The sequence below is a fragment of the Passer montanus genome, unplaced genomic scaffold (assembly GCF_014805655.1).
Source record: "Passer montanus isolate IOZ18808 unplaced genomic scaffold, ASM1480565v1 scaffold10, whole genome shotgun sequence".
In the NCBI taxonomy this organism is placed as follows: Eukaryota; Metazoa; Chordata; class Aves; order Passeriformes; family Passeridae; genus Passer; species Passer montanus.
In genome coordinates, this window is record NW_024356505.1 from 2,284,664 (window position 1) to 2,337,617 (window position 52,954).

The window sequence follows — 52,954 nt, forward strand, 5'->3', positions numbered from 1 at the left end:
GCAGTCCCTGCGCCTGGACCGCGAGCTCTGGGAGAGCCAGGGGGGCGCTGAGGGGCTGAGACCCCTGCTCCAGACCATTGACAGGAGGGCACAAATCCTGCTCCACCACATCCAGGAGCACAACCTGACGGTGTCTGGGGACTCGCCGCGCTGAACCGACCTCCGGCTGCATCAAAGTGCACATCCCAGCAGCCGTGGATGTACCTCATGGACCTTGTGAGGCTCCGTGCTGCTGCTGGGCTCTCCACAAGGTGTTTCCCCCTCACCTTGTAGGATGACCTGGAGTAGCAGATGGAACCACAGGGAGTAGGAAAGATGGGGAGGAGATGTCTCCTAAGACAAGCCACAGCTGCTTGAGAAAAGCAAGAGTCATCAAGTTATGGTCTCAGCACGGATTTTCAAAGGGAGGGCATATCCGTGAGGTTTTTTGGGTGCCTTTACTCACATGCACACAAACACACACACAGCAACTTTAGAAACTGGAGTTCAATTGGACAGTTGAACAGCTGACAGGGACCCTGGAAAGAGTTAAAGAAACAGTGGAAGAAGTCACTGGCAACCTTTCCTTGGCTTTTTGATGATGTTTTCACTATTTCCAAAACATGCCAGACAGAGAGGCAGGGGGAAAGCAGTGGGGAGCTTTCTATGTGGATTAAACAAAGACAAGACACTAGAGCTGAGCTCTGCCTTTCCCCCTGCAGAAGAGGTGATGTGTGCCTGCAAGTGAGCGTGATCCACTGCCTGAAGCTGAGACTAGGCAGGACCTTGAAGCTCAGCAGCATGGGGCAGCAGCTGCCCTCATAAAGCCCATGGTACCATCCCCAGTGAGAACCAGGTGCTGTGTGCCATGTGCCATGGTCCATGCATGTGCCTTGGTGGGTCTGGGCTCTGACAATGCTCTCAATGTCAGATTTGAAGATTTAAATTTCTCGTTTGCTCTTTGCCTTCACTGTCAGGGGATTAAAGGCAAAACTGCCCCACTTCTGAAAAGCACTCCTGGCTGCTCTCCTGGGCATGACTGCATGTAACTCTTCCCCAGGCTTGCAGAAATATGTTTTAACAAAAATGCCAAGCTATTTTAGCAGAAGGCAGTCGAGTGCAAAATGCTTCCTGAGCATGCTGGCACCTCCGGCGGAGCCCATCCTGTTCCTGTCACCCCTCAGGCTCTTTCCCAGCAGCCCATGCTGATGAAGCACAGCAGCATCCCAGCTAGGCGGGTCCTCAAGTGTCTGGGCAGAGAGATAATTCAAAATCAGAATGAACAGGAGGAAAAGAGATGCAGGGATGGGCTCAGTCATTGCCTGCAGTGTGCTTCCCAGCTGAGGCATGCAGTCCGTGTTTGCTTGGAGCAGTCAGTTCCTGGCCTGTGGGTTTATGATTTGCCACCAGAAGACTTTTTAAAGGCCTCCATTTCTCCAGTGTTACAGGCAGAGCATCCATTGCTTCAGGCACTCCAATTCCAGTTCAAGCCTTTGGAAAGTCTCAGTGAGACTGGCATTGGCACCCAGCTGCACCACGATACAGCTGCCCCATTGCAATAGCTTTGGAGAGCACAGCCACCCATGCAGTGGGAGAGGAAAAGCTGGGTATGGATACCTTCCCTGCTCCATCCTTCTCAGCACTATGTCTGTTTGAGAGCCTGCAAGGGGCTGCTCTAACACCCATGCTGATAAGCACAGACAATTACTTTTTCTCCCCTTTTCCCTCTTGCTGAGGAGAGGGTGAAGCGAGACGTGGGTGACATGAATCAACAAGCAGGCACAAGTGCTCTCAGGAAGCATCTGCACTCAGCATCACAGGCACAGCAGCATCCAAAGTGCCATCAGCCTGTTCCTGGAGTCCTGCCCTCCAATTAGCCAGGGAGGGCCTTTCCCCCAGCACTCTCTCCACCCCATGAATTATCACCCTATTTGCTGTGCCATGAGATGGATGACGGTCATGGAAACCCTGCTAAAGCCTGAATCATGAGGATTTATTACTGGGAGGTGAGCTTAGCTTGTGAGCTTGAAAGAGAACGAAATAACTCATCCTGGGTCCTATGAAAAGCCATACCCAGGCATGGCTGTGTAGGAGTAAAGGATACTAAATGCAACAAAATTAAATCAAAAAAATATTCTGAGAGAAACCATGAGCATTAGTTATGATGTACAGCATAAGTCAGAGTCTTGCTTTATCTCACTGAAGTGAGAAATTTCTTCAAAGGAGAGGTTTTCATCCCATGTGAGCCAAGTTCTCAGCGAGAATGAAGAGACAGGTGGGGCTCTGCGCAGTGGCCAAAGCTGTGGACATTGCTGAGCTGGACCAGAGCTTTTGCCTTGCCTCTGGTTGCATCTGCTCTACCTTAACATTGCCCAAGGCAGTGGGGTTTTTTTGCATTTCTTTAGCTGTAATGTGAGTTTGCTGGCTAAACACATGTGGGAACATCTGTAAGCAGTTATACATGTGAATAAAAATCCCTCGTGATTTAACAAAGAGCCATGTATGGATAAATGAGAGCAGCAAAAGCCAAGATCTTGCTGAGACTGATCATTAATCTTCTTTAATTAGTCCATTTTTCCATGGGCTTGCCTATGTAACCAGCACAGGCTCTGAACTGCAGCCATGGTTGTTCAGAGGGGTCCTGTGTCCTGCTTGCATCAGCCTTTACCCTGTCGTGTTGGGTTCAGTTTGCTCCAGCTATCAGCGTGTCATATTTCCTATGACAAACTTACTGTTATGGTTGTGACTACTTTATAGATGGAAATATTCCTGTGGGGCCATGCTTGACAAACTAGATTTCATCTGAGCAGGGACGCTGTTTTACTGAATTTTACTGCACGTCATCACAGATCGTGTTGGGGTGGGGGTCACAAAAAAAGGTGGATGCAGGATGGCTTTGTCTTTAAGAAGGCAGCAGCAGCTAAGGGAAAAGCCAGTGGAGAGACAAGAGCAGGGGGGATCCCTGTGGCATCCTTCTGCTCACCCGTGGCACCTTGGAATGTGCTCCAAGAACAGCATTTGGGAGCATGGGCACACACCTCCACAGAGCTCCAGCGAGAGGGAACTGCTTCATTCCACTGTGATCCAAGTGACATGATCCATCTTTCACAGCTCTCTGGCTGTGCACAACTTCTCAGCTGGCAGAAAATAGGGCTGGGGGTGGGCAGGCAGCGCCAGATTGGCTCCAGCCCGCCGAGCACACGCACCCACACGTGCAAACACGCACCGTGTCGCTGCTCCTCTTCAGCCTGATCTTGGCCCCCAAAGCTGGTGATCCCTGACCCCCCAGCAGCCTGCTCCAGGGCTTTGCTGGCCTCACCCTCTGTAAACTAAATGCCCGTTTGCTGCACTTAAGGGCCATTTCTTGAGCTGGACACAGGACACTAAGTAGGCTTTTCTGCAGCCCCATGTGGACGTCGCAGAGCAGCCCCAGCACTCACTGAACCCACCCAGTGGCCAGGGTGACACCAGTGGGGTGGCACTTGGGGGTGAGGTGACGAGCCACCCTTGTGCTTCCTTCCCCTTAAGGGTGGGTTGTCACAGGTGACACCCAGAGACCCCACAGGGTGCTCTGCTAAACCCACCCAAGCATCCCCGTGCTGCACGGGGGAAGCGTGGGCTGACTGCTGCCTGAAAGGCACGAGCTAGCAAGTAAATCCAAATTCATTGTTAAATCTCTGTATATAAAAATAATCTGGCTTTTAGAAACCAATTTATTTATTCTTTCAGTACTTACTTAAATATTTATGCGAAAAAGGGGGAAAAAAGTCTGCTCTGACATAGGATTATTGGTGTAGCAATGGTCTTTGAGATTAATGGAAGTAAATTAGCCTGATGTTTTATTTACATCCAGAAAAGCAATAGATAAACTCTCCTTGTGATGGATTTTCTTCATTAGCTGGGCGAACGCCTAAGGTACAGCTCTTGACATTGTTTCTTCCATGCGGTTAGACAAACAGTTTATCAAAAGAGTATAAAATTGTCAGGAAAAGAAGCAGATTAATGGCCAGTAAAGTGAAGATCATTAAATTTATTATATAAGTAGCAGTATCACTGGAGCTCAAGAAATGGCTTATTAGATAAGCACCATGTACACACACAGGGAAGTGCTGAGCCCCCCCGGATCTGCCGCATTGTCGGCAGCTGCTTCCCAAATCCCAGTGGGATGGTGTCCACACTGAAGCTTCACCTCCCTCCTCCTTCCCTCCCTTTAGGTTTATTCTGTAACTCATACAATTTCCTCTCAATTAAAACCCCTTAAGATTTCAGAAACGATAACTTTTTCTTCACGTCTGTGCCGATGCAACCATTTCTGCAACTTATTTTGGCTGCTTTTTACACCAGGGATAATCATGCCAATATCAGCAACAATGATGTACAGGTCTTATGATTATTTGCAAAAAATCCCCCAGCATTAGCAGCTTATGGATCCCATATGGCTCCTGCAGCAATTACTGCTGAAAGGATAATTACCTGCCAGATAAGGCAAATGGAAGAAAGGAGACAGGGAACCTGGGAGAAACTAAACATTCCTGGGGATGGAAGAGGGGCTGTGTTGGTGGGTTCCTGAGGTCTCTGCCCTGCCAGATATGGGCTCAGGTTTTCAAGCTTCAGAAAGGGGATTTGGGGTACAGTGACAGCTAAAAACCATGAGTTTAACTGGTGCCATGAGTCGTGGTGTCCGAGGGCTGTCTCCAGCAGGTGGCATTGGCTCCACAGGCTGTCTTTTCCCAGGGCTTGCCAAGAGCGTCTTAAAAGTCTCATCCCTGGACTGGCAGATTTCAAGCTGCTAAAGCATCATTAAGTCCCTAATTCCTTTGCAGCCTAATCTGCCCAGCTGTTCTTTATATCTCTTCACCAGCATCACTTTCCCCACCCCCCCTTCCCATTTCTCTCTTTCCCACAAAAATCTAGATTTATGGAAGCAGACCGTTGCTCCATGTTGAGAGCAAGACAGAGCAAGCAGCTGCTTGAAGAAGGAAATGCCACAGCACCAGGGCTCTTCCCACCCTAGTGTGAACCTAAATGTGGACCCAGGTGCACAGCAGCCACAGGATTTTTGGATTGAAGATCTCAAATGATGGTCAAGTCCAGGAGTTTTTCCCTAGAGCTGTTTTGGATAGCTGCTGCTTTGGTAGGATTGTCTCTGTTCCAGAGAACTCGTAAAGTTCAGGACATTTTGAATGGGCCAGCTCTCTCTGGGATGGATTTTAAAAGGATACATCTCCTAGAGCTGTGTGCATCCAACTGGTAGATAACACAAATCCAACCATGCTTTGGGGCTTTGAAATCCTCTGGTTTGTAAGCAAGGCAAGCCACAGATGGGAACAGCCTCTCCCAAAGAGGAGTAGTTTTCCACCCCCAGATTATCACCATGGGGTTCTTGGGAACTTCCCTGGGTTTTCACTTCACTCCTGACTGAAAGACCTGCCTCACATTTCCTCCTCTTCTGAGCTGAGCCAGTTTTTATTCCCAGGGGCCACATCCAGCATCACTAGAGATGCTGACTCCATGGCATTGCTGGGCAGGCTCTCTGCTTGAGCAGGTATGGTACCACCTCTTCCAGTCCTGCTTTTTGAGTAAATTTTGCTCCCTTGGATTTAATGTTTGGCCATATCTAAGCAGGGATGTAGTTTTTATTGAGGATGAGGTGAGTGGATAGAGTGGTACAGGCTACACTGTAAATATTGCTGTATTTTTCATATATTTGTTTTTAATTTCCCATTTTGGGCATCTGGGAAAGCTTGGAATAAGCAAAGGGTGTTGTATCCCAGGGCTCTTTATGTACATAAACAATTGGAGGTTTATTGCCTTGACTTTCCCTGAAACAAGTTCTTGGCTCCTCTGAGTTAAATCTTGGTGGGGAAAAGGGATCTAATAAGCTGAGCTGCAGACTTGGCTTCTAGGAAGCACATCTAGGTGCCAGCAAGATACCAGGAGGCTGAGATTTGCCACAACTGGGACAAATCTTTTTTAATGGCTTTTGTTCAGTTCACCAGGGTCTGCCAGCTCTGCTCCTTGCCAACAGTAAATAGTCTGGGAGCAGGGAATTGGTGATTATATTAAATTTAAGGCAATTCAGCATTGTTTTTCTTGATTTGGAGTGTGGGGGAGACATGGCACAACATCTACGCACAGAAAGGACAGGTTAGGTCAAACACTTCCTCCTTTATTGTCTGAGCATGAAACGTGGCATCACAGGGAAAGAGCCATAATTAGGTGCTCAGGGAGAGTTCATCCTGCCCATTGGAGTCGAAGTTGTAAACTAAGAGGGCAGAGATCAAAGGCTTCCACCGAAGGCCAGAGCAATTTGCTGAGGAGCTTAACTGGAGCGTTAAGTGCCCGTGCGGGGGCATCAAATCAGCTGCAGCCTCTTCTTTGCCTTTAGTTTTACTCCTCTTCCAGAAACAGGACACAACCAACGTGTGGGAGGCATCTCTGCTTCAGCTGGGCATGGCCTTTTCAAGCCTGATCAAGTTCAAGAGGTGGGGGACAAAAGCTCCAAAAAGGCACAGCTGTGCTTCTGTGCTGACAGCTGGCCCTGGGTGGGCAATGTGGCTTCACATCCTGGGGCTCAGCTCCAGCCTGGTCCAGGCTGTGCAGAGGGAAAATCTGCTCAGTCCTCCCCTGCCTCTCCCTCCTGGTGATGCTTTTACACTCACCTTTCTGAAAGATCTCATCTTCCTGAGGCATTTTGATTACTCTAGGTAGATGCTGCCTTTTTTGCCTGCAGCGTCATCCCTTCCCTGCCCCTGCCTGCTGGAGCTGCCTCTTGCACGCTCCACAATGCAGCCAGGCACTGTCCTCTCTTTTAATTGCTTTTGCCCATCTCCTGGCTTGTCCTCACAGTAGCTTTAGGGGATGTGGGGCAGGGGAAGGGCTTGGAAATAGGGAACATTTGTATGCTGAGAGGCAGGGAAGGAGGGTAAGCAGGTACCTTACTGCTTTGGTGGGAGCAGATGTGTCAGTGCAGGCACCTGCATGGATATGGACAATAATTTCTCAGTCTTTGCAGAGCTATGGCCTTGAAGTTTGCCTCTTTTATTCTGTAGGGACCACTGACTGCAGAAAACAGATGCCATCTGTCCACCGTGCCTTGTAAATCAGATTTTAATCATCTCAGGGAGAGGTCTGTCTCCAGCTGAGTGCTGCAAACCAGGTCTGCAGGAGTCACTCTGCAAAATTTACATTTCTGAGATAGGTTAGTGATTAGGGCTCCAGCTTCATAGCAGGGAGGCTGAAATCAAATTTCTTCCCCTCTCACAGATTTCCTGGCTGTGGTGGAAAATAGCTTAGGCCATGCCTGAACTGATCAGGTAAGCACAGGTCTGTTTCTCACCTCCCAGCTGACCTCCTCCCCAGCATGCTGAATCTGCAGCAAATCTGCATCCAGCGTGGGCAGAGGGGCTCCCATAATGAAAGACACCCCTGAGTCAGGACCTATCTGCACATATCATAATGAAAGACACCCCTGAGTCAGGACCAAGAGAAGCACCTCCAAGATCCAGATTTGCTCCATGAAAACTGAAGCCACAGATTGCAGAGGGGCTGGTGTTGGAGTCGCTGTCTCCTCCAGCAGTGCCTGATTCCCAGCAGCTACAGGCTTGCCTGGTGGACAACATGTTTGTTCCAAGGGCTGCTGCAGTAGGTTGCAGTGGGCAGTGGGGAGTGGGGGAGAGAGCCAGGGAGGGAAATGGCACAAGATCTGACTCTATCTGGTCTTGGACAGCCCTTACACAGGTCTGTAAGGCAAACAGTGTGTTCCTACAACAATGAAAGTGTGCTGCCAAGGATGCTCACAAGCACAGGTGAACTGTCCTTGTCCCTTTTTCCAAATCATAATATATTGCAAAATCATTGCAGGTATTACAGGGAGGCTGCAAAGCAACCTCTTTGTGAGTAAAGAATCAATAATTTGTTTTCTTCTTCCTTTTATGAAAACAATACCATAAAATCATGTTGGTTTATTAAAAAGGCAATACTCTCTGAGCACAAATGGCAAGGCTGATCACAGCCTGTCCTTGGGGAGATACAGCTCTTTTGTGCACAGCCTCTGCAGACTTATTTTACAAAAAAGAGCTTAGCAAAGCCTCTAAAGACATGATTATTTATTGGTTGGCATTGCCAAGTTTTGGCCCTGAGGAACTCGCAGGGGCAGAACAAACAGAGCCCAGCGTTACCTGCTGGAAGCTTTGAAATAAATCTCTGCCCCTTCTCAGAAAAGCAGATTTGCCAGGCAGGATGGCTCCTCACAGCTGTCCCAGGCCGCTCACCTCTGCCATTTCACACAGCCTCCCAGACTGTGTATGATCACATCACAAGAGAGTGGTTACAGCAGTCATATCCTGGGATGAGTCAAGTCCTGTCCGCTCATCAAACCCCAAATCTAATGGTTAGAATGATGCTACCATTAATTTTTTGAACGTGATGCCATTAGAGTTTAAGCTCTTGCAGGGGTGCAGGAGAAGAAAGGTGCCTCCTGTCAGCACCTTCTGACACGGTGCAGAAGCAAACCTGCATCCTCGGTTCACACGAGTCGGGGCGGCCATCGTTCATTTTGCACAAAATCTTTTTTCCCCACCTCTGCAGTGCAGTGGAGATTGCAGCTGGGCCACACACTGATGAACTGGGTGGGGTGAGGGCACAAAGGCAGCATGGCTTGTGTGGAAACCATTTAATGGGGAATCAGTAAAGGAAATCCCCACTTGTCCCCCACCTTCCTGCCCCTTACACACCCTCAGGGAGGTGTTCTGTGTGATATCTCCATGGAGGTGCTTTGGCTGGAGCTCTCTGAAGGTTTGGGCAGGGCTCATGAGGCTGGTATGAGATCTCTGATGAGCAAATTCTGGAACTAAAGGCATCAAAGCTTATTTGTAAAAATGGGCTAATAGGGGGTAGTGTGGTACCCAGCTAATGGGGAGAGCCCAGGCTCCACTGCATAAACTCCCCCACAGCGCTGGGATTCATTTTAATCAGCACTTAGATAGGAAGAGAAAATATTCCCCATCTTTTTTCATTAAAGATTAAATAATTAATTCAGCCAACACCCTAATGAGGCACCAACAGACATGTAATGAATAAATATTTTAAAAACAGTTAACTTAAACATTAAAAACACCCCCATCTCTGTTCTGTAGGTAGTGTTTGGGGAACTAGGCTGGCGTGGGGAGGAGGTGGAAGAGCCCTTTTCCAGAAGAGCAAAGGAGACTGCAGATTAAACCAAATCTTGAGCTGGTTTCTAATGAGCCTGCTGCAGCTTTTCCAGGTGAATCAAATAAATGAAAATCCTTCAGCAAAACAAATATTTCCATTCAAGTCCTGTTGTCTTCCTATTCCCTAATCTTCCCTCCAAATCCTTATTCCTGATCCAGATGCTCAGCCCAGTCTCAGTTATGAGGATGCTGGGAGTGAGGGGTCATTCCTATTTCCAGGTGAGACTGTGTTGTTGGAAAGTGTTGGATGTTGGAACCATCACTTTCTGGTGGTTCATCACCTCTCTGGAGCCCAGGGAGCCCTCACCAAGGCTGGTTTTGTCCTACATCCCTCCAAGAAATTCTGCACTTGTGCTCCTTCTCACAAGAACCATTACTTCTCCTTTTTTCTTCCTCTGCAAAGGAAGAGAATTTAAAAATTAAATCCCGCTGAGAAATTTAAAAATCATAGGTCCCTTGAGACACAAAATACTGCCAAACCCAACTGCACGAGCAGGGAAAAAGATTTTCTACATGTTTGGGAAAGTTTGGCAGGTAGGAAAATATTTCTCAGCTGAACGCTCCCCCTCTGGTTTGGATTAATAGCTTGGGTCCAACTTCACTACTCCCATAACAAATAAATCTTAAACCATAACTAGCCCAAGAGAAGAAGTAACTGCTGGATGTCTTTTCAATGCTGTATTTTTTTCCTCCATAAAGCATTCCTCTTTTAAAAGCTCTCTGGCTCTTCACAGCTTATTTTCCTTGGATTTTATAGAGACGTCGGCACCAAACGCATGCAGACAACTAAACTTCCAGGTGGCAACATACACAAGATATATGTGGCAAAAAGTACCAGGCAAGATGTTCCCAGCAAAACACATTTAATTTACTGCTTGTGAATTAACCATAGGGAGATCCAGACTTTTTTTTTTACATATTCAGCTGTTAGTCAAAATTATTTGACACTCTGCAAGATCCCACCACCAGTGTCCACAGCCCCTCTGCAACATCTCTGTCAAAGGCTTCTCCTGCCCAAGGGCAAGGAGGTTTGCATGGTTGTTTTTTCCCATGGTTTTGGAATCTTCTCCAGCTGCAGAGAGCACCCTACACTGAGATTAAGTTGCCATTGTGTTGGAGCACTGGGGGAAGTTATTAAACAAGAACTCAATGTATTGCTTGTACTTCTCTTAAACTAATAAACAGTAGATGTTCCCTTTATAGGTAAAGGAACAGCTAATAAAACACTCCCAAGCTCTGTCTTTCAACCCCAATAAAATCCCAGCCAGATGCCAAAAATATCCTTAAAAGCAAGCATTGAACTCGATGTTGAAATGTCAGCCCCCAAACGTGAGAGGAATATGTCCCTTTCCTCAGTGTGCTTGGGAAGAATTAAGCTAGAAGGGCTTAATCTTTCACTTTTGCCATCAGGTAGAACAAAACATTTCACCTAAAACCTGGTAGTCATAAATCAGGTCTTTGAATGCCTGCGGAGAAGTCCTCCAGCAGTTATCAGCTCAGGTGTGGAATGAGTTTGGACAGACTTTTATCTCCATTTTAGCAAAACAGAGCAAAACAGGTTATACTCCACAATTTTTTTTGCTGTCCCTTCAAATAAAACCCTTAATCAGGTGTCTTTTTTTATTCATTGCACTGTCTCTGAGGATGGGAGGAAAGAAAGTAAATTTAGAGAATAAAGGGGAACATAAGTGGCTGCACTGAGACAACTCTCTTGCATGGCAGAGGTCCTCTCTCTGGGTAGAGAGCTTGAAACAACTCTGACAAATGATGGAGAGCAAGGCCAGCACACTCACGGGTTCTCCATGGTCCTTTTCCCAGGAAACAGTGGAAGAGGACAGGGAAGCTGCCACCAAATGCAGAGAGGCTTTAATCTCACTTTTGCAGAGTCCAAGAGCAAACTTCTGAGGTGCGAGGTGACGCACCAGTCCCATCCAGACCTGGCAAAGCCTGGCCTTGCACCACTGGTGCAAGCCCACTTGGTCCTTTCTATGGCTTGCTGGCATCAGGGAAGTGGCTGATGGGGGCTGGCAGGAGCCTGGGCATGTGTTTGAAAGCTGGAGAGGAACAGGAAAGATATGGCATCAATTAGGATGGCTTGGGACCAGCTGGAACTGTCAAACTGAGTTAACTGAGGAGAAAATGGCTCATAGCTCAGGGACAGGGCGACCTGGTGGGCTTGGCAGGGGACATCAGATGAAAACCACCACCATGTGCCAACCCCAGCCTCTCTTTCCCAGCCTCGGCCCTGGAGCATCACCCTGGTGTCACCACAGATGCAGCTTGGATAATGGGAAAGCAGAGTGAGCCCACTGTCAGCAGCATTTTCTTTTGAAGCCCTGCCATCACATGTGGGATCCCACTCTGGCAGAGCTTGAGCTGCCTTCTTAGCTAAACTGGGAAATTATTTACCCTGAGCCACACATCCAAGTGAACAATGGCAACTTGGTCTTGGTGATGCCTGATCTCAAGCAACTAAATCAAGCTCAGTGCAGCAGTCCGGAGCCTCATGGCTTGGTGTGCTGTAGGACCATGGCTTCCAGTAGGCAGGATGTTGAAAGAAACACCCTACATCAAGGTCTGAAATATCTGGAGCTCTTGGCAGCTGGAGAGCTGGGCTGGGGTAGCAGTAGGCACACAGCATGTGGGCGTAGAGGTACCAGTGTGGTTATTTAAATGCTTTAAATGGAAATAGACAAAACATTTTAAAACAAATTGCACTGGGGTTTTGCTTCTTGTTGCCTCTGCTTCAAGCTGCCAACTTTCAATCAGTTTGCATTTATGGATAGTTTACATTTTTAAAGCGTTTCAAAACACTCCAGCCTAAAAACATGCATTTAGATTCTGTGGAGAGGAACAGGTTCCCCTGCGAGTCAGGCAGCTTCAGAGTTAAACAATAAATGGATCCCTTTTACAGTCACAGTCAGATATACAGCCCTGCTGCTGTATATCCATGCAAAGGTAAGTAGGCTCCCCAGGCAGTGCAGGTGGCTGCAGCCCCCCCAGGGCAGAGCCCAGAAAGGTGGCTGTGCCTGTAGCACTGCACACGGGATTCACGGAGCTCCACGTTGGTCCCTTTCCTGGTAAGCAATGACATTCAAGGGCCTGATTTTTGTTTATTCCACTGCAATCCATGTGGTTGTTTACGTGAGGGCAAAGGGTATGAAAAAAGCTGCCAGACCAGAACAGGGATAAAAAGGGAAAAGCTCCATGCAGCTACAGCTGGATGCACTGACTGCACCTGGCTGTGTTCAGGCAGGTTTGCTTGCTCCTGAAGCTGTTGATCACCTAATGGTGATCTGTTCTTCCTACAGATCATGTAGGGATTGGCTGTAAGATACTCTAATTCCACCAAGCAGAGAGGGTTTCCAGGTAAATGGCTTGTCTGGCCTGGAGCAGCACAAAGCAAGGTGCACTACTGCCCCACACGGGTAATTTTGTGGGCCTTGGCTTCCCCTGAAATGTTACTGCTTTGAAACAGAGCTGAGAAAGCAGAACCAAAACCCTTGCAGTTTATTTGTGTGTGATCTTCCTACAGATGATGTGGGATTGGCTGTAATTCCACCAAGCAGAGAGGGTTTCCAGGTAAATGGCTTGTCTGGCCTGGAGCAGCACAAACCAAGGTGCACTACTGCTCCACGTGGGTCATTTTGTGGGCCTTGGCTTCCCCTGAAATGTTACTGCTTTGAAACAGAGCTGAGAAAGCAGAACCAAAACCCTTGCAGTTTATTTGTGTGTGGTGCTTACCTAGGTGGCCCTCACCTGAGCTACTGGTGAGGATGCATCAGACTGGAGAAGGATGAACTCAGCAGGAGCAGGGTAAGAGCAGTGGTGCTCACCTTGGGAAAAACCACATCAGCAGCTGTGTCCATCGCAGCCTGGTGTTACACCCCTGCCACCCTTCCCTGCACCACTGCTATAGGAAGTGCACTCTGCTGGTCAGAGTTTTCCCAAACCTGGACTGTAAGAAATATGGGTTTTTTTTTCTTTTTTCCTGAGGAGAACACTCAAATTAGGTCCTTCCTCAGAAAGGTGATGACACCTAGAAGGGAAACGTGCCATGTAGAGAATGCAGCTAATTGCTCTTTGGTAGTTTTCTTCCTGCCTGCCAGCTTTGCAGCACAGTTTTGGGAGGAAAAGGCTGCCCTTAGACCTCCACTGAAAATTCTGCACTGCAGAAAGGCACTATCAGGTCAGCCCCACCAAATTCCCAGGCCTTCCTCTAGCCTGGGAAAATGGCATCAATAAACCACTGTTTAATCAGAACCCCCCCTCTAGATCCTAATCAATTGTTGAAAATTGTTTCAAAACCAGTTTTGAGTGGAAAGATAGCTCTGGAATTTACATATTTCATCAAAAATTCTCCCTAATAGAATTTTTGCTTTTGTTTTGCTCGGTTTGATTTTGTTTGGTTGGGGTTTTTTGTTTTTTTTTTTTTTGGAGGAAGGAAAAGTTGTCAGAGAAAAAAATTCTCCCTAATAGAATTTTTTCTTTTGTTTTGCTTGGTTTGATTTTGTTTGGTTGGTTTTTTTTTTTTTTTTTTGGAGGAAGGAAAAGTTGTCAGAGAAACGAAATGTTTCTCACAAAAGCAGTTGGGACATGCAACTGTGGTGTTTGGCCTTCTGGAGCTGCAGCAGCAATGTCTCTGTCCACCTTCTCCAAGGACAAGCATCTTCCAGGCATCAGCAATAACCAGAGGATGTCCTACAGAGTCACCAAAATTTAGCAAGTAAGAGGTGGGAAAAGAGCAAGAACCCAAAGCATCTGAAGCCCTCACTCCCAGACAACTGAATCCCATTCTTCCCCCTAAGCAAACAGCATTTATAATTTCTCCTCTGAAGCACCATCACTATCCTAAGGAAGGAATTTGGAGGAAGAAGAAAGGAAAGAGAATTTTTCACAGCTGTCTGGCTCTGAGACTGACAAGTATTAATGTGAGGAGGAAAGCACCTTTCTCTGTCAGAAGGAAAGAGATGAAAAAGAATGCTTATGAAATATGGAGGGCAGCGCTCCTCTTCCATTGTCCTGCAGAAGCTCTGCTGCCAGGGGCTTCCTGGCCACAGCTGGAGACACAGGTGTTTTCCCATGGAGCTCTCCCCTTCTCCCCTCTGCATCAAGCCCAGCTCAGATTTTTCGTCTTCTAATGGCAAAACAGAAGATGGAATCTAGAGAAGAGCAAATAAACAGGACAAAGTAATGGAGAATGATATAAATCCTTGAAACAGAGGAGCAGGATTGGGATGAGGAGTTGTGCAATCAGCAAATCTTGGAGTCCTGTGCTAAAACAAAAGGCTTCAATCTACAGTCCTCTACTGGTGTATCACCTAAAAAATAGAGATCTTCCAGTAATTCACTCCAGATTACTCTCCCACATGCCGCCTCCCTCTCCTCCATGTTTCTTGGAGTGAGAATCCCACAAAAAACCAGACACATTTAATGAAAACCTCAGCCAGATGGCCACCAGTGCCTCTACCCTGCTAGGCAGCTTGAGCAGCAGCCTGAGCCTGTGTCTCCTGCAGGTCTGTCACACCTTGTCACCCACACAAGCAGACCTGGCCCCTGGGGCTGGCGGGTGGGGAAAGGCCAGTACCCAGCTCTGGCTGAGGTGAAATCACCCCAAAGCAGGAGATCCACAGGAGCCCACAGAGCAGCTGCTGCCCCAGTACCTATTTGTGGATATCCACAGGGCCCTGGCAGGTTTTTGCCAGGCAAAATGAATGCAGAAGCAGGAGGAATTGATTCACCACAAAAACATCACACCGCTAGGAACATCCACAGGATAACACTGCTGGAAACCCACAGCAGGAAAACAACCGTGCTGCTGGGCTTGGAATGCCTGCAGACTGTCCCACCTCCATCCACCTTACCCACAGCTGGCTGGCTACTGCCAGAGGCCAGGATAACATCAAAGCAAGGAGAGACAAAGGAGCAGGGAGTCTCTAGGGCAGGGAACAGAGATGTTACCCTGAGCGGATCTGTCGTGGATGCCACATTATGCATCCAGGGACACGGCTAACCCAGAAGGTAAATCAGGCAATTGGAGCGAGCTGTTTGAATGCACACCCAACAAAGGGAAACTCAATTAAATTTTAAAGGCAGCACATTTGAAAACGGCAGGACTAAGCAGCATTTAAAGGTGGTGATCGTTGCCAAGTTATTTCGAGCAAACAGGAGGCTATTCCACGCATCTGTCTGAACGTGCCAACAATTAATTTAGTAATCAGCATGCTCTGAAGGGATGGCTTGAGAGGGTGACAAGCAGGGCTAGGCCCTCGATCAGGGTAAATTCACCATGGCTCTCTGCTGCAGCCAGCCCCACGCTAGCAGAGGGTTTGGCTGAAAGCCCCTCAGGAGGGACACGCTGGGGGAGGTGACTTCTCTTACATAAGGACGGTGATGTGCCTCACACACGTGCAGATGGTGATGCTTCTCATACCACCCACAGCACAGATGGACTGTCAGTCATCACACTGAAACCAATTCCAAGAGCGTGCCTACCCCAAGTCCACCAGGGAAAAATTAAGTGCTCTTTTATCCACTAAACCAATCCTACTTTACACCAGCATAGACACCAGAAGCAAAAATAATATAGAAATAAGGCTGCTATTTATATAGCTCAGCAGAAGAGATACAGCAATAAAGATGCTGAAGTCACTGTTTTGTTCAATGCAAATTAAATGATGGTGTGCTTATAGAGTTCCTTTCACCCAGGGGTCCCAGAGAGCAGCAACCTCCTTGCTGTGGACTTGGACCAACTCCTGCCCTGAGGAAGCTAAAGGCTTGTGTCAGGGTCCTTGCCAGTCCACAGGGTGTTGGAATGAATAATATCCTAAGTGTCCTCAATTAATTCGGGTCCTGTGAGGTGCTGCTGTCTTGGGACAAGAGACATCTGCAGATCCCAGAGTGCTGGACATTCAAAGCCCTAAGAGATGGAGGCAAAAAGGTGGCTTGAAATGGAAGAAAGAATAAAAATTTTAAAAATCAGCAGAAAGCTTTAACAAATAATCCTGTTGTACATTTACCTAGAGTAATGTATTTAATGTATTGAGGTGATAAAGCCAAAAAGGTACTTTGCAAAGTCCCAAGTTACTGCTCTTAAGAGTTATAATTTCCTTAAGAAAAGGATGTGTCAAAAAATAATCAGGAGAGGGCAGAGGAAGGAGACAGAAACATCTCAATTTGAACTCTGCAGATCCAAGTATTTTGATTAACTATCTCCAGTCACCTTCTGGAGCTGTAAAACCCACCCTGGGTGACCAACCTGGGCTGCAACCAGCCCGTCACTGCCTGCCCCATCCACCCATGGAGGCATTACCATCAACCTGCAGCTCCTGCTCCAACCCCTCAGGGGTGCAAGCCCTCCATTCAGCTCCTCTTCATCCTCACACATGTCAGTAAGAGCCCTCCCACAGCCGCTGGTTTGTCCCTGCACTTGGGCTATTTAGAAGGAAATATGGAACTGCAGCCAGAGGAAATCCTCCTGGATGATCCATCTCTGCAAGCATGGACAAGGCCAGCAGCAGCAGGGAGTTCAAGACCAGCATCCTGCACTGCCCCCAAAGGGTTCTGGATTTAATCCCAGCTACTCCTCTTCTTCCAGGATAGCATGGACAGGCAGCACTGGAGAGCACAATGTATTTCCTTTGGGAAGAGAAACAAATGATGCAGCACTAGAAGTTCCAAGTCTCTTGCACAAAGCAACTTGTCAAAAGGAGCCCCACAAGCTCACCCAATGAAAAGAATAGACTAATGCAGCTCCAGTCCTGCCTTCCTGCACACGAGAGGGATGCAGCCCCTGTGCACAGAGTCTGCATTCACTATAGGACAGAACTTTAAATGATGCCAGGCAAACATTGCTTCTGATCCATCAAGAAGTGGCATTGACAGAGAGGAGCAAGGGAAACAAAAAGCTTATGGCACAGGGTAGGTCTGGGCCTGAGAAGTGGAATTGGCCTGCAAAGCACTGATGGCAAAGTTATTAAAAGAAAGAAAATTTACTATGGAAAGCTGCCAGCATTCCAGAGCAGTTCTTGAGGTGGTATAAATCAGCATAACATTACCATGCCCAATTTATGACAGCCACAGGCTGCACCAGGGGCTCTCACTGCTGTGTGCTCTGGCAGAGGAGAAATTCAGGTATAGCTGTGAGGTGCCAGCACAGACACTTTTACATTGGGCAGGTGTTGGAGGCAAATGGCAACACCCCCAGCACAACTTCAGTGTTCAGCAGTCTGAGAACTTGAAAAGGAAAAAACTCTTTTTTTTTTCCCCCACCTCATAAAGTACTCATAGCACTGATGAGGAAATCAGAACCTGAATGCACATTTTTGGAAAGTACATTTGATTATCTTCTGGAAAAAATGAGTCTCTCTCTGAACACGAAAGATTGTTTCATGCCAAAGTAAAGAGCACAGAAACCCACATATATGATACCTCATTGCTCTGTAGCCAATTTTGTTGATTAGTCATTAGGATATGAGAAGAAAATAGTTAATGTGCTGTAACCAATCTGCAAATGTTATAAAATCTGCAATCATATGGAACTAATTTTAAGTGAAATGGGATGATCTACAAATTACAGGCATAGGATTACTACAAGAAGCACGGAGGAAAGCAGGCAGGAAGGCAACAAGCAGATCAATATCCTGCTGAGGATGAACAATGGTTAGGAGAATACAGGCAGCTCACACACTCAAAGAAAATTATTTTTGAGAGCTGATACAAAATGAATGCTGACTAAATTTCAGATGTCTGAAGACTCATTCACTACCAAACAGGATACCAACAAAACCACCTTTGCAAGAGCCAGCAGCATGGCCACTGGCCACAGGGATACCTTAAGCTAGAATGGATGTGGGGATGCAGGACTGCTGCAAAACCCTTTTGTGAGCAGGAGCTCATCAGCCAGCAAGGTCCTGGAGAGCCGCAGGTCCTGGAGGCTTCCCTGAACTGCTTGCTTTCACTGCCATCTTTTAGGAAGTTTTTCTCACCTCAGCTCTGACATATATGGTGTGGAATGTGCAGCCACATGGAGACTTTGAGGCACAGCTCGAATACTCACTTCAGCAAGAAGCCCATTTTGTCCTACGAAAACAACAATGGGCATATTCCTGTGCCCCTTTAAAATATCAAGGCAAAAACTATTAGTTGGCAAGGTTACAATTACAAAGCAAATGCAGACTTTGGGACTCATGTTCTGTTTCTTCCCCTCCTTTAAATCATAAACATGTTTGAAAATAAAGCAAGACGTAATGAAAATGAATTTACAGAAGTAGCACTTGCCCAAAGGTCCAGTGCTGTGCTGTGTTTTGCTCATTTCTCAATCCTTCTGTTTCTTGTCCAAATGTATACAGCCATTTGTACTCCCCCTCTCCTTAGAAGCCGTATTTATAATCCTGCCTTGCGATGCTCATCTATCAGCCCAGAAAGCAAGACATTTATCCTATTCTTCAAATGTCCATCCAGACCTTGGGAGGAAGGTATGGACTGGGAGGGAAAGGAGAAGAATTTTCCTTTTGCTTCAGCACTAGTTATAAACGATAGAGGATGATAATATCTACCAGGGAAACATCTCCTGCCACTCTCCTTTTCCCCTTCTCAAGAACTGCACTTGTGACTCAGAGCCATTTTTCAAAGACAGTGCCATTTAGGGTCTCCAGCTAAAGCAGATCTGAGCAGGATCAGGTGCAAAGTAGTCACTGTGTTACCCTGGCAATGAAGCCAGATTCTGATCTCAGGGAAAAAAAATGAATTTAAATCTAAACTAAACTACTCCCCCCACTGGAGTAACAGAGGTGTGAGTGTCATCAGCCTGATCCCTGCCACGTGCTCTGGCCAGCCCAATTCCCTGGCACTCCTACCTGTTTCCTGCCTGACTCTGCTTCCTTCCACCAACATCCAGGAACACCTGAGTACAGAAAGCTTCCCTTTGCCATCACCTGCCTATTCCCCAGCAAAGCATGTACCTATTAGGAGCTATTATCAACCAATTATTCTGATGAAACACAAAAAAAAATTTTTTTCTTGAGCAGATTGCTGTAAATGCAATCTCTTCCCCATCAGCTCTCACAAATCACCCCACTCCTTTCTCACACACCTGTACATAACTCACAAAATGAAAACTCCTAAACCACAGTAAATTATTCAATCTACTCCATCCTTTCTACCTCTTATCTGTTACTACAACCTTTTGCAATAGGGGTGCATTAAAATCTGATTCTAAAGACAAAGCTGTCATCTGTAGTTATTCTCTTCAGTTAAAATATAAACATAGGAAGCTACAGCTACACATTTTATCACAGCAATGGACAGATCTATCACAGTAATGCTTTCGAGAAATAATAAAATGCAAAAAAGTATTGAGGAGGTTTACAGCAGTTTAATGAAGGCTCTCGTACAAAATCTTGAACTCAAAGTTACAGTCAAGAGTTACGGAAAAATATAACTCACAGTGAAAAAGCAGATGAGAATTGCCCACTTAGCCATGGAATTAACTGCGCTTTAACACTGTGCTTAAATAGTCACCACACAATAGGAACAAATTTAAATCACGACCAAGGTACACACAATTCACTTCCATTCTGTTTTCAATTACATGTATTCAGCATGTAATTTAACCTCTGGAAGTTACTCTGAAGAACACAGAGGTTTCTCTTTATTTTATTTTTTTTCCAAACACTCATTGGAAATAAATACCATTGAAAGAATACATGTGGAGTGCAATAAAATGGACACTTAGGCACTGGTACAGTCTAGTCCTCTTCAGCCCTCTACAAACTACAAGACGAGAAGTTTTAAACCACAGATGGATTGGAGAGCAGGTTAGAGCTGTACAGGTAGTGCAGCAGGTTATGTACTACACAAGAGCACATCTGCAAAAGGTCCCAGAAGATTTTTGTTGAAGATGCAGCGTATCCACACCAGGTATATCGTGAAGGGCTTAATGTTTTCTGAGAAGGTGTGATTCTGATGGGACAATATATAAGGCATGTAAGTGTTTTCCCCTTGCTCTTGTATCCACACTTCGTATTTTACTTCTCTGACCTTGAGATACCTCAGATTCCAGGGGATCTGCCAGGACACAGCAAGTTTAGCTTCACTCGTGCCCTGGACAGAGGCCTGGCACTTGGCATCCCTCACTTTGCCTGGGTAGAGGCTACCAGACCACTTCTGCTTCTTGGGTCCGGGCTTAGACTTCACAGTCTGCCTGATCACGTGTATGAGGGACGGGATGTTCACCTTTGTGTCCTGGTAGGCACGGAACAGCCACTCGGGGTTGCGGCAGCACAGGTGCCGCGGCACCTCCGTGCTCTTGATGATGCGTTCCTGCTCAGTCTTGTCCAGGTGAGCAATCCCCCCCTGATCCCAAGGCCTGTCCGGGTAGGTTACGGTGTCTTCCCTGTCGGTGTTCTGCCAGGCAATGTAGTGCAGGTCCATGCCAGGAAGGGTTGCCAGGGTTTTGTAGGGGGTGTAGTGTTCGGGGTTGATAGCATATGGGAAGAGCTCCACCACGGTGGCCCCTCTTGGCAGGAAGAGCGACATGACTAACTGGGCCCCGTGCATGCTGACCAGCATGGACGCATTGCTGATCAACCGGACGATGTCAGAAAATGAATGCTCCTCCAGAGAGACCGAAATGGTTTTCATCTGAAACTCCTGAGCGAGAGCCAGGATTAGTTCTGCCTCATTTAGGATAAGTCTGTTGATTGTCCGACTGAACACTACGATGTACTCCTCACTGGAGCTTTCCTCCAAGCTGATGTTCAGTTTCTGCATCATGAATTTGGTGAACTGCCTGATCTCATTACCAGAAACCAAGATGTTAGCCTTTGGCCCTTGTGGCTGGACAAATCCGTACTGGTACCAGGTGGTGATTTTGGACAGCCCCACATAGGATTTGGTAAAGCAGAGGAGCCTGCCCAGGGTTTTAAGCTCCTCCCTGAGGAGCGGCTGCTTGTTACTCAGTAACTTGTAGAGGTCAAAGTGAACACCTTCACTCCACCCTTCCATGAAGAAGAGTCTTGCCTCCAGATCTAAGTCGGAGAACTGCTGCATGGTGTAATAGATGGGGAGGAGGTCGTCATGAAAGACATGCATCAGGTTGTCTGGGTTGAACCTGTTGGCAATCAGCGCCACGTCGGGCACGAAGACCGGCTTTGGCATGAACTTCAGCGCAGCAGCTGGGAGCTCCACAAAGTTGAAGTACTGGGTGTTGTGATCTTCCACAGAGGAGAGGTCGAGCAGAGCCGGCTGGAACCTCCGGGAGCCCAGGTTGGGCAGCATGACGGAGGAGTTGCTGTGAAAGTAGACAAACTCCTCGGCCTCGGTGGAGTAGCAGAGGGACTCAAAGCGGCAGATGCGGTCGGTGTGCATCCTGCCAGTGCACACCATCCTGGTGCCGTTCTCCACCAGGGCCTGCAGAGCTGCGTGGTAGTCAATCTGAGCCTCAGAGAGCTCCTGGGACTGGCGCATGAGGACCAGCTCCTCCTCCACCGTGGCGGCATGGTCGCACAGTTTGATGTACTTCCACAGCACGGCAGCGAGGACGGACACGAGCAGGGCATTGAACACAGCTGCTATGTTCATTCTGTAGTCAGATCCTAGCAGGATGACAGGTGGGGAATGCAATGGAGAGGGAACACATCATTAACACTCTTTGACATGGTGAGGGCAAAGACCTGTGGAAAATAAAACAAGAGAGGAACCTTTAAACATTAAGTTTACAGCTCCACCATAAATCATATTTTATGGACTATTCAAGAGAGTTTAGGCTTCTTTCAGTAATTTTTTCCCCTTCCAGGGAATGAGGGGAAAGAAGAAAAAAGTGACAAAGCTCTCCCCAAAACTGTGAAAAAATATAAAACAAACAGAACTAGGAGCTGCTCCACAGGAAGGCTCCGCTCTCATTTTCATTTCTATGCTTTTGAAGAAGAAAATGTAAAAGACTTTAAGGATGAGCTCCATGAAGACCCGTTAGAAAGAAAAGTACGTTCTCTGTGACTCTGGATCACTCTGCTTTTTGCAGACCACTCCCACAGTGAGAAGAAATAGAGCAGTGCCATCACTGGGTCACCTGCAGAGGACTCGGAGCCCCAGCTCCTCCTCCTGCTCTGTATGGCCGAGAGCACCCAGCAGTGCCCTCACCTTCACTGTGCGGGTAGCAACAGCTCCAGGGGTATTGCCAGGACAGATCTTGCTACACTCCAGTGTGCAATGAGAACTAGTGAACATCACATTCAATCTCATTTTATCCAGGGGTGAGGGAAGGACTTGCAGGTCTATGGACTGCCCTGAGGGAAAATCCCGAGTTGAGGGTGTTGCTCTGGCTGCAATCCAGGATCAAAAGCTAAGAACTGCCATCGTCTTCCAAAAGAAATATTGGCACGGAAGAGAGGAGAGCACTGCTCTTTATGAGAGGAACTGATGTGTCATTAAAGCAATCAGACCTTCATTTAGTCAGAGTCTGGCTCACACAGCACACCAGCCCTTATACAAATGATAAGCTAATGCATTTGAAGGGTTTCACTGTTGGCATTTTCCCATTCCAGCCTGAGAACCTTTTCTATGCTGCTCCAAAGCCTCCCTGATTATTTTTCTGTTAGAGCCTGCCACTGTTTTCCTTCTATGCAGAAACACTACTGGCTTATATCAGAGTATTGATTATAACTTCATCTGTGAACTTCAATTGAGATATTGATTCACCTACAGAATTTATGGGCTTCAATTTTTATTATGCATCAAGATTCACTGCTAGTCAGGCTGTAAATAATTGCACCTATGACTCATGGGGAATTTCAGGAAGGGAAATTTCTGATTAGTATTTACCTCACTAGATTGTTTCTCGCTGCCATTTTTAAAGGTAGCAATTTTCAATTTCTTTTGGTGCAGGTTTGCCATGAGGGGAAAAAAAGCAATGTCTCAAGCACATGTTCTGACATCCCAAGCATCCTTTAGCATTTTAATCAAGAGACACTTCTTGCGTGGCAATGTGGAGGAAGTTAGCCAGGCATACTTGGGACCAAAGCAAACACCTCCTCTACTGCCAAAGGAGTTCCTTTGAAAAGAGCTACTGCAACTTAAAAGATTGATCCTGCAACTCGGAATTGAATGGAGAATCATGGAACTCAATGAAGTCAGAAGGGATACCTACACCTCATGAGATCCCAACAGCCTGGGGGATCTGTCTTAGGAAGAACTGAAGGTACTGAAGTCTGAATAATGCCAAAGAAACGAGTGCTAGCTGTAAGCCACACAAACTCAAGAGGTGATCTCTGGGGATCTGAGCAACAAATTCACTTCAATTTCTAGCTACTCAATTGAAAGAGAAATGAAGTCCATCTCCTTTGGCAAGTGGTCTGAAAAACCGCTTCATTTAGAAACTCCCTAAAAGCAAGCAGCAAATTAAAAATGTGTTGTTTTGATTTCAACCATGGAAAAAAAGGAAAGGGACCTAGAGTGATCATCTGATTATCAGGGCAGGATCAACTCTCCACAAACCATGCCCCAAAGATGCTTCTCTATCCCATTCATCTCTTCAGCCAGCCTCTATCGAGAGAGGCATAAAGGACTGTGATAAACTCTTTTCTAACACTTAGCCTTTGTTTCCACCACAGCAATTTTAACTGGGTCTTGTCCCAGGTGCCACAGATATCCTGCACAGAAAAATGATGGCTGTCACATCACATCTCAACCTGTCCTCCTCTGTCAACAGGGGTGACTGCTGCTCCTCATGGCTGTGCAACTCTCAACCACGGCTATTCTATGGACAGCCTGGAACAGAAACCCACTGGGGACAGCAGTACATCACTCAGGTTCTGCTAATGTAATCAAACCAGTTTTCAGGAAGAGAAAATTTTGATAGGGACAGATCCTGAATTATTTTATTGGTACCAACTTTCAAAGTTTTATTTTACTTCTTCACTGTCTTTGAAAAATGTCTAATGATATCACCCAACTCTGTACATAACCTCTCCACTACAAACCTCTCATCTTGTGAGCACAGCTTTAAGTGACTTCAACAGCATCAGCAAGGAAAGGATCAAGCCCCAGGAGCCACGTGCAAAGCTTGATAATCAGTTCATGAAGGAGACCTTTAACAAGCAAATACGCTCCTGCAAGCACACTCTTAAAGGAAGGCCAGCCCGCAGGCATTATGAAATTTAACTTCTGTGGGTCAGAAGAACAAGGCACATACAAGTTCAATGGAGTCAATGCAAGTTGCAACAACTTGGCAGAGGAGGGAAAAACCACATGGCTTCTTTATTACTCCATTATGGCAAGGTGAGTGTGTATGTGTGGGTGTTTCAAAGCCATGAGAAGCCCACAGTCCATAATAACACCACTGATGCCACTTGCATTTCATGGGCATTTTGGTGGTGGGGAGCTCTGCTGACCATTACAAACCCCTTGAGCCAAACAGGTCTCCAGGTCTCCTTGAAAACAGTCTGTTCAAATGTTTCACCCCTGACTGATTTGTTCTCTCCCCTCCAGCCCCAAGGGAAGGGCATAAGAGGCACTTCAGAGATGCCTGATGGATGCAGCCAATGTTCAGAGGTTAGCAATTCTCATTTCAGACTCTGCCACAGCCATACCTGCTAAATGGCTAGGAATGAACAACTCAGCTTTTTAGCAAAAAATCACCTGCAAGGCCCTCTTCTCTCACTGCAGCTCTTTCACTTCCCTGCACTTAGCTGAAGTGAGTGCATGTGCTTTAGCTAACCAGGTGTCAGGAATATATGTTAAATGTTAGCAATGCTAAAGTAATCCATCTTCATTTCTGCTCCTGATTGCCAGTTCCTAAATCCTGGTTCATGCTGCTTGAGAGAAAGCTGCTTTTGATGGAAGTGAATAACGGGATATGGACAGGAAGGGGTGTTGCAGGCAGAAACGAAAGGAGAATTTCACAGGTACTCAGAGAACTGTCTTAATTCTTTGCCTGTTTTCCCACATTTCATCATCTACTTTTTTTTTAATCTGACACTTTCAGTGAAAACAGACCTGCAGGAACTATAATTTTTGATCCCTCGGGGAAGGATAGAGCATAAATAGTAACAAACAATCCCACTGTTTGCTTTTACATACCCAAGAGAGGCTGCACCGAGGGAGTAAAGGCAAGAAATCACTGTCCATGGTTCCTCAGTCCCCCAAGCTGAGATCAGTCATAAAGTGCTGTCAGCAGCAGTACACCTGGGATAAGAAACTTTCCCAGGAGGCAGAGGGTAACACTGAAATAGGTGAAAGCATTTAGTTTTCCACCTGAAGAGAGCTGCTTCACAATAAAAGAAACTTTCATTACTAAATCTCCCTCACAAAATGGGTCTGGAGCTGCCACTCCCACGGTGTCATCAGAGAACATCCTAAGAACTGAAAGGCACTTGCAGAAGTGGCAGGCCAGACACACTGCTACTTTTCTTCAGAGCAGAGTGCTCTGTGCTGCTTCTTTCTACACAGAGGGCAGCCCCTAGGCCAGTCACCCCCCAAGCTGCCCACAGACTCCCTCCTCCCCATCCCTACCACGTTCACCCACCCTCTTGCTTCCCAGTGACACTGGGATACCCAGGGCTCTGCTCCACATGAGTAATATGCCCCAGTTACCAAAGAAATCAATTGGACTGACATTTTTTCACTCTCTGCTTTGAAATGCTAAAGTACCATCCTTCAGCACCAGGAGACACAGCAACTGATAGAGCAGAGCCAAGCCAGAAGAGACGTGCATGTAAAAGCTGCACAGAGCTTCTGGCTGCCAGGCTGCCAGAGGGCAATGATGTCCCACGGGAGGGCATGGGATGTGCCCTTGAGGAATCCCGAGAGGAATGGGCTGCAGGGGAGCAACAGGAGTGAGAGAGGGAGGTGGAAGAGGCAGATTTCCCTGGCAGTGATGCTGACAGGGCAGGAGGCAGCAGTCTTAGAGCCAGACAAGGGGAGTTCAACAAAAACACCGGTGTGGGGGCAGCTCAAGACTGTGCAGTGGAATTAAGAGCATATCCTGAGGCTTGCAGCTCAGCCACAATGGATGCTGCTCCAGCAGCTAAGAGCCTGTGGGAGGCACTCTATTTTTGGTCAGCTCATCTTTACTCTTTTTCCAAGAGTTCACAGGCATGAAGAGCTTACCCCATTTTCTTCCTCCACCCCCATTCACTTAGCACTTCAAAAGCATCACAGCTTCATTCTCACAGCTCAGCTACTTCTCCTCTAACTAGCACTGGCTGCTGGTGAGCAGGTAAAGTCTTCAGGAATATTCATCTGGTTTGTTCAGCAGGCACTTCTGGCAGAGCCCTCCAGTGTCTTGCAGATCCATAACACTTTCAAGCAAGTTTGGACACAGCAGCACCTTCTGCCTGTTAGCTACAGGTTATGTGATGCATTAAACATCCTCAGGAAGTGGTAAGGACACAGGAAGCATAGATGGAGACACTGTTCTCCATCTCCTGTTAACATGCCTAGGAGCTCAGAGTGGGCGGGATGAGAGAGGAATTTCCACTAATAGGCAGTTGGCATGAAGAACTGTTTGGATTCATTTAGGAGATGAGCTCTGTTGTTCTTTTTTTAATTGTGAAGCTACAGTAGGATGAATCACTAAAGCTATTAATATGATGGACAGTGCTCCAAATCTCCTCTCCATTTTAAAAACTGCAGTCTAGGTAAGAAATAGGGAGAAAAGCTACAAAATCCACATTAAAAAATCCCAACTACAAAAATGACAAACATACACTACTAAGACTCCCAAAGGGAAAAAACCAAGAGCTTGATTAGGGAGAACAAGGGTGACCAGCATGTCTAAAGAGGGGTCACCTATTTCTGCAGGTATTAACAAAATGAGAAGTGCTGATTTGGTCTGTTTAGGCCTTGATGAACTTTTGTTACCAACTGCCCAACATTTTCCAGGTCAATGTTCAGCTTTCCATAGCTACAGCAGGCTCATCAAATGGAAAACCAAAAAGCATGAAGGAGACACACTTCCAGAGAGCATCACCACTCTGTGCACAGGGGAAATGCCTCCTCATGAAGGCCAGCTTGGCTTTGGCCCAGCTGGTCAGCTCCTGTGCACAGCCTGCCAGTGGTGGCAGGGTGTCCAAAGAAAACCATCCCCACAGCTTCCAGAAATGCAACACAGCTGAAAGTGGATTGGGGCTGCTCTTGCCATAGGACAGTGAAGGAGTTAGGGCAGAGTTGCATGGGCAGGAAATGGGCTTCTTGTTATGGTAACGGTGGGAGGGGCAGAAGCAGATATTCCCTCCTCAAGGACATTTTCCCCATCAGCACTCCCTACCTCTGGTTCTACCTCCTGCTAGACTGGCTTTCCAGGACCAGCACAGGAAAAGAAAAGCATGCTAACGTGGCATTTTGCACTCCCCCTGCAAAATGTCTTCTGTTCTTTCTCTCATCCCTGATGCAAGAGGCTTAGCTAAGGATTCAGTGTATGTAACACATGCAGTTTTAAATACCTACTTCATTCATCCTCAAAGCAGAAGTTGCTAGAAGGCAACTTTCCCAATTGGAAAGAGGGGGAGTTGGGATTTGGCAGCCAAGAATTTGCTTTTATTCTCATCTCTGTCACAGATCCCCACAGAACTACCAGCAAGTCAATCCCCAAAGCCCGAAAAGCTGTTATCATCTTATTCACTCTATTTATTTAATGAGATACATATATCTTTCACAGTACATAGCACATTAAAGAAAGGATGGTACACTGAATGATTGATATACTGGAACATTTTCTTTGTAAAAAGCAGCCAACTGTAGAAGTGCTGACTTTTTAAACAGGAAAAGAGCAGATTCTTGTAGAGCGAGTAAGCCCAGCAGTTAAAGATAAAAATATCATTATTGAAGCCTGATACAAAGAGGGGACATGAAAAACAAGAATATCTTGACTATGTAGTCTCAAGAAGAATTTTTAAAATAGAGCTTTATTCAGAAAAAAAAAAGTCAAAATAGAACAATATATTTCAAAAATCCCTGTCTTATAAAAACCTTATCTATAGATAGTTGTGATCAAAATTAGGTCCATCTTCAGTTTTCATGGCTCAGCATAAGTGAAGAACAGAAAGAAAAACTGTAAATATTTCTATATAAGGCTGCAACCAAGGAGACTGAGTCTCTGTGCAATGGTCCCTACTGCAAAAGTCCCTTCCATATGAACAGGAGAAGCCTGGTGGCTACAGGACACCTCCTAGCTGCACTTATGGATAGAAAACCTAAGTTTTCTTCCATTTAATTTCCAAGTCTGTGGGAGCTGGGACAGGAAGAGATCCAACCTGACTTTCACAATGACTACCAGCCATTGATTTAATATTTGTTGATACTCCTGTCTTGATCTACAAAATAACAGGTTAAAAAAAATTCCAACACTTAGCAGTCAATGCATAGAAGCAAGCCACAAAGCTGAGCTAAAAGTATAAATCTAAAAAGAATACTTCTTGGGCTTTTAAGATCTGCATTTCCAAGTTCTCCATCCATAATGGAGTACGAAATTCTTTCCCCATACAAAATCCCAGATCTCAAAAAAATTCCCCAAAAAAAGATGCATTTTTGATAAACAATCTTGATAAAGATTTTTGAGGCGAGAGATGTAGGGAAAATAAGCTAAAAAGATGAATTAAAAAAAACCAAAGGTATTTCTCTCAATCCCTCAAGTCTTGTTCACCTTCTGAGAGTCCCAAGCCTAAAGATGAAAACCCAAGTTACTCAAAATAACCATGGTGAGACAGAGGCAACAGACAGAGTTCATTCCAGTTGATCTTTGTTCACCTAGCATCCCATTGAAACCTATCTGGTTACATTGTCATTAACAGCCCTGTCACATGAGTAAAAAAATCTCTCCTTTGGCCTGGTCTCTTGCTTTTAGTCTGTAAACAAGATACCTCTGTCAGAACAAAAAGTGTCAAGAGAGCAGCAGGTTTATCTTACTTCAGTGGTCTGCCTAAAGCAAAGATGGAGCGGGGGTGGCTGAAGGGAAAATTTACTAATCCTGCAAAACTGAATTAAAAAGAATATGATGTGAAATCCCAAAGTACTGAACAACACGATCTTCAGCCACTCCAACTGTGCCTGTGGCCTTTAGCTGCCATTTGTTATTCTCTCTATTTTATCCATCCTTTCTTTCTGTGCTCTGCAGCAGGCAGAGTACCTGTGTTATTCGGGCACTGGGACTGGTGCTCAGCAGCACTCCCAGCCTGAACTCTCCCTGCTTTCCATCAGCACCAGGACCGCTCCTGTGCGCTGCAAATCCTAAGCAGGAGCCAAAATTGTTCGGAGCACAGCGCAGCCAATGAGAACAGCCACAATCCCTCCTTGGTTACCACAAGCTCCACATTAGCATGTTTTTAGGGGAAGGTAAAAAAAAAAAAAGAAAAAAAAAAGTAATCCCATAGCAGCACGTGTTGGGCAAGAAATACATTTCTGCAAACCTACAGAATTTAGTCCGTATCAGAGATGTTTTCCCCATGAGACTTTTGTTTAAAAACGATAAAGCAAAGCCCTAGTCAAACAAAGCAGGACTACAAAGATGCGGGATTACAAATGAACTACTGACTCCCTTCCCACATGTGCACACACACAGAGGAGGGATTCAGTGTGAACTTGCATGGAAGGGGGGAGCGAGGAGATACCATGGAAAACATGCCAACCTCCCCCCTCTCCTCAGTACACTGCCAACAAAACTGAATTCAGAGCCGTATGTGATCAGCACAGCAAACACAGCACAGTCACAATGACAGCCAGCAAAGAAATACAGTAATTCAGAGCATCTGCAACCTTTTTAGTCTTGGAAGTACTATCACTGGTAGATCACTGCTTCAGCACATGCACGCATACCTGGTGTTGCTAAATAACGGGAAATGCTATCCGGTGCCTCTCTTTCACAGGAGAAAGAAAAAAAGAAGACACCTTAAAGCTATGCTTTGCGGGGGAACGAGCACTCTCCAGTCCTCTTCTTTCCTCACCACCACAGAGAAAAAGCAAAAATCCCATCTAAGAGCTGCCGGCACCGTAACCCGCGCACCATCGGCAGCCGGAGCTACCTTTCTCCCCCAGCTCTGAGCATGCTCTGTCTGCCGGCAGTGTCCTATCGCTCCAGCTGGCTCACCTCAATTTGTTAGCCTCCCAGAGGTCAGCCTTGCATGCAGGATGATTTGCTGCAGTGTTCCTGCAAATCCCCGACGGGCGGCCACACTGAAACAAACACCGCCGCGCTGCTTCACGGAGCTGAGCATGTCCTGGGAGACGGGCGGCGAGCTGCTCGGGGGAGGGGGGACACATGCATTTTGGAAATCCTGCTTTTGGGGATCATTAACGCCACTGCTACTCCGAACACTTCACACAAAAGAAGAAAACAATAGGAGAGAAAGGAAAAAAAATGTCACTTGCTTGAAAGCCTTTCATCGTGCTTTCTAGTAATTCCCTTGGCACCAGGAAAGCAATTTCCCAGCTGTGACGGTCAGCAAATGGCTTAGAATTGAACAGGGATGTGATTGCCCTCCTTCAGAGATCCAGAAAACAGTATTTTCATACTAAAGTTATTTTTTATGGTGGAAACAAGTGATTCCTAAACACAAAGGCACAGAAATTATCCAGAAATTATCTTATAAGACAATCTCCTACTGCACACAAGCTTATGGAGGTGAGTGCCTTAAACAAACCTTCACAGCAGAGCTTGAACCTGGGGGGGCTGAGCAGCTTCATGGAGATGGCAAACCAGACAGAACTGACTGGGAATACTTCCAGTGCTTACCCCACAGTGGATCTACATGAAGCATAGCCCTCCAAAAGGCTCATGGCATGAAGTCACACCATCAAACACAGCAGTGAGACCCCGGGCCTGCAGGGACACTCCTGCAGGCAGATCACAAGCAAACATAGGAGATATGTTTGCTGTTGCTATGTTTGCTCTGCAAACCTGTTGATAGTATACTTTCAGAGCACATAATGTTCAATATCTGTCTGTGAGGATTTTCCCTTTGAGACCTAACAGGTAAAATAAGAAGGAAGAAAAAGAAGGAAAGTTCTCTTAATACCTCCTCCCACATGCTCAAGGTGCACTTCAAACTATATCATGAGCCTATGCCTGTCCTAAGAGGATCTCAGACACTGCTCAGTCACATCTGCCTGGAGGAAATAGATAACAGAAAAGAGCAAAGAGAAGTGAGCCCATCCAGTGCTCTCAGCCTGTCCTATTGGGACTAAGGAAATCCAAAGTCACCCTTCTCTTTTTAAGACCATCTCACTGTCCTGTTGCACCTCTGAATACAAAGATGTTGCCTTGTGCGGAACAAGTCTGATATTTTTCCTCTGAATTTTGCAACTCTAGGAGTGGAGTTAGATTTGGAGCTGACTTGACTTGAGAAAACACATCTTGACTTGCAGTGTTTTCTGCACTTCAGAAAGCTCCACAGTGTGACCTACCTCCCACTGAAGCTAACGAGAGCCTTTCCACTGACCCCACAGATCTTGGTTAGAGACTTTATCAGTGGGATCCCTGATAACCCACACACACCATGTTGGTCTCTTTCTCTTAAGACAAGCTTTTATTTTACTGGAGAAGAAAGAACAACATATACAGACTGGTCCTCTATTTATGAATAAGCTTCTTCTCTACCCCTGGAATGAGTTATATTAATGGATTTCTTAGGTACAACTTATCACAATTATCACAAATGAGAGTTTAACCCCAGCCCTGAAGAGGGTCCTGTTTGTCAATCTGCCACACCACAAAGTACAAAACTACGTCATTAAAGTGTGGGGCAGGAACCATAATCAAATAATTCCAGCAACTGTGAAATAATAACTGTTCATTACTATTGCACCATAAGGCACTAAGTGTGGCAGTCCCAAGCTCTTCACAGTCAGCACCTACTACAAGCTGGTAAGGTTTCAATAGGAGATCTGGGCTCAGAACTAAGAATTCGATGAATATTTAATACCCCTCATAAAGTTGCAGCCATCAAAAACAGCACCACATTTTAGAACTCCTAAAAAACAGTACAGCACAAAGAAAACTCATTAAGCTAGCAAGAAGGTCTGAATAGATCCCTCTTGGTTTAGGGCTGACAAAAAGCAGGTAAATCATTATTTACTGAATCTTTGCAGTGTGCATATATGTTGCAGGGGTGCCTGCATCACTCTGAGTCACAGCATTTATTATTTATAGTTCCAGAAGGACTCTCTATAAGAAATTACTCCTCTTGCAGGGCTTTTGAACCAAAAGTGCATTTCAGTTTGAGAGCACAAAAATAAAATTATGCCTGAACTAACAAAAAAAGTCTTTGTACTGACAAATACAAAAAGGACACAAAGGAAGCATTTGGTTTCTGGACACCAAGATTGGGACTTCACACAGAGAGGATGACATTTTGATTCTGTAGAAGCTAAAATTAAAACTCATGCCAAAAGGACCAGGAATTCAGCCAAATATTGAATATTGAAGAATATACTTTGACATGGTAAAAGGTATTTTTCTGAAGAATATCTCAGAGGCCAAACCACCCTTTGCTCAAGTGCTTCAAGAATGACATGCTCTCAGGCTTAAGAGATGGAGGATGCAAGTTTTACATAGATATTAGGTTTAAAAAGGTTTAAGTATGATCAGATGTATTTTACACACATACAGGTTACGTGCCTTGACATCAACCAAATTCATAGGTATTTATTCTCCTCTGCAGATGTGAGCATATTTTATACATATAAAACACATACTTGCCTGCTATCTGGACTTGTCATGTGCTAAACTACTCACTCTCATAAACCCCTCCATTCCTATTAGGAACCACCCTAGCAGCATTGCAGGGACACCCTGGCCTGCTCCTGCAGCTGTATGCAGTGTGTGTGGAGAGAAGAAAGGTGTGGGAGAGTCCCCTGCCAGTTCCCAAGGCAGGAGATGCCTTTGGTAGCTGTTCTGATTCAAGTTAGGTGTCACTTGTGCTCTTTCAAGTTCCCATTTGGCCATCAGTAATGACAGGTCAGCAGGGTGACAGAGATAAATCAATTCCCTCTCCTACAGCTTTGCCAACTGCGCACCTGCAAATGTAATTAGTGCCAATGTGTCTGCAAGGGAATCTGAGATAATTCATGCTCATAAGAGCAGTTTGGTAAGGCAATGATGTTCAGCAAGACTGACATGAGAAACCAAGGGTAAAACATTGCCTGTGAGATCCCTGGGTACGGCCTCACCCTGGTGCTTCCCACAGTCGCTATTTGTTAACTGCATTTGCCCAGGCATCATCTGCCCTCTCTCAGATGACATTTCAACACTAAGCCACAACCTCACCTGAAGACACACATCTCCCATCTTACAGACAAAAAGACTGAGCCTGTCAATGGGATCTGGGTGGGATGCACCACACCACCATCCCTTAATATGGGAGCAGCTTCCTGTCAAAAATCTACCAACAGTCAAAACCTCTTGTGTATTCCAAGGTTGTATTCATGGGCTTCAGGGCTCAAGACAGAAGCTGGTGCCTCTAAGACCACAAGTGACAGAGTAAACATGGTAAAGGACAGAGAGGAATAAGTGACCAGCTCTGTCACTGTTGCTCTCAAAGAGCTGCTGGAGGAGTTGCCACAAGCCTGACACACTCTGCTCCCCACACACCTTCCTCCCATCTTCTATTCCCACTTCACTTGCTGTGCAGGTCCAGGGGCCTCCTGCACACCTGGGAACCCCCTCCTGGAGCCACAACTTAGCCTCAAGTTGGAGGCCATGTCAGAATTACTTGCCCTGGGAATTTTGGAGGAAAAGGAAGAGAGCCTCTTCTCCAGTCTATTGACAGGATAGTCATAACCAGCAAGTCTCACAGATGTCTTAGGAAATTAAGATGTTAGTATCACAGCAAAATACAGCTCTTGAAAGGAAAAACATCCCTGAAGGTGAACATCATAAGGGTGCCAAGGTATGGAAGAGACATAACAGAAATACAAAACACCAACAGGCACTTAGATTTATAGGGGTAAACAGATAACAACTGTGTGGAAGTATCCAAAGGACAGGGCTTAAGATGTCCAAGAATTTAACTGCCCTCACTGGATTATGCACCTGGTTTGCAAGTGGGCTGCAGTTGTCCCATCTGATGAACAGATCTCAGTTCACAAGCAGGATTACAGGAAGGCTTCAAGGACTGAGGTCCAGGACTTGGATGATTTTTATGGGTGCTTTCTACCTCAGAATATTCTGATAGGACTGTTGCCTGAAGCTGCCTTTGTTATAAGCTTCCACTTTTTCTATGTTCAGAGACTTTGTGCTTTCTTAAAACCTTGAGAATCCAAATCTACAAACCAAAGTCCTAGTACTTCATGAAAAGAACTCCACAAGGAAGCAGTAACAGCATCTACAGTCTTGATCACAGCAGCAGTTTTGAGCCAAGCTGGAGCATGTGCTTCAATTAGGCAGTCTTTGACAAATGCCTGGAAGTAGCTAGAACAGCAGCATGACAGGAAAATAGTTCAGAGCCAAGCTAAAGGAGAATCTAAATCAAATCAGGGGAAATAAAAAGGTTTACTGCCATTTTGAGTCCCGTAATTGCAAACTGATTGTTTTGCCTCCAACGCCCCCTTCAGCCACACCTGAACAACACATCTTCCTCACATTTTAAAGAATACAGCCAGCATACAACCCAACTCTATTCCTAGCTCAGCAGTGTAATATTAACAACAGGTAGGAGCACAGTATCACAGGATACCCTCCCTGCAGTGTAACCTGTTGGACTGATGCTAGTGGAGCACAAAACATCCATGTTCTGAGTGGGGAGCATATCCCTGGGGTGCTGACAGTCACATGAAATTGTAGAACAAATCATTAGGTCTCACAAATCATAAAATAACTTATACAGCAGGTAAAAAAAACCCAACAAATGGTGTTTCCTGACAGCATAAGCCATAAGACTGAAAAACATCTGCTGGCCAATTAAAAAACATCCTAACAACTGGGTTTTGATTCATACTTTAAAATCTCAGTCTGATTTCCCCCAGGGAAAAGAATTCATACCTTGTCCCTCATCTGATTACAGTATCATCTGAAGGCCCAGAAGAGATGCAGTAACACATGGCTGCAGGCCAGGCATTTACTGTTGCTCTGAGGGCTACTGCTGCTGCTGACAGGAGGGAGAAGAAAGTAAATGAATCATCTTTCTCAGCTTCAACATGAACCGCTGCACACAACAGGGAAAGTGTGATGAATACACTGATTTAATTGTAAAAGCCCATTTCTACTCCTCCAGGTGTCATATGCAACCATTTACAGTTCAATACCTAGGAAGAGCTTCTTCGTGTCCTCAGCAGCTTGAAAATTCATGGCAAGACTACTGAATTTAGGCATATTTATCAAGGGCACAGCAGCAAGAGGAAGAAGTCCAAGCCTGACCTGATAGGATATTTTTGCATTAGACTTGCTCTTGTAATTATCTGAACAGTAATAAAAACCAAGGTGATTAAATTTTGCCCCCTTTTTTTCCACCAAGAAATCAAAGTATTATTTCCCCACAAGCCCTCCTTGAGACCCACTTGTGTGGAGTTTTTAACACCCCCACAAATAAATGATAAGGCTTTCAATACACACAAGAAGGTGAAAGTTCCAGAGGAAAAGCAGGAAGTATCTGTTGAAAGAGGAACACCTGCAAAACTACTGACACAGTTGCTATTCACGTGTGGTCCTTCCATGATGGAAGATTCCTTACCCAACCCTGCCACAGCAGCTCATTTCTGTTCCCTTCCTTCCTTCCAGCAATATCTGACGCCTCTGTTGCATCAAATGCTGAGTCAAATCCTTGGCAATGAGAATCTCTTCAAGCAACTGAAGTGTAACCTGGCTGTTACTGAGAGAGAAGCAACATCAGCCTAATAAAGCAACTGCTGTTCAAGACAGCTCCAGTTAAAAACATCTGCCCTCATTCATTTTGTACAGCTCTGGATCCATGTGCTGGTATTTGCAAAGCCAAGAATAGAGTGGTCTTTCAGCTACTTTACAGAGTATTTCAAGACATCAAGGGCTCTTCAGACAGCTTCCTACATCAGGATGTGCTTTTCCATCTCTAGCTAGCACTGATGCAGCCACCCCCAGAGAAGCCATGTAGCACAGGGAGGGTTGGAGCAGGGCTGAACCCCCTCACGAGTGAAGCATTCCCAAGATAAGCCATAGTAAGGACATAAGTGCTGCCACACCCAGCAGCCTCAAAGAGGAAGGTCTTGTGACCTTGAAGACAAGACTAAAATATACATATGCAGTGAATCCAATGCCAAGTCTGGAGAGGTCAGAGATAGAGGACATTTACAACCTTCCTGCCTTGGCTCATCCTGCTTCACCCCTTCTGTGGCAGAATGATGTGCTTATAATGTAACCTGGAGGCTGACAGGAACAATCTGCTGAGGTAGCCAACCCTTCCTTCCAGGCAAAGGATTAAAGCTACAGCACAAAAACCTTCTCTTGCAACTATGAAGACCCAAATCTGCACCTGTGTTACTGCAGCAAGTATGTAAAATGAGAAAGCACAGAAGTCAGGGACTGAGGACTGACAACCATTGTGCTGAGTGACTTATAGTTACACAAAATAACCACCATTTCTTTACCATCGAGGTGATGAACCAAACTAAACCTCAAAATACACTAAAAATAAAAACCCTCTTGTCTCATTTAATATATTTAAGGCTTAAAAATAAGCATGCACACAAGAGTCCTGTGTTCCAGTGGGACAATACATGCACATAAATTAAGCAAGGACTGGAGAACTTTGTATATAATAACTTGTCTTGTGACCTCTGTGCTAAGTATATATATATTTGTATATAATACATATGTATGACTATTGCAAAATTCATATAAAAGATTACAATTAAGACAGAGACTACACATTTCTTCTATATTTATACCCACATTAAAAGATGATTAATTAGTGATTTTATAAATCCAAAGAAGTTGATTTCAATGAGCTGCTAGCTTACCAGCTTTAGCTTTATACTTTGACACAACTATTACAGAGTCAGCAGCTGAGATGCTGCAAAGCTTTAGATAAATGTGTGTGGAACTGTCCCAGGTAACCTTACAGGAAAAGGGAAGGTGAGAGCAACTCCAATCTTCATTTTCTATTAACTCTCAGGTCTCTACATGAACATGAATAACAACCTAAGTAGTAAAGAACAAACAGCCAGAAGCAAGGAGCAGAGGTAAGAACAAATCATTAAAAAGTGATAAGCACCAAGGGCCCTAACTTAGCTAAAGGCAGTAAAAATGCAGACACACAGAGAAAACCACATCACGCCTCCTCAGAATGAATCTGGTCGTATAGTTTTAGTGCTGAGTAAGTGAACTGCCTCAGTGCAACACCACAGTGTCTGCTAGAAAGGACAGTATTTCATCAGTGTGCTTAGAGGGCTGATAACCTATTTTCCCAGGTGTGTCTCTCCCTCCTTCTAAAGGAGAAAATTACACAGCGAATTAATCTTTGTGAACCTTTTTATTTTTCACTGCTCCTCCTCTTCCCTCCCACCACTCCTCCTATTCGTTGTGAAAGGTAAGCAGGAATATACTGAAATTTAAATTGAAATAAATGACAACAGCAGGAACAGCCTGAGTCTGGTTTGGCTCACAAAAGTGAGTTTATGATATGGTTGAGTCAGTGCAAAAAAAGAGGTCATGAAAGCGCTGTCACACACCTTTCTGGAGAGAGCTTTTTGTCCACATAACTACAGATGAAAGCCTCATGTGCTCAGGGAAACTAATTTTCCAGTGCAAAGGGATTTCAATTCACAATCCACCACCATCCCATTCAATTTACATTACATGTGGCCAGCTGGGAGAGGGGAAAACAACAGCAAAGTAAGACATGAAGCAATTCACAAATCACTCATTTCCAATGCATCAAAGGCGTACCAGTGAGTGCTCTGTGTAATGGACTGTGGTCACTCCATAACTACATCTGACTGTCTGCCTGCCAGGAGCACATGCAAAACCCCACCACATCCAGGGAATCACTGACAACACACAGTGCATTCCTCTTCTGCAGGGGGAGTGCAGTCCCTACACACAAACTCAGAAGGGTTTTTGTCCTGGGACAGAAGGAGGGACAGAGGCAGTTGATTTCAAATTCTTTCAAGGCATTTCCAAGGTAGTTTATACAGACTACTTAAGTATTTCATTGGGCACCTGTGATTCAAAAGTCACATGCAGCTTAAAACTGCACATGAGTCTCTGAGCTTAAAGAAACCAAGATCTAAACTCTCAGCTGAGTTCCACTCTTAGAACAAAACACCAGTGAAGAGAACTGAACTTCCAAGAGTGTTATCCAGCGAAGAGTATACAAAACTGATCCTTAAAATAGAATGGGTGAATTTTTAGTGCCAAAAGACATCAAAAAACTCACAGCATAGCTTGGAGAAAAATGTAGCAGAAACACCCCAGTCTGGTTTAGAAGCTCTGAGAAGGGAGAGCAAAGATTACTTTTCAGTATTAGCTCAAAGACTTCACAAGAGGGACCTTTAAAAACCTATATGGTTTAATATCAGAGAACATAACTAGATGAATAAGAAAGATCTGTGTGCAAGCCCATTTCATACAAGGGGTACATAAAGCATAACCAGGAAACCCATCACAATTTCTTGATGTTATTAAAGCATGGTCCTAATACACTACTCTGAGCTGAAGAAAGAGTTAGTTCTCTGAAATATAAGTAGCCTATGCCAAATTTACACAACAAGGACTTCCAGTCAAGGACTCAAATCCCATAATTCAGCTGCTCTTTGCTTCTTGAGCAGCAAAGAAGCCAGCAGATCACACTTTAGAGACACCTTTCCCTGCTAATTACATGATAACAGTTTAAAACAGAGATTGTATCACACCCACTGTCTCTCGAGAGCAAAAATACATGTATAATCAAATTGTTACAGTAAAACAGTAAAAATATGGAAAGGCAATTAACACCATATACAAAGAAGTCTTTGCAACTGAAAACACATGATCTGTTTTCACTGAAAATACCATTTTCTCAGCTGAACTTTGGCAAGTAAGCAGCGTGGTACAAAAGCCATTTTTTCATAAATACAAGAAACCCCTTCTGTTATCAAACAAACTCTTATCCCTCTCATCTTTAATCCCAAGATCCATATATGCCACTTCCCTACAAGAACCAAGAAATCCTTATTTAATATCAAAATAAGCCCTTGTCCCCTTTTTAAACACATGTGGCCTTCAGAACATCTAGCAGCTGAAGAAGGGGCTCCTGGATGCAACTGAGCAGAGAAGTCAAGCTGCCAGTGAGTACCCAGATCTCTGCTGCAGTTTTATAAGGCAGAGCCAAAGGCCAGAGGAGAATACTTGCATGTGTGTTTTGAAAGGAAAAGGTGAAACATTTCACAATGGAAAAGGGAAACATCAGTTGGTTTGGATGTGAGAATTGTGCAGCACAGCCTCTCACAGGTGTGACAAAGCAAGCTTTGGAGCAGAAGATGGTCAAAAGGCAATGAAAACTGGAGGCAGAACGGCAAAAGTTTGTGAAACTTTTCAGTTGACACTGGAAAAAGCTTGAAGAGATGAAGGGGCAAATTACTTTGCTTACATGGCAGTTGTAAGGAAAACTTCCAAGTTAACTCCAAATAGCCAATTATACTTAAACGCAGGTGTGTCTCTTCTCAAACCTAAACAAAACAACCCAAAAGAATAAAGAAGACCTAGGACTAAAATAAAGGGAATGAAGAGAAGAAACAAGTAGGAGGGGAATAGACAACAAAAAAAGACTTGGAAAAAGGATGTACAACAGAAGAAGGTGCAACCTTCAAAGACTGCTCTAGGGAAAGAAAAAAAAAAAGACCAGACAGGAAGATTATCTTTTTTATCTGTATTTATCACTAAAACACCAAGAAATTTCCAGTCATGAGCTCGAGGCCTCATTGCACTGTATGAAGTAAACAAAATCACTTAAAACACAGGAGAAGAATCTGAGAATGTCAGTGCCAGCCGCAATGCTGTTGGATCAGCTGGTGGTAATTCAGTGAAACTGATGCTGTAAAATCAGTGCACCAGGAAAATTCAGCCTCCATCTCTCTTTTAAAATCTCAAGGATGCAAGAGGGATGACATCTAATTCAGTACCAAAAAAACCCAAATAAAAACATTTCCATTTGTACACAAAACCGATATATTACCTCCCAGTTAGAAAACTAACTCAAATCCATGAGGAAAGACACAGGTGACACTAGCAGGAATATGTGGACAGCAACCAGAGTAGAGAATACACTGCATCCTCAGAAAGCACACATGACATCAAATACAAAGAAGCAAGAAATATGGCATGAACATGAACTACAGGGAAGGAAAGAAAACAGAGCCAAAGAGAGCACTTCCACTAAAGGACAACCAGGAAAAGAAGCAGATAGAGAAAAGATCATAGAATATGCTGAGGGAAGGGACCCATCAGGATCAAGTCCAACTCCTGGTCCCATGCAGAACATCTCAAGAATCACCATATGTCCCAGAGCATTGTGCAAATGCTTCTTGAACTCTGTCAGGCTTGGTACTGTGACCACTTTCCTGAGGAGCCTCTTCCAGTGTTCAGCCACTGTTTGGGTGAAAAACATTTTCCTGATATCCAAACTAAACATTCTGTTCTCTGACTCAGCTTCATACCATTTCCTTGGGTCCTGTCACTGGTCATGAGAGTGAAGAGATCTGTACCTGTCCCTCCTTTCCCCTCGTGAGGATATTGAAGACCACAACGAGGTCTCCCCTCAGCCTCCTCTTCTCCAGGCTCCAGTGACCTCAGCCACTCCTCACCAGGCTTCCCTTTTAGATGCTTCACCATCCTTGTTGCCCTCCTCTGGACACTCTCTAATAGTTAAATGTCTCCTTTACATTGTGGCTCCCAAAACTGCCCCCAGCACTGGAGGTGATTCCCTCCCTTGCCCGGCTGGTGATCCTGTCCCTGATGCTCCCCAGGACACGCTTGGCCCTCCTGGCTGAGTTGTGAATTATTGAAAATTTCTACATATTTCCCTGTTTGCGAGGGAGGAAAAGTCCTGCACTCCCATGGAACATCCTCAGTCTCTTGCAGTGCTTCCACCTGCTAAGCTGAGGTGCTGTGGTGCTGTATTGCCCACTACAAACAAGGCTCTCTGTTCATGGTTAGCAGACACGGGTAGAGGGTGAAAAGAGAGGAGAAGGGGAGGGATGCACTGTAAGGTACCAAAGGATCAGCATTTCCATCTACATCAGTTCACACTGACAGCAACACAACAGCTAAACCTGAACTACCCTCAGACTGCTCTTCAAGGGGACAAGAAAAGGCTCATTTTCTTATCCCACTTCAAGCCACTGAAACAAGTCAAATCTCCTTGCACAGAATGAGCTTTGCTTACCCCACACAGCGAGGTGCCAGGTACATACACCCAATGGAAGCAATGCTGCTGCTTAGATTTAAGGATGTGCTTAACTCCTGGCTGGATCTGCACTTTCAAACACATCTCCTTGTGGGCCAAGGATTTGCATTCTTACACATCTTTAAACTTTCCAGGACATGGCATTTATCATTCTGACTGTGATAAAGGATGGCAACACCCTGCTCATCTATCTTGCCCTCAATACACTGCAGAAAACAAAAATATAGATTTTTTTACTACAAGGTGGAGGACACTGATATCACTCTCCCTCTCTGATAATTTAACTATAGCATAACATCATCAGGTTTAAGCACAAGAAGGAAGAAAAGGCTTGGGGAAAAAAAAAAGTGGGGGAAGCAAGATTTATGGTAAAACAAACAAAAAAATGTTTACAGATCACATCTGAAAAGAACATCTCTATTAAATGTGATTTCAGAAGAACTGACAACTGATAAATCCATGTGCAGCTCCAGGTATTTCAGCCTAAATGTGGAAAATACACATTATTCTGAGTTTATGAAGGGGTTAGTTTTATCACTACTTTTTATACACACTTTCTTGGTTCATTTTAGACATATTGCAAGATTTTCAACCAACAGACTTGGGTGCTCACCGATTTTTAAAGACAACAGCTCTCTATTTTTTTAACATGTTTCTGAATTACATATGGGCTGTGTACTCCTCCAGACAAAGGAACTCTGAAAAAGTATGTTCTGCTTCTATCCAGGTGCTTCAAGTAATCTCCACCCTCCCTCCTCCTCATCACATGAAGTAAAGATGAAGGCTGCACAACGTCAGTCACGCTGCAGACCTGTTCAGATGCTGCCCCTACCTGAAACAACACAATCCATGTGTTGAGATCCTCATCTCCATTATCAGAAGCTGAAACTTTAGCTGCAGTGGGCTAGGCAGGTCCCTGAGAGGGTGCTGACTGGAACACATCCACCACAAACCAGCATTATGCCAGACTGCATCCAGCTCCTCTCACAAGTTTCTCCTGATGGAATTGCTCTCCTTCCTGACTTTCTCTCTGATGCCTGGCTAAGTGATTTTGGCTGCACCTGTGGTCTGCAATACCTTTAACAAACAGCACAGTGTGCTCCATGACCTGGCTGCTCCAGAGCCACGTGCCTGTGGGAATGCTGCCTAGAGCATTAAGGCCACCGCATGTGCTTGAGCACACACAGCCCATTTTGGACCCGCTTCATTACCCTTTTCTCAGCAAGCTTGCCTGCAGTTAATTTAATGCATTTAAGGACTGAAGACCAGCTCTGCCACCCTGCAGTGCTATCAAACACGTTACAGGCAGAGGATTTGGCCATATTCCATCTATGGGGATTCCTTCAAAGTCCACTTCTTCTGAAAACAGCTGAGCTGATGCTTGACCAGTATGAGAACAGTGCTCCATCCAACACAGGTCACCACCACCATGGAGAGCTGCTGCATCTTTACACTGACCCTTGCATATCCAATCCCACCCCTATCACAGGAGTGGGATCATTTCCAAGTCACCTTATCTGATACTTTAAAAGTATGGAACAAAACTGGAGTACACAACAGTGGTCCCTACATTCTGGTTTTACAGGCCTGGTCAGCTTAATATGATCTGTCTCTCGACTGCCACAGAAGGGCACTTGCAGTCCCCCATCCGGGAAGCAGCATCAAGGACTCACAGGAGTAACTAACAGAGGCAAGAAAATGCTTTCCAGCTTCTGCCTCAGCAAGAGTCCCCTGAACCTGGGGACTGTCATCTTGAGATCCAGATTCCCATGGAAGAAAGCTTTTTCCTTTTCAAGGGTGACTTCCAACTTCATCAAAACTTAGGCAGGATGTAAAGAGCAGGAGGCCTGGTGTAACAGAGCAGCTTTGAGAGAGAAGGGAGCGAGTCTGTGTTCAGAGCCACACCTGGATGTGCCTCTGCAGGGCAATCCCACCTCTGTCTACAAACAGGCTTCCTCCCAGCCCAGCCAGAAATACCTGTACTATGCTTTCTACTAGTACCATACAAACTAAAAACCTTTAAGTTTCAAACACAAATCAATTATTTTCTGATCTAGCCAATTGAAAAATGATGAATGACAACAAGTTGTGAAATTTATCTTGTCACCAGCCTATAATTGCTACTTGGAGCTTCAAATTATGGCAGAAAAAAATGAAGAACAAAACTGAAGTGCTTATGGCTTATTTGGATTCTGGTTTACAAAGCAGAGCATTATCTTTATCAGTGTGTGAGGAAATGCAATTGCACTGCGGATCTCGACATCAAAAACCATCTACTTTAATTAATTATTTGAATATTGTACCAGCAAGAAAAGAATTACTGTAGTTATTTCAGAGTTGCTTATTGCTTTTATACATGTGATCTGTCTGCAAAGGTTAATACGAATTTCTCAAAAATCTAAGTTCATTTTACTACAGAATTATTATGGTGTTAGGATTTAGGATTAGCATACTATGATTACTAGGATTCCTAATGGCATCCTAACAAATACAAAAATATTTTGAGGTCTTTCTAAAAAGGGACTGGATAAGGACAGAGGAGTAAAGGAGGAAGAAAAGGCTGCAATTTAAGTGGGTGAGATTGTCTACAGATGGAGAGTTAACGATAGAGAACGACTAAGGAGCCAATGTTAAAGAAAAAATAAAATCAACAACAAAACTACAGGTGGACTTCCAAGACCTTCCAAGTAAAATTACAGTAGTTTAGGTGCACTTGGTTTAAAGTTCACTCATTCACCTTTCTTCACTAAAAAAGTCACCCTTAAATACCAGAAATAAAAGCCCACCAATCAAAAGCAATCAAAGCTACATTTTTAAAGCTAGCTCTGCCCCTCTGTTCTTCCCCTCAGGCTTCCAACTTCCCATCTCAGGAATGTCAGTAGCTGTCAGCAGATCATATGAGAAATTCATCTGAACATACAACATAACTTGACAGGCAATACATCAGAAAACCTAGATGTGACAACAGCAAATCCACCAGATGGTCCTGGATCATATCTATCTATTAAAAAAATTCTGACAGAAAAAAAATTCTAACCACACATAAGGAGACCTTCTGAGGAATGGGAAAAAAAAATCTGGTATATGCACTGTTTCACCCTTTGTCCTAACCATGCCAGAAAAGGAGATACACAACAGCTCCAGCTTGTCCTCAACAGTTTGTCCTGTCATTAATATCTATATTTCATCCTCCTCTCCAAAGAAAAGACTTCTAAATAAAGATGCCTCTCCATTAAAGGCAGTATGTACTACTAACAATGCTGCTTTTCAATTGATAAAATTCTGTCAATGACTCTGGAGCCTGGTCTTGCTCCAGCACCAGCCTGGTCTCCAGGAACACCAAAACCATGTGGTTAGCCCTGGGAGTAGCTGCAAACTTGAAGCACATTCAAGACTCCCTGTTTGCCACCTTTCCCATCTCCCTGCTGCTCCAGCAGGCAGCAGATTCTGTTCGGGTTCAGGTTGCCTACAGACCTCATCAGCCTCTGCAGCGACTCTTGTAGGAGAGACCTTGGATTGCCTTGTCCACTGTCAGTCACAAAGGTCAAACACTGACCGTCCAAACCTACCCTCAATCCAGGTAAAACTGTCTTTGATATATGTGGAGTACAAATGACATTCCAGCAACCTCAGGCCCACATGGAACAGTGCTGTGGTGGGCACAGGGTCAGGGTCGGGACACTGTGCCACCCTCTGAGAGATGAGCACAGTGCCATGGCAGAAAACTCCAGGTTCAGAAGCAGCTCTGTGGCTATTTCACTGATGCTGTCATTGTTCTTCAGGTGAGCACCACCAGCCTGGCCACAGCAGCAGCTCAGCTGTGACACAAGTGACAGGCCTATGAAATGTAAATCATACTGGAGCAGGCTGTCACTGCTCAGGTGAGACCCTCAGGGACACCATTCCTTGCTCCTGTTCTGCCCCTGCCTTCTACAGCTGTGTGCCCATACATGTTTTGCTCGGTGAGAAGATGTCGTGTGTAACTGCAAAAAACTACCATGTGTCCTTGTCCTCCCAATTACCCACGCTTGGAAGTAAAAGATATTTAGCCAAATATATTTTTAATTGGTAAAGCAAACAGACATGAATCTGAATGTACAGAGGGAAGGAAGACAGTGAAGGATGTGGTGTTACTTTATCATTGTTTAATAGGACAGGATAGCGCTCCAAGTCCTTTGGAAATCTGACAGTTGCTTTGAATACAAAAAAATTCTGTGGTAGAAAACAGAACTACTCCCTGTCAGTGCACAAGCTGCACTCCACAGCTCAGGGCTGAGATAATCTCTCTTCAGGCCAGTGTAGCAAAATCAGTCTCCACCGAGAAACCAGACTGATCCTTTAACCAAAGAGTAGCTCTGTATATCACACAAACCTTTTTTCCTTCCCTAAGGACAGCTCCTTCCACTACAGACTCTCCTTTGCTGTTAATCAAAGCAAACCTGTTTGCTGAGTGAGAAACACCTGTGTGTGGGATTACTCCAGTGTGCTGTTTATTGTCTCCATCCAATCCATTTTACAATTATCACCTTTAGCACAGAGAGAAAGCTACTTTTACATCACAGACCTGAGAACAAAAAGCTTATGAGAAAGCCAATTCTCCCCTCCTCCTCAAACTTCAACAAGGAATATATGATTTTTCACTGTGCCTTTGTCATTTTGACATAAAAGAAAAAGTCAGTGACATTTTCAAGTTTTGTTGTCGTGCACCAGTGGGGTTTCAAATACTGCAGAAGAACATAATTACATTTATAGACACTTTTGACTGGAACTTAAATGTTGCAACAGCTATAAGAGTCTCTTAAAGATAAAAAAACCCAGGCATTTAGCTCAAAATGTATGTTCTGATTAAACTGAAAATGGACACCATCTTTTTAGTGGACTGCCTTTTGGCATCTAAAAGTTTTTTTCTATAAATACTAGACTATGATTTTTCAAACCATTAACTTCCTACAGAGAGAAAAATACACATCTTACTATTTAACCGTTCTCAGCCAAAATACTGTAAAAGAGAAGGCGTAACATGTATTTAATAAAATTAATGGAAAGTCACTTCCTTCCATTCTGATATTTAATTATATCTCATTAGAAAAGCAAAAAATAGTGCAAATCAAAGCCCATGAATCAGCTGTTTACTTTATTTATTTATAGGCATTTATATAGTGCTCATCACCATAGCAACCAGGAACCTTTTCTTCTTTTTGTTCAAAGGAAAAGTTGTAATTTCAAAATGTGATCCTTTGATGTCACAGTGCAAAGAGGTACTTAGGTCCTTTGCTGCAAACACTTTAGGCAGGTGCCTGAAGTACACCAACCAAGTCAAAGGTGCAATGAAAGAAACAGAGAAGGGAAAAATAAAAGGAAAGGAACCATGAGACAAGTGAGAAAAAGGGAAAGAGTAAAGGGCTTTCTTATGAAAATCCATAATGCATCATGTCCTACAATAAGCCATGATCACCCCAGTACTTTTTACCTGTAATAACAAGTGTCTGGTTCATGGAAAACAATCCAATTAATGAAGACCAATCAGCAAGTTCCAAACTGATGCTCATGACACTGGTGAATATTCTTAAGCAAGGGTTTCTAAAAGGATAGTAGCTTAAAAATGAGGCTGCAGAGGGCTGTCTCCCTTTTGAGAGCAGAGAAGTCTGGAGCCTCACTTTGACTACTATTCTTTTCTGATCCCCCAGCAATTAGGCATTACCAAATTCCCACAGAATTAACAGACCTTTTTAAAAATGCCATCTGCTCACAAAACATCAAAGAAATGTGTAAATTAGAACACTGCTCCTGCATACACCATTATAGAATGAATTACTAGGTATGTCCTGCAGTTGCAGCTTCCTCATGATACTGCTGGGAACTTCCTTTCAGACCCCCAAAAGAGATTGAAATTGGTTTTACGCTATTTCATCTGGCTCTTTCCCACTGTTGTACAGATGATACACATATATGAACAACACAGTATTTCAGATTCTTTTTAAAGCTAGTGAATTTCTAATGGGGACAGAAAGGAAAAAAAAATCTTTGGCCTGTTGTCATTTTGTTACATAAGAGACATTATCATGAAGATTTCCTCAAGTCACTGGTATGTGAAGTTATTATCTTCACCTCTGCATTTAATTTGATCCTAACTTCTTCGTAAGCTAATACTGTCCAAAGCAGTTAAATAAGGGATGTTCAGTTGTTATTAAACTAAACACATAAATCTTTAGTCAAGACTGGTGGTTATTTTGTAGTCTTTTTTTATACTGTATTCTAAATAGGGCAGAAGCTGCATGTATGACAGCAGGAAAAGTGACAAGTTCCTTATCTGGAAAAGCACCAGCAGGCACTGTTATCAGAGCAGACCAGCTCTTTTAAAGTGGATTGATGAAGCTATTTTTAAAAACACCTAATAACATCACAGAGGAGACTCTGATCTCTGCAAAGGTGAGCCTCACAGCTCGATACTCCTGGGAGGCAGCTAATGAAACTGAAGCTTGTCATACACAGACTGCATCCAGTAATTGGCTTTGAAGCCTCCCAGCTGAGCCTGCCCCGTGCTGAGCCCAGTGCCTGCTCACAGCCTGTGCCACACACAGGCGAGCTGGGCGCTGCCTGGCACCACCAGGTGTGAGTGGCCCTCTCCCCCCTGCCCTGCCAGCAGGCAGGATCTGCACATTGGAAGGAAGGAAAGAAACCTGCTTTCTTCCAGCCCCTCACATCCACCAGCTGGCTTCCAGGACAGGGAGACAGCTGTGTGGGAAAGGTGGCAAAGTGGTGTTGGAGAAGGTGGTGTGCTGATGGAGAAGGGAACACGTTGTACCACAGAAGGTGAAGGAAAGGAGGGGAAGACCTACAAGGAGAAGGAAGAGGGTCGCATGTCGTGCCTTCATCCAGCACAGCAGAACCACCAACAAATGCTAACCCTCAGTCAGTGCTCTGTGCCAATGGTGCAAAGTCCCTTAGGGACAGCCACTGGCTCCCCCAGGAAGGCAGCCAGCAAAAGAGGGGAGCACCACTCATCTTCCCCAAAACTCCACTGACCCTTCCCAGCCCACTCTTCCCTGACCTTTTTGAACCCACAGACCTACTCTATCTCTCAATGTAAACTTCAACACTGAATTCTGTAACCACCCTGGAACACGACCCAAAAAAATACTGTCCCACAGTGTGACAAGATTCTTTGTCCTCTTGAAGAAATTTTGTCTGCATAGCTGAGGATCTCTGATCTGATTCTGGCTCTGTGGTTTAATGCTCTCCTTTGCGCCACCTTCTTTTTCATGATTCTTCCTGCCTCCCACTACTTCCTAGAAAAATCCACTCCCTCACAGCCTAGATACACCCTGACTGGAAAAGCCATTTTAAACAGAAAGCAGTTTCTTCTGCTGAGAAAAGTCATCTATGGCTCTGATCATTTGATGGTTTTACTTGTGGAAGATCTCTAGGTCTCTGTGTTTTAAAACACCTCCTGAAGACCTTGCTAGGTTAAAGCACAGGCCAGACACATGAAAAATTCTGGGGAGCAGCAACTGAATGTGGGACAATGTCACAGGGAACCATTTAAATCCACAGCACTTATGGAACACTTTAAAGCAACAACTTGTAAGAGAAAGGGGGTGAGAAAAAGGGGAATGAAAATATTCCATTTCCAGATGATTGAAGCAAACCTCAGTAAGTTCACAATGAGATGCAACTGAGGAGATTGGAAATTTAGCTGGAAAGAGATTTCCATAGTCAGTCCATTTTGCACATTGCTTAATAGAGAGTGGGTTCTAAGTAACTAGTTCCAAAACATTACCCAGGCAGCTAGAGTGCATGTTCATGGCACACTTCACAAGCGTTGGAAGCTGAACTCCAGCTTTGATGACAGCTAATTAAAACACAAAAGTGAGGCTCCAAGTAAAACCGCCACCATGCAATCATAAACCGTTCAAAATGCACTCTGGCAGAAAAGCAGACTGCAAGGCAGCTTTCCTGTATCTACTTCACACATTTGGTATCTACCATGGTTTTGAAAATGACATTGCAAAATAAACACCCTGTCTTACAGCTGATGTGTTTAGCATAAGTCAGATTTGTTTCAGGGAGAACGTCCTTGCAGAGAATAAGAGCTCTTCTGGTTCCCAGCTAAGTCAAGGCTTGAGCTAACAAGCCAATCAATCAGTTCAAGCGTTTTGAGATTGCTCTTAAAAAGAGCCGTTTCTGTTTTATTACCAAAGTCAGCAGTCACCCTTTAAAAGTCAGCATTTGTCAATAGTTACCCAGCTATGGCACTGGTGTGAAAACACTGAGACGTTCCCTTGGCTTGAGCAGTTGTTCAGATACAGTCATTCTCATCAGAGGAGAACGTGCCTCTCTAATTTATTTATTTTTCTTTATCTTCATAGCCCATTTAAACACCGGGTTAATTGAGGGGGGCTAGAAGGAAGCAAAGGAACCCAGCAGACACTGGCGAGCCCACCCTTGGAATGTGCATGTGCAATCCATCCAGAACTGACACAGGCAAGAGAAACTTTTCCACCATGCTTAGTCAGCACGCAATAATTAAAAAGGCGCAGGGTGTGATAAACCCGGCATCCGTATCCATTGGGGTCAAACTCGCAAATTCATTGCTAAGCTTTCAAAGGCGAAGGCAGCTGTCGGGGAGCTGGAGGGATGGTGTCCCAAGGCACTCAAGGAAAACTGTCAGGAGAACATAATTACATCTTCACCTGCCCCAGCAGGCTTTAAACCCGCAGCGCCGTGACCTCTGGGGAGGTTATCGGAGTTGGAACTGCACAGCCGCCGCTCCGCTGCCCCTCACGGCGGCTGCCGGCCCGGAGCGCTCTCGCTGCCCGCCCGTGCAGGCGCGTCCACGGCCGCGCCGCCAGCCCCGCTCCGCGAGGGCTCCCCGGCTCCTCCGCCTCCCCGCCGTGGGGTCGCTGCCGACCACGAGGGACACGGCCCCGCTCCCCCCGCTTCCTCGTCACCCGCTCTCCCTTCGGGAACAAGGCGACAGCCTCCACCGCCACCCCCCACGAACCGCCCCCTGCGGGAGCCCGGGCCGGCCCCCGCCCCGCGCCGCCTCACCTGCCGCCCGCGGCAGCGACCGCCCCTCGGCCCGGCCCGCCCGGCCCCGGCCGCCTCCTCGCTCACGCTGTCCCCGCCCGGCGGCGGGCGGGAATGGGGCGGGTGGGCCTGGCGGGGCCGGCCGCGCATGCCCGCTGCGGGCCAAGGGCATTGTGGAGCCTGCAGTTCGCCGGGCCCTGAGGGCGAGCGTCCTGCTTGGGCGCTCTGCGCGCAGCCTGGCCCCGCTGCTGCCCCCGCTGCTGCCCCCGCTGCTGCCCCCGCATTCAGCGCACACCGTGCCCCCGGCCCTGCTCGGGGCTGTTCCGCGCACACCCTGCACACGGTGCCGGCTCCCTTCCCTGCTCCCACCGCAGCCCGGCGGGTTCCCTCCCGGCTCTCTTCCCGGCCTGCCCAGCCCTTTCCTTCTCGGTTTCCTGGAGCCCTCTGGGTTGCCCACCTTCAGCTCCTCGTCTTTCTCCCAAATCTCCTCCAGTCTCCACAGAATCATAGAGTCCTCGAATCATCAAGGCTGAGAGAGACCTTTCAGATCATTCAGTCCCAAGTGTCCACCTAGCACTACCGCTGTCACCCCTAAACCACTTCACCCAGCCCCAGGTCCAAGTGTCTCTTGAACTCCTCCAGAGATGGTGACTTCAACACACGCTTGGGCAACCTGTTCCAATGCCTGACCACCCTAACAGGGAAAAATATTTGTTTCTAATAGCTTATATGAATTTCCCCTGTCCCAGTTTAAGGCCACTTCCTTTAGTCCTCTTATGCTAGGCATGGCAGAAGAGACCTGCCCCCACCTCACTGCAGCCTCCCTTCAGGCAGAGGGCAGTGAAGTCTTCCCTGAGCCTCCTCTTCTGCTGACCTCCCTTCAGGCAGAGGGAGAAGGGAGGTTGCAGTGAGGTGGGGGCAGAAGTCTTCCCTGAGCCTCCTCTTCTGCTGTACCTCCCATCCCCTTCCCACACTGTCCTATGCCTGTTGCTCTGGGTCCCTTTCTCATCCTCTGCTCCCCCTGCCTGACAGGCTTCTTCCTTGCTGCCCACACTCCTTGCCCTCTTCCACTCAGAGACAGGTGGTAAAGCAGAAGGCAGCCATCCTTACGATGAGTACATGGCTCCAAATCCACCAGGAAAACCTGACAGATCGCAAGCACCGGCATCCTTAGTGGAGGAAGGTTCCTTCCCACCAGGGAAATTGTGACAGCGGTGGCAGGTTACATTCACATGGTGGTATTTGCTCTGGTCAGGCTTCACCAGAGCAACCCAGAGACCATTACAGCTTGAAAAACCCACCAAGAGCCTGCTGAGCCTGCACCAATAGGTTGGATCGCCTGAGCAGGTGGACACGTGTGTGTAACAGCACCTCTGCTCCCAGCCTCTCCCAAAGTCACTGGGGCTTTTGTCATCCACTTCACTGAGGCTTTTGTTTCTCATTGGAGCTTCACATTTCCAAACCTGTACAGAGCTCTCACTCAATGGGAAGGACAGATAGAGGTTTGGTAGCATATTTCACATTAGCTGGTGTTTGTGTGCATAGCTAAATGCTCCCAGAGTGACAGGACTGCTAAACATGCATGCAGGAATTTAATATAAAAGTTTAACCAGTTTGAAAAGTTTGCTCCTGAAAAGCTGATAATCATTTGGGGAAATCAAGTCTAAAAGCTTAGTGCTCCTTTCTCCAGCCTCTTTTTTTCTGCCTTACAGATTTTGTAGCTAATAATCTGAAGAATTAACTTGTGTTACAAGAGACACACACAAGAACTGAGGGATTTCAGGAATGCTTGTTGCTACTTAAAATTTCATTTCATTACAGTCTCTGTGAATTCTAGTGTTGAGCTCCCATGGTCTGACAAGGCAAATGTCAGGCTTCTGAGATTTGTTTTTCAGTTTGTTCAAGAACTACTACACTAATGAACTGCATTTCAAGAGATACCATCTACTCTGCTCCTCATTAAGTTTCTTAGTTATAGTCCAGTCTTGGATACACTTCAGAATGCTGGACCCACATCCCTTTAACTAGAGCAACAGTGCCAGATAATCATTATCATAATTTTCGTTATTTAATTGGAATTTTCACTGGAATAAAAAGTCACTATTTCAACAATGTTCAGAGATACCTATTAATCTTCCCAAAGCATTTGTGAGTAGAAATCCTGACTAAGATTTCACAAATATCTGCTTGTATATTCACGTAAATGTCATCTGCAGTGCTACTTTTCCTTCTTGTTATGAAATATTTAATGAACCAGTCAAAAGCCAGACACTACAGTAATTTGAATCAAGTGGCCAGTCACGTATCACAGACGATGAATGGCTAAAGACACAGACATAATCGTTCAAGAAAAGAAGAACACCCATAAGCTGAAATGTGTTTCTATGAAAT

The 52,954-nt window shown here is 45.4% G+C and overlaps 2 protein-coding genes across 8 annotated transcripts in view; one reads left to right on the plus strand and one right to left on the minus strand.

Moving 5' to 3' along the window:
• GASK1A (golgi associated kinase 1A) overlaps positions 1 to 1,083 on the plus strand; it is a 16,784-nt gene extending 15,701 nt beyond the window's left edge. Inside the window, exon 5 of the mRNA XM_039709758.1 lies at positions 1 to 1,083. This exon is cut by the window's left edge and continues 57 nt beyond it. Coding sequence (XP_039565692.1) covers positions 1 to 154 — 154 coding nt within the window. The 3' untranslated portion in view covers positions 155 to 1,083.
• Positions 1,084 to 19,546: 18,463 nt separating this feature from the next.
• On the minus strand, positions 19,547 to 50,660 carry POMGNT2 (protein O-linked mannose N-acetylglucosaminyltransferase 2 (beta 1,4-)). Of its 7 annotated transcripts, XM_039711785.1 has the most exons (4): positions 50,585 to 50,642; positions 30,271 to 30,497; positions 25,269 to 25,411; positions 19,547 to 21,865 (listed from the first exon to the last, which is right to left on the minus strand). In XM_039711785.1, exon 4 carries the CDS (start codon positions 21,771 to 21,773, stop codon positions 20,037 to 20,039), a length of 1,737 nt encoding a protein of 578 aa, XP_039567719.1. In that variant the 5' UTR covers positions 21,774 to 21,865; positions 25,269 to 25,411; positions 30,271 to 30,497; positions 50,585 to 50,642; the 3' UTR covers positions 19,547 to 20,036. The 7 variants fall into 7 exon arrangements, with proteins under 7 accessions (XP_039567719.1, XP_039567727.1, XP_039567742.1 ...); XM_039711793.1 differs by lacking the exon at positions 30,271 to 30,497 and having other exon boundaries at positions 50,585 to 50,645; XM_039711808.1 differs by lacking the exon at positions 25,269 to 25,411.
• Between the last annotated feature and the right edge of the window lie 2,294 nt (positions 50,661 to 52,954).

What these genes read in the sequence shown, in the direction of transcription:
- POMGNT2 (XM_039711766.1), bottom strand. Translation starts at nt 21,773, where the DNA reads ATGAACATAGCAGCTGTGTTCAATGCCCTGCTCGTGTCCGTCCTCGCT.